General features: G+C 36.4%; 5 protein-coding genes across 11 annotated transcripts; 3 read left to right on the top strand and 2 right to left on the bottom strand.

Moving 5' to 3' along the window:
• The first annotated feature begins 14734 nt into the window (after nt 1-14734).
• On the top strand, nt 14735-28169 carry kdm8 (lysine (K)-specific demethylase 8). Of its 2 annotated transcripts, XM_065257572.2 has the most exons (8): nt 14735-14923; nt 20099-20158; nt 23380-23552; nt 23649-23781; nt 25860-25907; nt 27446-27595; nt 27682-27774; nt 27878-28169. In XM_065257572.2, exons 1-8 carry the CDS (start codon nt 14819-14821, stop codon nt 28040-28042), a joined length of 927 nt encoding a protein of 308 aa, XP_065113644.1. In that variant the 5' UTR covers nt 14735-14818; the 3' UTR covers nt 28043-28169. The 2 variants fall into 2 exon arrangements, with proteins under 2 accessions (XP_065113644.1, XP_065113591.1); XM_065257519.2 differs by lacking the exons at nt 14735-14923; nt 20099-20158 and adding an exon at nt 22158-22959.
• Nucleotides 28170-28198: 29 nt separating this feature from the next.
• nsmce1 (NSE1 homolog, SMC5-SMC6 complex component) lies at nt 28199-36420 on the bottom strand. 4 transcript variants are annotated; one of them, XM_065257804.2, is made up of 10 exons: nt 35387-35476; nt 34678-34810; nt 30563-30675; nt 30298-30436; nt 29936-30057; nt 29758-29835; nt 29530-29676; nt 29310-29426; nt 28543-28669; nt 28199-28447 (listed from the first exon to the last, which is right to left on the bottom strand). In XM_065257804.2, exons 4-10 carry the CDS (start codon nt 30413-30415, stop codon nt 28338-28340), a joined length of 819 nt encoding a protein of 272 aa, XP_065113876.1. In that variant the 5' UTR covers nt 30416-30436; nt 30563-30675; nt 34678-34810; nt 35387-35476; the 3' UTR covers nt 28199-28337. The 4 variants fall into 4 exon arrangements, with proteins under 4 accessions (XP_065113876.1, XP_073670133.1, XP_065113836.1 ...); XM_073814032.1 differs by lacking the exons at nt 30563-30675; nt 35387-35476 and adding an exon at nt 36183-36420; XM_065257764.2 differs by lacking the exon at nt 30563-30675 and having other exon boundaries at nt 35387-35475.
• A 179-nt stretch (nt 36421-36599) lies between these two features.
• Nucleotides 36600-41719, top strand: LOC135738927 (uncharacterized). Its single transcript, XM_065257156.2, has 9 exons — nt 36600-36926; nt 37019-37169; nt 37287-37441; nt 37949-38097; nt 38185-38341; nt 39974-40064; nt 40151-40229; nt 40338-40423; nt 40513-41719. The coding sequence occupies exons 1-9, from the start codon at nt 36863-36865 to the stop codon at nt 41243-41245; spliced, it is 1665 nt and encodes a 554-aa protein (XP_065113228.1). The 5' UTR covers nt 36600-36862; the 3' UTR covers nt 41246-41719.
• Nucleotides 41720-43425: 1706 nt separating this feature from the next.
• On the bottom strand, nt 43426-57608 carry LOC135739050 (UNC93-like protein MFSD11). Of its 3 annotated transcripts, none has more exons than XM_065257457.1 (14): nt 57486-57608; nt 56901-57043; nt 56074-56129; nt 54218-54325; nt 54047-54126; nt 52040-52136; nt 50771-50829; nt 49683-49827; nt 47576-47625; nt 47242-47307; nt 47021-47146; nt 45408-45582; nt 45157-45292; nt 43426-44838 (listed from the first exon to the last, which is right to left on the bottom strand). In XM_065257457.1, exons 2-14 carry the CDS (start codon nt 56988-56990, stop codon nt 44686-44688), a joined length of 1341 nt encoding a protein of 446 aa, XP_065113529.1. In that variant the 5' UTR covers nt 56991-57043; nt 57486-57608; the 3' UTR covers nt 43426-44685. The 3 variants fall into 3 exon arrangements, with proteins under 3 accessions (XP_065113529.1, XP_065113486.1, XP_065113417.1); XM_065257414.2 differs by having other exon boundaries at nt 57369-57573; XM_065257345.2 differs by having other exon boundaries at nt 56901-57573.
• Nucleotides 57609-58156: 548 nt separating this feature from the next.
• Nucleotides 58157-63943, top strand: ubfd1 (ubiquitin family domain containing 1). The gene is made up of 7 exons (XM_065257814.1): nt 58157-58248; nt 59061-59342; nt 59744-59952; nt 60039-60104; nt 62995-63100; nt 63192-63274; nt 63371-63943. Exons 1-7 carry the CDS (start codon nt 58233-58235, stop codon nt 63479-63481), a joined length of 873 nt encoding a protein of 290 aa, XP_065113886.1. The 5' UTR covers nt 58157-58232; the 3' UTR covers nt 63482-63943.
• Nucleotides 63944-72089: the final 8146 nt, after the last annotated feature.

The following is a 72089-nucleotide window of genomic DNA, read 5'->3' as shown; positions in this document are numbered from 1 at the left end:
TAATTGCATAATGACGTAGAAAGGTCACGTGTTGCATATATGAAACCATTTTAAACAATAAACTAATACACAAAGACATTAATTAGTATCATTCGACATACAACAATGTCGGAACGGTCCTCTTTCTCCACACTTGTAAACAGTGGGGCGTAGTTTCGCATTCATCCTCTGTGACCTCTTGACGTGATGACGTATTACGTGAGGTCATGATGGCGCATCACAGGACCAGAGATAGACAAGAAGTTGTGGTTTAAAAGGAAATGTTTTTTTTTTTATGACAATAGTTTCGCTAGATAAGACCCTTATGCCTCGTTTGGGATCGTTTCAAGCCTTTTAAAACTCTGTTGAAAAAAACTGTTAAGTGTTGAGTTATGTGTTAAGTGTTGGGGTCCATTAAAGTCCATTAAAATGAGAAAAATCCTGGAATGTTTTCCTCCAAAAACATAATTTCTTCTTGACTGAACAAAAAAACCATCAACATTTTGGATGACATGGTGGTGAGTAAATTATCTGGATTTTTTTTTAAGAAAATGGACTAATCCATTAATGAGCATTTTTGATCAGACTCTATTCTGCCAACAAACTGTTATTTCTGAATAACCTGGGGCCAGGATTAAGCAGATTTTAAGGGAAAGTATTTGATGAACGTATAATTTGTGCCGAGAGCATCTGGTTCATATCTCATTATTAGAGGCTTTTGCATCTGAGCTCTTCATATATTTCTGCTTCATAGGCTACTTATTTAACTGGAGTCTTACCTGTATGTGCATCATTTAAAAAATTATTATTGTGCGTTTTTCATGAGGGAATTTTGAGTGCATCTTATAAACACTTATACAGATGCTTGCAGAAGACTAACATCTAACAGAAGTGTCTGAAGTTAGCTCACCATAAGTGTATAAGTTATTGATGGAAAAGAAATTTATCAAAATAACTCATACAGGTTTAGAACAACATGAGGTTGAGTAAATGACAGGATTCTGATTTTTGTGTGATCTATTCCTTTAACGGACACAATACGGGTTGGGGAACAACTTTAAATCCGCTGGTGGCATTCAATACATATTGTCAGAATCCTGCCGGATCCTGTTGGTATTTTAGTCTAGTTTAGCATGGCAGGGTTCTGACAGTACATATGTTCTATGTGGGAAGTGTGTGGTTGTAGTATTGGTTTATTTCGACCACGCATTTCCCGGGTCTCGTCACTTTTTCCCCGATCCCTTACTCGTGATTATTTTCAGCTGTATGTAATTTACTTTCTCCCTATTTAAGAGTCCTTGTGTTTGTTGTCTAGTGCACGTTCGTCTTGTTTTCATGCCTTGTCCCATGCTTGTTTTTGCCCTGTCGGTTCCAGTAAGTTTGTGTATATTTAAGTCTTGATCTGTTTTGTGTTGGAAAGTTTAATGTTAGTATTGTTAGTTTAGTGTCAGTTTCGTGTAGTGCTGTTGCCCTTGTCTTGTTTTGCCCCCTCGTGGGTTTTGTTTTCCTGTTTTTCCCCTGTTTTTTGTAATAAATTCCTTTTTGTTACGTCCGCATCTGGGTTCGTGTTTTGTGTTCCCCGATTCCTGACAGAACGAACGTGCCAGAAAAGAACCCAGCGGACATGTACACCGGTACTCGCCTGGCGAGACGGGGAAAGGGTTGCCGCCCCGCATACGAGTCGGGTTACGAGTCTTATGACCCGCTCGTATGCGGACCCGTAGCCAACGTCAGGTGGAACCCGACCCGAACCGCCGAACCCCATCGACTCCCGCCCATCCGGGAGGGAAGGACCGTCGGGATGTGGGGGTTCGGCGACCCTGAACTCTCTCCTCTGGCTCCAGAGAGCCGCTCCCCGCCTCCGTCCCTTCGAGGGAAGCGTGAGAGGAGGATCTCCTGGGAGTCTTCGTCTGGGGGGTCCTCCTCCGACTTAAGAGCACCACCACATCCTCTATCTGCTCCGCGACCTCGAAGGAAGAACAGGAGGAAGGGGGATCTTACCCAGCCGCCAGAGCGTCTAGAGCGCCCAGAGCCGTCGACGCAGCCGCCAGAGCGTCCAGAGCGCCCAGAGCCGTCGACGCAGCCGCCAGAGCGTCCAGAGCGCCCAGAGCCGTCGACGCAGCCGCCAGAGCGTCCAGAGCGCCCAGAGCCGTCGACGCAGCCGCCAGAGCGTCCAGAGCGTCCAGAGCGTCCAGAGCGCCCAGAGCCGTCGACGCAGCCGCCAGAGCGTCTAGAGCGCCCAGAGCCGTCGACGCAGCCGCCAGAGCGTCCAGAGCGCCCAGAGCCGTCGACGCAGCCGCCAGAGCGTCCAGAGCGCCCAGAGCCGTCGACGCAGCCGCTAGAGCGTCCAGAACGCCCAGAGGCTTCGACGCAGACGCCAGCGCAGCCCCAGCCATGTGCGCCGCCAGCGCAGCCCCAGCCATGTGCGCCGCCAGCGCAACCCCAGCCTTGTGCGCAGCCTTGTGCGCAGCCAGCGCAACCCCAGCCGTGTGCGCAGCCAGCGCAACCCCAGCCGTGTGCGCAGCCAGCGCAACCCCAGCCGTGGGCGCAGCCAGCGCAACCCCAGCCGTGGGCGCAGTCAGCGCCACCCCAGCCAGACTTTGCCATTTTTGGCCATGGTCATCCCGGGACTCTCCCGAAGTCCACCCAGACTCTTTCCCCACCCTCCCACCCTGGACCACCCCCTATGAACTTTTGTGTTCCCCCACCCCCCCTCCCTTGTTTATTATTTTTATTGTCCCATCCCAATCCAGTCATTGTTATGTCTTGTTTGCCCCTAATGTTATTTGTTATGTTTTCATGGTTCATGTCATGTATGCAGTCCGTCTTGTCCCGTGTTTAGTGTTCCCCCTTCGAAGGCGTCTAGTAGCCGCCTTTTGGAGGGGGGCGTACTGTCAGAATCCTGCCGGATCCTGTTGGTATTTTAGTCTAGTTTAGCATGGCAGGGTTCTGACAGTACATATGTTCTATGTGGGAAGTGTGTGGTTGTAGTATTGGTTTATTTCGACCACGCATTTCCCGGGTCTCGTCACTTTTTCCCCGATCCCTTACTCGTGATTATTTTCAGCTGTATGTAATTTACTTTCTCCCTATTTAAGAGTCCTTGTGTTTGTTGTCTAGTGCACGTTCGTCTTGTTTTCATGCCTTGTCCCATGCTTGTTTTTGCCCTGTCGGTTCCAGTAAGTTTGTGTATATTTAAGTCTTGATCTGTTTTGTGTTGGAAAGTTTAATGTTAGTATTGTTAGTTTAGTGTCAGTTTCGTGTAGTGCTGTTGCCCTTGTCTTGTTTTGCCCCCTCGTGGGTTTTGTTTTCCTGTTTTTCCCCTGTTTTTTGTAATAAATTCCTTTTTGTTACGTCCGCATCTGGGTTCGTGTTTTGTGTTCCCCGATTCCTGACACATATAAGCCAAGCACAACAAATAAGACTGAACTCCTCTCCAGGTCGGCTATATCTGACAAAACCCAGGAATCGGACAGCTGGAATCGCACCTACATGCAGAATGAAACGTCGCACGGGTGACGAGGTTTTCAGAAACACGGACAAGAATAAGTGGCCCAGAACAGTGTTTGCTGTTAAACTTGGCTGTTCTGTCACAGGACATTTTCCTCATGTGCCTGTGATGTGACCAGGCAGCTGGCAGCGGCAGAAAGCGAGGCAGGTCACAGGTGCCAGAAGAATTATCAATCTCTCCCTCCTACGGCAAACAAGCACAAACGCTTCCCTCCCACGTGCAGCTTGAAGACTGGAAAAGCATCCACCCAGGGCATTCGATTCTCTTGCTAAAGAAGAGAACGGGCTCTGTGTAGCACGTCGAGGTAACTGCTGACCCAGTTGGAAAATGGGCATGTGTCCCAAGGTCACACGCCTACACGCCCGAAAGGTTTTGTTTGTTCGCAAACCGCCACAAGCCATCTTTTGCGGCCCTTATGCCAGGTGTGTACTAGAAAGCGAGTTCTCCGGTAGGGAATGGAGGCAACTGCTGGCTCAGCCGGAGTTACATAATAAAGCCTTGTGGGACGGGCGCGTATAATGAATGTTGGCGTTATTTGTGAATTCTGAACTGGAGCATACGCCTCAACGCTCCACACTAATATCTTTACTTTATTGACAAACGCAATTCTTCAGTAACAATGTTCGGTGTTCAAGTGAAACATCTTATCAGTCAATGTCTAAAGTCTTATCAGTTGTTAGTCTGTAGTGTGCACAAACAGATACAAATCTCCTCTGATGTCTTTATTAGCACACTGCACTTCAAAAATGAAGAATCTGTTTTTCTTAAGTCTTTGATAAAGTAATTGACTTTTTCTCTTGCAGGTTCACGTTACATTTAGGTATGACACTGGGATGGTACCCTTTCAAAAAGTAAGACTTTGCACCTTAGGGGGGGGGGGGGGTAAACGGTATTTCATACTTTTTTACGTATTAACACAGTTTAAGAGTTGGTTTCCTCATGCTAAACAAATGCAAAGTGTCAAAAAAATAGTTGTACGTGTTACCGAGTATTTCCGTGCCGACTGCACTTCGCCAGGGTTCGTACAAGCTTCTGAAAGTTTTTTTCGAATACCGCTCCAGTTGACGTTTCACCCGAGGACGCTAAGTTACAGGCATCACTTCACGCGACAACTTTGTTTTATATCAAGACTCAACAATGGCACGAAAGAAAAAGAAGTGTGTTTTTGGATGTAAGGAGAAGAAAGCCAGCATTATGGAAACAATAGATATAGTTTGTTTATCCGGGGTAGCAGCGGACATTTGCGTGTGTTTGTTTAACCCTGGATTTTATTGAAAAGTCCCAACCGGGTCATGAGTTGCATGCGGTAAGTAAGACTTTTGTGTTATGTTGGAAATAGGCGCGTTAGTGCATTTTTTATAAACGACATGAACATGTAGTGAATCATAAGTTATCCAGTCAGTGTTGCATGACTTGTGACTCGCTCCTCATGCAGCTAGTAACTCCTCCTTCCGAATGTTTTCGGACGTTATCGGAAAGAATCTGTAAAGCTGATCTTTCTTTTATAAATCTGAAAAAACAAAGACTATTTGGAGATATAAAGGATGTAGCACTACTACTCCAGATTAACATCAGATACACAGAAACTGCTTGTGTAATGGGATACTTAAGAGTTAATATGAGTACCTCAGAGGAACATATTAGGGTGCACATTTTGAATGTATCAACGGTATCTCATGGCAATTTGTACATATTTTACAAGGTGGCTAATTTGTATTAATTTGTTCGACCACGTTTGTATATTTTTTATTATTTGCCATAGCCCTGTGACGTTGGGGTTAGGGTTTCGTTATTGTTTTTTATGATAATAGTTTTGCACGATTTACTTCATACAAATTCAATTAGCCAACTTGTATAAATGTATACAAATTATCGTGAGGCTGAATGTATACATATCTGTACATATATGGCTCATATTAGGAACTTATTAAAGGGTACTACCCGGTGACAGCTTGGGACCATTTTTGACCACTCTTTTTTTGACAGTGTTCAGGGTATGGAGAAAAATTAAAAATTAAAGTCAGACAGGTTTGGGAAAAAAAGTGGGAGAAAAAAAATCATTTTTAGGTGAACTATTTATTTAACTATAAATCAGTGGGAAATGTTTGATTTAATCATACTGCCTATAAGTAATATGCTTTTCCTTATACTAAATGAAACTATATACAAAATGCATAATAGTGTATAATTCATATTGCCAATACAACACACTAAACACAGATCATTTTCATTGTTAGTATTCCTTTAACTATTCATTTAAGAGAGCTTATAAATCATTTGTTCAATTCAATAATTTGCCTACTTGACATACTTGAAATGAAGAGTTTGGTTCCAAAACTAGATAAGAAATTTTTGTCAAAACATGTTTATTAATATGCTTTCATGTTTTGTGTTTTATTGTGCTACTTAGCTGCATTTTTATTTATATTAATTGGAATGCACAATCAAAAAACAATATTTTTGAAAAATTACAAAAACGGAGTTATCTCGTTTTGAAACCAAACTCTTCAAATATATTTATAAATACAATGTACACATCTAAACACTGTAATTACCATAAGAAACTAAAATGTAGATAAAATGTGAGGTCACTGTCCATTCTGCTTACATTTGCTAACAGTGCTGTGCTACAGAGTCTTGTGGCACTACTGCCCTCTGCTGGTCAAATGTTTGTCATGCTCACTCGAGCTGAGGTTACACCAAGATCCATTAACCGTTTTTTCCTGTAACTCTGTTCTTTACAAAAACTCATGACAGTTTTGTATGTGTGTCTCATTATTAATATCATATTCCATTATAATAGCATAGAAGATGTGCAGTAAACACAGTGAAAAATAACTCATTAAAATGCATGCAGATCAATATAATTTTAACAAAACTGAATTATGAGTTAGATAGTAAGAAAGGTTTAAGAAAGGACATTCTGTAAAAAAAGAACATTGATAATGATCGAGTAAGGTGTTCCTAATTCAGACTGATCTCATGGAAAGTCATTTAAAAAATGTATTAATTTATTCATGTTCATGGCACAAAATTCAGCTTTTTTTCGTGCCTTGAGGATCAATGTCTTTTTTGTGTCAGTCGCACAAATTTCTATAAATAGTTTTTTGTGTCCGTGGCACGACTTTCTTTATGGTGTCATTTTATTTATTGTTTTCTCATAGATGTTTCCTATTTTCTTACCATTGTCACTTGGGGTTGGGGTTAGAATCACTTTCTGTTACATTTTTAGACATCCAAACCCCAACTCAAACCCCAGCTCCAGGCGAGAATAGCGGAAGTAAAACATGTAGAAACCAATGCATAAAAGTACATCCTAACCCAAACCTCAAATCTACACTGTAAAACCTAAAAGTTAACTCAACTCAAACCATTTAAGTGAACCGGTTGCATTATTTTTAAAACACATACATTTGAGTACTGTGAACTTAAACAAATTGAGTCAGATGCAGTTATGCACTTATATTTAAGTTCACAGTACTTAAATGTATATGTTTTAAAACTTAAATGGTCTAATGCAACCGGTTAACTTAAATGGTTTGAGTTAAATTAACTGTGTAACCCCAACCCCAAGCGACAATGATTTAAAACTAGGAAAAAAATTAGAAAACAATACATAAAATGACACGAAAAAGAAAGTCGTGCCACGGACACGAAAAATTATTTATAGAAATTTGTGCGAGTTACACGAAAAAAGACATTTGTGCTCAAGGCATGAAAAAAGCTGAATTTCGTGGCATGGATACGAATAAATTGATACATTTTTAATAACACGACTTTCCATGAGATCATGTTGTCCTAATCTCATCATTAGAGACTTTAGCCTGGATTACACAGACAGGGTCACATTGACATACAAAAAGCTTATTTCTTAACTTAGTGCCTATAATATTACGTATACAAGAAGAAACACAGGCTAAGTAACCAATAGCATACTAACAATCAGTAAAAGGTAAGTGCTCAATGAATACTGTGATCCAAAGTCACAAGCTTGCTGACCCAACATGAGGAACGTGGATATCATGCAGAGAACACGCTGGCATTGTCAAGAGCAATGAAGTTCCTTTAAACTGTTCCTACCCCCCTATGGCCCATGGGATTTCCTCTGCTATTACTCTGAGTGCAAATGAAGTCCATTAGGACTGCAGTCCAGTCGGGAGTCATGTGACTGTTCATGCCTGTCTCTGGGCTGTAGGCAACTGCTATAGAAACACACTGCACAGCAAAATCACCAGTGTTAAATCAACACTGCTGGTGTATATATGGGGACCACCAGGTCTGGTGTTACTCATATAAACACCAGGGGTGTTCATTTAACACTGATGATTTTGCTGTCCCAGATAACAAAATTCTTGTGGCCCAGATCTGGCCCACACAAAACACGTTCATCTGGCCCACATACCGCATGGAATGATGGCACTTGGGAGGTCCGCTCCTGTTTGCCAGATCAAAGCCACAAAAAAGCCATAGCAAATCCGCATGTCAGCCACCAAAAAACCGAATGAAGCAGAACTGACCCTAATCTGGGCCACAGTTGGTTTTTATTCTGGCCCAGATCCGGCCATCACCTGACACAGTCTCATCTGGCCCACATACCACATTATCACAAGTGAGATCTTTTTAAAGCCAGTAATTAGATTACATGGAAACCAAAATAAGGTCTTTAGGAATAACACCAGCAATCCTATAACTCTCACCTGTCAAAAATGGTGCTAAATAGCACTAAAAGCTTGTAATCGTAGAGGAACCATTTTTGTGGTACATAGCACCCACTTATGGTTCTAGACAGGCACTACATATGTGTTGTATATAGCACTAAAAATGGGTTCCCTATATGATTACAAGCCAGTGAACCACTGTGGTGTTTCAGATCGTTACAAACTTTGCTCAGATTTACCAAAGTACTCCAGTCTGCCGTCAAGATTTGTCCGATTTAAGATTTTTCATTTTTTTGTAGTGTGTAAGTGTGTATTAGTACTAGTATTATGTATTATTAGTATGATATGCCAAAGGTACAAACCCCAAGGTAAACGATGACATGAGTTATCATTTCCAACGTAAATCTCTTTTCTTGGACTACAACAAAAACACGGATTATAGGCAACAGTTTACTTCCTGGGATTGTTGATGTAGACAAGATCGACATTATCATAAATCCTCCCGCTTGGACTCACAGACTGGACACAGCATTGCATTGTGACCGAATCCTTCAAACATGGTAAGGAGCGTCACATTTCCGGCTGACGTCAAAGGTATTCAGGCCAATCACAATGTACAGATTAGATCACCAGTGTTTTTTTAACCATATAAACACATTGTATTATACCAAATGCACAAAATTACATTGTTTTTAGCAATGTGCAATTTAATGTTATTAATTAACAATTTTGTATTAATATTATTTAATTTATTTTAATCCAATTGTATTAATTGAAATCAAAATGTGTGAGACATCCAGCTGACCAAACTGGTCAGCTTAGAAACTGTCTGCACAAATGTTATACCTCTGTATACTGTATATCACTTGTTGTCTCATTTGGCTCTATAAGTAGAAATTTTAGGAACTGACACTTAAAGGGACACTCCACTTTTTCAGAAAATATGCTCATTTTCCAGCTCCCCTAGAGTTAAACATTTGATTTTTACCGTTTTGGAATCCATTCAGCCTTCGGGTCTGGCGGTACCACTTTTAGCATAGCTTAGCACAATCCATTGAATCTGATTAAACCATTAGCATCACGCTAAAAAATAACCAAAGAGTTTTTATATTTTTCCTATTTAAACATGACTCTTGATATTACGCAGCATCCGAAAACATGGACAGTTGCCTTGGTTACTTTCAATAGCAGGGGACTATTTTTGGGCACTGCGTATTATTATCATTGCGCCTCCTACAGCCATGTTACGGCAGCAAAGTCCTTGATTATTACGCCAGAATGAGAGTATAGTTCCTTACTATATCTACCTAGAAAATCACAACTTTAAATTTTTCGTCAGTCTTAGTACACAATGTGACTACAGAACAGTCAAGTTTTAAATAGGAAAAATATCTAAACTCTTTGGTCATTTTTAAGCGCGATGCTAATGCCTGGCTCACACTACAGGATTTTTAAAATCCTGGCAGATTATGAAATCTGGTTGCTGCACACACATAAGGAGAATCTTGTCAGATATTCTTCTCTTAAATCTTAAACATGCCTTCACTACAGGATTTAAAAATCCTAGTGCATCACACACTACAGGATATTATTTAGGTTATCTTGCCAGAGCAAGCACTTCACGTCACCTCAGGAGAAAGGGTTATAAAGGAATGAAGATTATGACACATTTATTATGATTTCTTTTTAAATATTTACATTTGCTAGCAGCTTTCTATTTGAAAATAGGCAATTTCTCCTCCTCAGCTCTTGTTTATGAGGCAACGATCATGATACGTTTTAAGGATGTGTTATGCAGGCAGTGTTTGAATGCATACTGTAGATGTGTGCACATTCTAGCACCAACTCAAGTCTAAATTTAAATACATCTATTTAAAAACATATTTTAAATATAATTGGCTAGACTATATATCACTATTGTTTGCACATTTAAGAGTTATTATTAAGTGATCTAGGTTATTTCTATTAATGCTCCGTTTTCCTGTTTCTTCCTAACAGGAATATAATTGTAGGCTAAGCGTTGCTGCTAAATGACTGATACTTGGTTAAACTTGTTTTTGCACTGTTGTTTGCATTATTAAATTTCACTGTATATATACTACTCTGCAGTGATATTATTATGAAGCTATAAACTATGTGGATTCTATTTTTGTTGTTCTGAGGCTGTTGCTCTTTGAGAGCTTCTAAACAAATTTCATTATATTTTTATAATGACAGTAAAGTTTCTATTCTATTCTATTCTATCTTGCAGTGTATCTAGTGTTAAATTCAGTATTTACTTTACTTATGGTTTTGGACAAATACGTTGCAAGTGTGGATATGAGGCGCATCAGATTCTCAAGTGAGCGGTGTTTCAGCAATCAGTTTCTGTGTGTTTGTGGAGGGCGTCACAAAAAAGAACTGAAAATCGTCATATCATTTTAAATTTGTTTTGTTAAAATGCTAATTATTTAAGTGCAACTTATTTCGTGTATGCCTATTTATTTCATTAAATTTCCTTTATACAAAGAATAGCTGCAGGTGCGTGATTTGACTGACCATCATCATGTTCCGTTGTTTTTAAGATATTTAAGATAATGTTTATAAAAGAGTGAACAACGTGAATCAAGCAAGGAATTAATTTCGATATTTTAAATAGTCTGTCTGCCCCAACGAACTGCAGTTGTGGCAGAATGAAAGTAGAATGAAACACTTGACCCGTACAGCAGCTTGATTCGCGGTCCCGAAAGCTGTCAATCATCTCCGTCTCTCAATGATTATTGTGAAAGTACTGACGTAATTTTCAGGATTTTAAAATCCTAAATATCAAACATGTTTGATAAGATCGGGGCGGCCTCGATTTGCTTGAGAGTATATCGGAAGGTGTAAGTTTAGATTTTTAAATGTCTCACATTACAGGATAATCCGGACCAAACTTCGGAGCCGATCGAGGTCCATTGCCCGATTTTCTCTCGGATTCTCGATTATCCTGTGGTGTGAGCCAGGCATAATGGTCTAATCAGATTTAATTGATTGTGCTAAGCTATGCTAAAAGTGGTACACCCAGACCCAGACATTGACTGAATGGATTCCAAAACGGTAAGAATCAAATGTTTAACTCTAGGGAGCTGGAAAATAAGCCTATTTTCAAAAAAGTGGAGTGTCCCTTTAAGGCTAAAGGCCGGAGTGTTGTTTATTTTTATGTGTACGTAAGGATTCACATACGTAATTTTCATCATCACACATAAAAAACAGACTATAGTTTTTTTTTTTTTCGTGTACACGAACAGACATGTATGGTCGAATGCACAGCCTTGCAAAGTATAGTTTATTGTACATTTTACACAGATGTTTGACGCATGCGCATTGCAACAAAATCCAAATGCATCTACTGGGCTACATATTACATTCTCCTGTAGATGCATATGAGATGTACAATGTACATAAAGTTTAAAAATCGTGCGGTGTGGGTACCATAAGAAAATTTTCATACTTCAGCCTTTAACCGACAAACACCAACATTCTCATTTGTCTGTTGGATCGAGTTTGCTGGCATTTGCCGTTGTTTGTTGGCATTTTTCGGATCAATGTCCCTATATTGATGCTGATGGGAGTCAAATGTCGCTAGTACTCGATGCATCTCGATTCAAATGAGATGCTCCTACGGGAGCAAAGGCAGGGGGGTTTATTCCATTGGTATATCCAGAAACAGCTGTTTTACCTCTAATTAAAGGAATGTAGCAGGTGTCACCTGCACCCCAGCAGTGTGGGGGCACACCTGGTTGAATTAATTTGATCCAAAGTGATTTAGACAGGACTGCCTGCACTCCATTGGGGCAAACAAACACTCAACACGCATTAGGCTTCTGAAACCGAGCACCTGCTTATAGCTTGAACCGCACGTGCGCTCTGTGCAACAGCAAAAAGGCGTTTCATTTTGGCACAGGCCTCTATCCACACCAAGGCCTGCTAGACCAGTTTTGTGCATGCTATGTTTACTCATTTAAGCCTGCGCTTTTGGTGATTTCACAGTGCGTTTAACTTAAGGACCTCCATTTGTCACCACCGCGGGGCATCTCCCACGTCCATTAAGAACAACCATAGATGCTTGCAACCCTTAACCTTTAATAGTTTTTATGCATTCGTAAATTGCCTTCAGATGCACAGGGGCACTGCAGTGGTCATTATTTACATTGACAGGCTGCAGCATTGGAGAGACACAGGGATGCATCCAAACATCGCGGGGCGGATCGCGTCGAAGACTTCAAACACACATGGTGCCCTTTTGGAAAGAACCGTAAGCGAACTGTAAGCGGACTGACCCTCTTATGGGGGACAAGAAAAATAAATATATATATATAAGCCTAACACGTGATCGGGACCATCAATGCTGACCATCGGTGAGTTGTGTGAAAGCATATGAACATTTCCCAGGTATGGATGCTATGTCAGCTTGTCTGGAATGCAGCCTGAGGAAATGTCATGCTTTCTAGTGCATTGGTTCCTATTGTGCCACAATAATGCATTAATTTCATGAGTCAACAAGCTATGACTGGCGGCTTATGTAGAACTAAACAGTGTTTAATTGGATTCTGATCCACAGCAATACACCGCAGGGCTGTTTGGCTTTTCCCCCCTCTGCTTTTTCGTTATAGCCCCTAAAGCAAAATGAAGGCGATTACTTCCATCCCTCTGGTGGCTTGGTGACTGGGTATTGTGAGCCCCTGGGAAGGCGCTGTTTACGGTCACACTTCACGTTGTCCTGATGCCCTGGAAGAGCGACTGCCAACTGCGCTAATGCTGCCGCTTGCCGATGTGGCACTGCAGAGGCCAACTAGTTGTCACGCAGGGATTAACCTTAAATTGATTACTAGCACAAAGATCATCTCTCGCCTGGGTAACACGCTTAGGACACAGTTCATTTGACAACCCGCGAGTGAAATTTTAGCAATGCTTTAGAAACATTGGTGTTGCTACAAGAGAAGCCCAGAGATGAGAATCATCATAACTGTGTTTACTAAAGCTAAAATTACATGTTGTTTTTAATTACTTGCTGATATTTGTCCATACTGCAGTGTTGCTCATGTGAAACTGCTGTTTTTATTTATTTACTGAATAATTTGAATTCTTGAATAAATCGCCTGGGGAGTTCGCTGAATGCTTCACTAAAGAATGTGTTCACTGAAACTGAAAGTTTGAGAAGGTTCTCAAAAATAAGCGAAACACATTTTGCTATAAAACTTTAAATAAAGGCACTTTTAAAACATGTCTGTCTAAACGTCATTATCAACTAATCTGATGACAACCGAATTAACCCTCGGTTTCACAGACAATTGAGGCAAAACACATGTTTAACTGCAAATAACTTGCACTGACAGATCCTAAATATGCCAGTGCCATTGATTTCCCTCAAGATAAACACCATTAACGTGTTTTTCTAAGGCATGTTTATCAAATATGCTTAAAGGAGTAGTTCACCCAAAAAATGGGGGCAATTTACTTTTTTATAGTGGGAATTAAAAAAACTAGGGGGACTATTTTTAGGTGAACAACTCCTTTAAATGTCTTAATTAAAAGGGACGATCCACTTAAAAAAAAATAGGCTCATTTTCCAGCTCCCCTAGAGTTAAACTTTTGATTCTTACCTTTTTGAAATCCATTCATCTGATCTCCGGGTATGGCGCTACCACTTTTAGCATAGCTTAGCATAATCCATTGAATCTGATTAGACCATTAGCATCGTGCTCAAAAATAACCAAAGAGTTTCGATATTTTTACTATTTTAAACTTGACTCTTCTGTAGTAACATTGTGTACCAAGACCGACAGAAAATTTAAAGTTACAATTTTCTAGGCAGATATGGCTAGGAACTATACTCTCATTCTGGCGTAATAATCAAGGACTTTGCTGCTGTAACATGGCTGCAGCAGGCGTAGTGATATTACGCACTGCCCGAAAATAGTCCCCTTGATAACTTACAATGTCAGGGGACTATTTTCAGGCGTAATTTCATTGCAGAATAGTTTTAAATAGGAAAAATATCTAAACTCTGGTCATTTTTGAGCACGATGCTAATGGTCTAATCAGATTCAATGGATTATGCTAAGCTATGCTAAAAGTGGTACCGCTAAACCCGGAGATCAGCTGAATGGATTCCCAAATGGTAAAAATCAAATCTTTAACTCTAGGGGAGCTGAAAAATTAGCATATTTTCAAAAAAAAGTGCAGTCTCCCTTTAACTAAGGCCTAATCCTTGTTTTAGCTAAGCCTTGTCTGTGAACCATGCCTAAGGGGCCGTTTTCCAGACAAGATTTAGATGTAGATTAATCCAGGACTGGGCCTTATTTATATTATATTACTCATATAATACGTGCAAATTGGCCTGAGATTCTGATTGGTTTTTTTTCAGATTAATGCAATACAGATGCTATTACAGCTGAGGTTAGGTACAATACAAATATGCTACATAAAACACTTTCCTTACAAGCTCTCATGTATGTGCACCTCATAAATTTAGTATTTCAGTGAAAAGGCAGTAATTTTTAATATCACCATTGCATTAACAACCATATTTTTATAAAACATTGTCATCTTCAGCAAAAAAGCGGTGCCAACAACACCAATCCAGGTGGCTGAACCTGGCCTGCCCTGCAGGAAGGGGCTGAAGCAGAAAAGGGTGAATTGCTGAAGTATGCTTGGGAACGTGCCAGCGGGTGATGTGAGTGTTGACAGCCTACGGACGGGCATCATCATCATCATCAGCCCCTCGACCTTCAACACAACACCTCCCCACAGTGTGAGTCACATTTGAATAATACATTCTCCTTTCCAGCAGAGCCAGTCCAACCTGCTCCAAAACAGGACTAAACAAGTACAGTGTCTGCAACACACAACGATTCATGTTTACCACAGACCGCAACAATAAGCAAAAACACTCACCGCAGGTACATGCGAGGTTAGAAATTTCTCTAGAATGTCGACCACATGGGATTGCAATAAGCATTTCCTATTGCAGACCTTGTGGTGCAACATCGCAGAACATTTCTGTAAGTTCGCAAAATGTTTTTGACAAAAACAAAAATTTAATAACTGGAATGTTTTAAATACTTGTTTATGACCAATTTTTGTCTATACTCTTTCATAACACCACAACTAATACTGTATTATAAATAGAACACAAATAACCAGATCTCACACAAGCTTATGTCTGACAAGCTACGGCCATTCCCCAAAACAAATGTGGTATTATTAACACAGCAATGGCAAAACAACAATCAATAATTCATCCTGTTTTACATTTTAGTACATATTATCAGGCATCATTCATGTCACATCTTGACCTTGTCTATTGATCGCAGGAGACAGACCTTATGAAGGTTGTTTGTTGATTCAATAAACAAATATGCCTCTGGTGTGTTAATCTGGTTCGAGAAAAGCACATAAAAGTGTTAATTTTTAAATGATTTCTTCTATCTAGCGTTTTCAAGACATCTTATAATCAAACACAGCCTAGACGTCTATGCTAAAACAAGGCAAAATTTGGGCTGTCAGTGAAAATGTAATAGACGTCTAAGCATAGCCCCCAAAAAATGAAATAAAGTAAATAAATAAATGAAACCAAACCCCTTGTAATCACTGTTGACTTTGCTTACATGTAGGAAGTCTCACAAGTTATATAAGCAAAAACATCATGTAATAAAATGACGGCTATTGCTTGCTGGGTAATGTGCTGCTTTCTAAACATTATCAGGTTTGTTTAAGCATCTTTATTCACACTCTCAGAAATAAAGGTACAATAAAGAATAAAAGTTGTTAACGGGGCGGTACCTTTTTAATAAGTACACTTTTGGACCTAAAAGGTGCATATTGGTACCTTAAAGGGATAATTCACTTTAAAATGAAAATTCTGTCATCATTTTCTCATCCTCATGTTGTTCTAAACCAGTATGAATTATTTTTTTTCTGATGAACACAAAAGAAGATATTTTGAGAAATGATGGTAAACACACAGCAGTAAGTGACCATTGACTTCCATAGTAGGAAAAAATATTTTGGAAGCTTTGTGATAAATGATGAAGAAAATATTTTGATAAATGATGGTAAGCACACAGTTGATGGTACCCATTAAATTCCATCATATTTTTTATTCCTACTATGGAAGTCTATGGTCACTTACTGCTGTGTGTTTACCACACTGATCTATATGAATGACTGGATTGCGCATAGAACGCTTGACGTAACCGAGTGAGGTGAAGCCAGCGCAGAGTTCGAGCCGCCATCTTGATACACGGACATGCTTCACACCGCGAGCGTGCACGAGCACCAGACGGCCGACATGAGATTAGACGTGCTCCGTCATGTCTGGAGGATAGCCAGTTGATAAAACACGTGTTCGTGAGAACTGTAAGTGGACTTTTTTTTTAAGCCTGTTATTGTATTAGTCTATAGTTCTTCTAATTTTAAAGTAAGTTAGTTGGTGATTTTGTTGTTTAATCAACCTGCTAAGGTTTCACGTGCCTGTTGATTAGATATAATTGTTGAGCGCTCTTGCTCACTTTATTCATGTGCATTATTTATATGCTACAGTTACACTGCTTTAAGATAATGTAATTGATAGTGGGAAATAATCAGTTTTAACCATTTTTGCGCTATCTATCATCGTTCGCCAGAGGATCTACAACATCTGCTTTAGTTTGTGTTTATTAACCCTTTAGTTTCACTTCATCACGCAGCTATTCCAATTAGAGGTATCTGTTAAAAACATTAAAGCAGACATATCATGCTTTTAAATCTGTCCTTTTTACATATAAATCATCTATTTGTGGTCTATGTAAAGCGAAACTGCAATGCTTGGGTCTGAATTCCTCATTATTATAGCCCCACAGGCCCCCTTTCTACCCCTTTTCTGATGTGCATCTGAGAGCAACTCGTTTTGGTACTGTCTTTTTAAATGCACGTCATACCCTGCCCCCTCTCCAGGTTGCAGAGGTGACACTCGGTTAAACTCCACCCCGTTCGGCCATTTTTGTAGTTTTATAGCAGAGATACGATTATCTAGCGGCACAGAAACTTTTTATTTACTCGTTATTCACAAAATGTCAACAACGGAAGACTTGTCCATCCAGCCTTATATGTTCGCGCCAGAGTCGGAAACGGACTGAGAGGAAAATGAAGATGACGAACCTGCAGAACAACGTCTTCATATGGAGGTATCGCAATGGTGTGAGGCTGCAGCCTCCGGAGGTTGCATATCTAGGCTGCATACGTCATCAAGACGGTCTTATTTCAGAATATTAACAATTACAAAGTTTACTATTATTCTTAGTTAATCGTAAGTTGTTGTAATATGCTCATGACTTGCAAATGTGATGCTCAGTTAACTTAAACCAGGCTTGATGCCCAAAAGCGATCTCCGCAGGCTGCAGCCTTCGGAGTGAGAAACAGCACTGCTAAACCATGACCACCATGTACTTTACTTTTTTACTTTAAGTTATAAACTGCTTACCGAAGTGCTCTGCTCGTCGTCTCCAAAGATAGAAGTAATTGACCCCTCAATCAGACGAAGTCTATCGGCAAATCCTTCTTTATACTGGCGGAGATTGGTGAAGTAGTTATCCTTAAAGTGCCTCGGGCACACAAAAATGACTTTACCCACAGATGTGAGTACATTTCTTACGCTCTCGTAACTTCTGCATCCTTGAGCTTGGACTACAATATCGCAGCGAGTAATATAAAATGGCGGATTGCTCGTAGTGTTGGGCTGGAAGTCGATGTCCTTATTTAGCAGTTCCGCTGCAAATACTGTGACGTAATTGTTCAAAAAACGTAATAGATAACAGAAAAATCAGAACCGGTTGGAAAATATGACCAAAACAGAATATAAAGATATCAACAAAGCACCTGAAGAGACTAATTTCAACTTTTATGCACTTATAAACACTACAAATATACAACAAATTGCATTTAAGAGCCAAGAAAGTGGATTTAGCATGATATGTCTCCTTTAAAATTCATTAATAATATAGTATGTGTTCATTTTTTGTTATGGTTTCTTCAAAATTAAGTTTTATTTGAGTGTTTTAAAAATAAATATTTTATTTATTTATTTTATTAAAATATGTTAATTTTCAACATGATGCATACGCCACGCCCCTTTGATTTCCACGCCCTTGGCCCCGCCCACCCGCCCAACCCTACCACCTTGACTAACACATTTTCTGCGGGAAACCCTGTTATGCCTATCTTTACACAATATTAGGGCTGTGCATCGATGCATCGTGTTTCCCATTAAAAATACCAGCGTTTTTTAAAGGTCTTTTTTTTAGAGTGTGACTGGTTAAGTAAGCCTGAGACAGTAACACTGGTTTAACCAATGGCAAAGCCTAAAATTTGGGATGTAACTAACAATGCAAGGAAGGGTAAATCTGTACTAAAAAATTTTTTTTTGAAAAAAACCTAATGTTAATAATCAGACGATCTGTATCTGTACTGTATGTGGTGTACACTGAATAAATGGTCAAACAATGGTCCCATAGTCCAAAAAATCTATCACCCTGGGGCAGTACCCTTTAAAATGTCCTAATTTGCATCATCTAGATACAGATGTGTGTACATTTGGAATCAATATTTGCTGTTGAGGTACTAATATGAAGTGCAAAAGTGTACTTTTTGAAAGGGCACTGCCTCAGTAACAACTAGGGACCATTTTTGACTATCTGAAAAATTACATCTGAAACATTTAATCAATCTATATCTCTTAACATAAATATTGATAATTTATATGTATTATATGCATAACTACTACCAATATCTTGGCTTAAGGCTAGAAAATGTAACCAACATGAGGGGATCAAGAAAGTCGTAAAGATTTAATGTGAAGATTCTGCCACTGTGACTTGAGTTCACTTTTCATCCAGAATGTCAAATGTAAAAGTGCTTAAAGAGATCTCAAGCTGTGTAGCACGCACCCTGAAGCAAAGGCTTTGTGTCTTATACATACAAAGACACAGTAGGAACACGAGTTTTACGTTTGAAGTGTGCCTTTATATCTCCTTTCCATTATTTTATATTTTTGAAGGGTTTTTTCTCATTGAGCTGATACAGGCTTCTGCAATGTGACAGCCTTGAATGATCTGTGAACTTTGACAGTGAGAAGTTATTCAAAGTTTTGTACAAATGGTATTGCTGCCTAATTCATTATAATTTGAAGTACTTAGGTGTGATTTGTATTTGAATGTGGTAATTATTAATTTCTATCCTATATATAAAAGTAGCATCTTATACTGTACATACTTGGTACAGCTCCATTTTATTCACTGATTATTAAAACAACATATGGCAACCACAGCGCTCACCACCATTAAAATCTCATGTAAAACTTCAGTCTGCACCACAAACAAGCCCTTCACAGATCATCTAGCTGCACCAACATCTGATTCGTCAACAGCTGGCTCTTTTCCACAGAGCGGTCTGCTCAATGGCCATGAGGAAAAAATCAAGGGTAAATTACAAACCCTCTATAATAAAAGTACTACACAAAACAGATGATCACATCAAAATGTTCTTCCCAGTTCTAGCGGTAAATATTACTCCATATTACATCCCACTTCTGCAGCGATGCTGGTCTTTAAGATACAGTTGTATTAAATGTGCAGCATCCAATCAAATGGCAGAGCTTATAAACAGGTGACTCAGCAGCGGAGGGTTATGTGAACAGATTAGTAGAAGACCTAATCGTTCTTATTCCTAATGTTGTCCTGTATTATTTTTCCTGAAAATGTATAATATGTCTGCAGTCTTACTGTTTTAGATAATTGTTTATCCGGTCCCAGTGCATCTCAGTTTAAACCTTATATGGTTCACGCTGGGCTCTCAGTTTGTTTTGTTTTATTAAGAGGTGATGAAAGGATCTTTAGGAATTTTAGTTTATTTGTGTATTTTACAACTTTATTCACAATGTATGTGTGTACAGGGGACAATCTACTTACGGTTAGCTGTGAAGACTGCCATCGGTGCCAGCAGTGTCTACTTGGTCAGTTATCCCTAATAAATATGAGACAAATTTATTATGAAAACATTTGTTTAGATTTGTCTACAATACATAGTTTGGTTTACATAGTTTTGTTGGCTTAATTTAAAGGAACTCACCCACATTTTGGGAATTTAGCTTATTCACCGTATCCCCCAGAGTTAGATAAGTCCATACATACCTTTCTCATCTCCATGCGTGCTGTAAACTCTGTCTGACGCAGCCCCCGCTAGCTTAGCTTAGCACAAAGTCTGGAAGTGAATGGCTCCAGCTAGCATACTGCTCCCAATAAGTGACAAAATAACGCAAACATTTTCCTATTTATGTGTTGTGATTTGTATAGTCACACTGTGTACAAATAAAAAGGTCATATGAGACACATCTATCTTTTAACAGTATACATACAGGGAACTATATTCTCTGAAGACGAAGCACTGCTACTTGGGCGGAGTGATTTGCACAACTCTGACCGAACTCTCTGCTCCTCACCAGGGGGTTTCTCGGGTGCTGCGAGCAAATCACTCCGCCCAAGTAGCAGTGCTTCGCCTTCTGAGAATATAGTTCCCATATACTGTTAAAAGATGGCTGTGTCTCATATTACCTTATTTTTGTACACGGTGCTAAATTTCCCAAAATGTTGGCGTGTTCCTTTAAACAATGATAAATATACCAAAGTTTAAGTGTAATAATATAAGTAGAAAAATCTTGATGCAAAGTTGACTTCTAATATTATCTGCAAAATTGAAACAGACAATTAAATTGCATTATATTTAATCATTTGTGGGGGCATTTGTTTGTTTTTCCCATATGGCAAAAATATATATTTTTATATATTTTTAAGTATACAAAAAATGGCCAAAAATATATTTGCTGAAATATATTTTGGAATATGATTACAAAAACATATTTTTACCGATGCATTTTTTGGCGTTTTTTTAAATTTTGAAATATATTTTAAAAATAAATAGAATTTAAATTCAAATATATTTTTTATGTATTTTTTATATTGCCCTCCATATATTTCATCCAAAGAAAAATATTTACGTAGTATTGGAAGAAAAACTATGTTACAAAGTTTAAAAAAAGGTTCAAATTGAATATATTTAAACTTCAAAAATATTCTTTACAAAATTAACTTGTATTTAGCATATATTTCAAATATATTTCGGGGAAAAAACTGCCATATGTAAAATTTGAAAAAACTGCCATATGTGATGTAAAATTAGAAATGTTTTTGCTTCCCCTTGAAATACATTTTGAAAGGTTTTGATATGAAGGTTAAAACTAAATATATTTCCAAATTCAAAAAAAAATTGTCAAATGGGCATTAAATTAGCATATAAAATATATTTTTGGCCAGAGAAATTTCTTTTTTGCAGAATGGGTTGTTTCCTCTCCCTACAAAAAATCCTGCTAAGACCAGCATGAGATGGTGAGCTGGTTTAAGCTGGTCTCCCAGCTTGGTATAAGCTGGTTTTGCTGGTGTAGCAAGCTGGTCTAGCTGTGTTTTGGTCACTTTTTAAGCTGGTCTAGCTGTGTTTTGGTCACTTTTTATGCTGGTCTAGCTGGTCAGGCTGGGAGGACCAGCTACTGCCACCTTAAACCAGCTAAAACAAGCTACCAGCATATGCTGGTTTAAGCTGGATTTTTCGGCAGGGCTGGCTACCTTTGTTATCCGTTTTCTTTGTATGTATTATTTAACTGTGTTTATGGCATTTATGTGCAATGAAATGTTATATCTCTGTTGTTCATATGCAATAAAAAATCTTGATTCAAAGCCTGAAACTATTTTTTATAGATGAATACTTACTGTGGAGAATTAATTGTAGCCTACAGTCATTCCTTTTTAATTAGCATGTTGATTGTAATAACTCGGTATGTGTATGACAAACTTGGTTTATTCTTCTTCTTTTTCTTCTTTTTCTTCTTCTTCTCCTGTTGCTTTGCGTTTTGGATAAAATGTGTTTACTTGGTAGATTTTTGTATCCTGGGATTTATTTACTGGGGGTGCCTCCATGATCATTGCCGAAAGCGGAACGTTGTGTTTCTGATCAGTGTTTCTGGTCGGACATTAAAACGAGACGAAACGTTCAACTTTGTGCAGCGGTAAATGTTTCTCGTGTTTTTCGCTTTAACGGTTGTTTCGTGTACAATAATTATACGTTTCTCATTTAAAGTACGTGTGGCATGTTAAATATGAACTGTTACGGTCACTAACATGTAAAATATTTGGCGGCAATATATTTTACTATATGCACGTTAGAGGATCGTGTGTTTCTATTTATATTTTTAGCAGATCATCTATCAGAAATAAGTAACGAGTGATATACAGTTTGCTTTCTCTTATGGCTCAAACGTGGACTGATGTGCACGCTATTTTGCCCTCGACCAGTGCTGAATTTACTATTGAGTTTAGTGAAAAGATTGAACCCAGTGTGTTGGAGGTTGTCGAACTGTCCCGAGATCAGCTGTACAGTACCTCAGATATTCCAGCTTCTGTTGAAACGGCTCAGATCATCATAGATTACTCCTGGGAAAAACTTAACACGGGGACATGGAGAGATGTTGACAAGGAGTGGAGGCGGATGTACTCTTACGGCTGCCTCTTTAAAGTCTTAAGTTTATGTCATGGAAACCCATCACATGCCACCATCAAAGAAGCCATTAAGATATGTGATATGGGTTTGTTAATGGGAGCAGCCATCATGGACAACATTTTGCAAAGACTTGTTGGTATTTTAAGGAATAAAATGAAATTAAAAAGTCCAAACAAAATAGAGAACAGTGATGAACCCTGTTTTAAGGTGAAGTGGTCATTTCTGCTTTTTTGATCGTAAAGTAATTTCTGTGACTTCTGTTTACGTAGAAATATAATGCGGTTTTGCTGTTGCCCAAATTGTGAGAATTGTGAAAATTATGCATTTGATTTACTCAAACAGGACATGGGGACATTCACTTCCTGAAACAACATCCTTGTGTTTGCCCTGTAGTAACATTCACATCAACAAGTCAGATTTTATTATTAAGTTTGCCATTTGGGGGGTTTATATGAGCCCAATATTTCCCTCTGAACATTGAACTGGGGCTAACAAAAAAAGCTGATTCAGGAACAATAGTCCCGCTTGTCTAAAACAAGTTGTGCTACCTACAGTGCCTATGTAATTTGTTGTACAAGTGAGTGCACCTTTACAGCATGTTCCCTTACAAAGCTTTTTCCAAAACAGAAAACAAAACAGGAGTGTGTGTCCGAGCCTGTGATAAACCCAGCTCAAGCAGTACTTAGGATTCAATGTCCGTCACTGGAGCGCTTTAGATCAGATTTCCTGAATCCTCAAAAGCCTGTCATCATAGAGGGAATAATTGACCACTGGCCGGCCCTCACAGAGCATCCATGGAGGTACTGTTACACATGTTTGTTTGTTTGTTTGTTTTTTGCTTTGTGCTAATGAGATTTCATTTATTTGTTCACTACTGTTTACTCTCTCTCTCCAAGCATAGACTACTTGCGAAGTGTCGCCGGCTGTCGGACGGTTCCCATTGAAGTGGGATCCAAGTACACGGATGAAGAGTGGTCACAGAAGCTCATTACAGTGAATGAATTCATAGACAGCTACATTTTAGGAACAGTAAGATGCCTCTTTTGCAATTAAGTACATAAAGCTGTGCTATACTGTTTTATTACAATACTGTCATAGACCAGTGGTTTTCAAACTAGGGGCCGCGTGATGGTGCCAGGGGGGCCCCAGTTTTATGAAATTTTATGAAATACATAAATTTATCATGAATTCTGTGTAATTAAACCTAAAAAAATAAGGCTACTAACCAAAAGCACAACTTTTTTGTATAATTTAATGTTTTTTTTATTAAAATGTTGAGTTTTAGAACAGTTTTTTGTCACAAATTTTCTTTGGGGGGCCGCAAAGGAATGTACCGTACACAAGGGGGGCCACACGCTGAAAATGTTTGGGAACCACGGTCATAGACCACATACATTCAACCCTCAAGTGCCTTATTGCTTTTACATAAACTGTTACTAGATAACATAAAATGTCTACACTGTAAAAAAAAGAAATCTAACTTAGTATTTTTTTCTTGTTTGCAGTACTTGTTGCAATTTGTGCTTAAACTAATTTATTTTCTTGTGTCATTTTGCTCATCAAGAAAATGCATCTTGATTTAAGAATTTCTAGATACTTGTACTGAAAACAAAAATACTAAGTAAGATCATTACTAAATAATTTTTTTGCAGTGTATTTAATAAAAATTTGCTTGAAAATGTAGCTGCTACAATAACAAAACGTACAGTTAAACTGACATTTATTCAGACACTTTCAACATTTCTCACATCATCAAAGTTTTTCGCTATAGTTTAATGTTAATAAAATATGAAAAGTATAAAATATGAAAAGATATTGCACTGGTTTTAGCCATTCTTCTGTTAGACTCTCTCACAAATGAATTTTGTTGAATAGCTGTCAGCTTTTAAATGTACAGTAAGTACACAATTAATAGATACCAATTTAGGTCAACCATTTAACAAAAAATGCTTAATTTTGTTCAGTTTGTGGTGTAAAAAGGTGAAATTAGCAATTTAAGAAAAAGCTCTTAAAGGGACATATCATGAAAATTTATAATTGGGTCCCCAGTGCTTCTATCAACCTAGAAAATGTGTTTTGGTAAACCATTCTCTGCAACCATGTGAAAAATCTGGCTCACTTGTGTTGTCAGAAGGGGATCTTATTATAATAATACCACCCCTTAATCTGCACTGTCCAACCACGACACTGCCATTTAGTGCAGAAATGAGCTAATTTGCATTTTAAAGGACACACCCAAAACGGCACATTTTTGCTCACACCTACAAGGTGGCAATTTTAACATGCTATAATAAATTATCCATATGGTATTTTGAGCTAAAACTTCACATACATATTCTGGGGACACCAAAGATTTATTTTACATCTTAAAAGTCTTGTGAAATGTCCTCTTTAAAGAAAATAGTCTACCCTTTTGCCATATTAAACTATGTTATTACCTCAACCTAGATTAATACATATCTATCTTTTTTCAATGCGTGCACTGTACAGCGCATCATGAATGTGTTAGCATTTAGCCTAGCCCCATTCATTCCTATGGTACCAAACAGGGAAGCCACCAAACACTTCCATGTTTTCCCTATTTAAAGACTGAGGAGTTATACTAGTAAGTATGGTGCCACAAAATAAAACTTTTTTTTGGTACCATAGAAATAAAATGGGGCTAGGCTAAATGCTAACACATTCACAACGCGCTGTACAGTGCACGCATTGAAAAAAGATAGGTATGTATTAATTCGTCTAGGATGAGGTAATAACATAGTTTAATATGGCAAAAGAGTAGACTATTCCTTTAAGAAAAACATGGTCAGGTCAAAGTGTCTAAATATTTTTGGCTCTGAAATTTTTATAAATGTTACTAGTAGGCCACTACATGAAGCATTTTTGGGTATATTGCTATTTTCAATTGACTCTAGTGTCCTGCACCCACTAGTAAAAAAATATATATCTGGTGTCTGAATTATTTTTGATTTAACTGTAGCTACTGTATGAAGCAAAAATGTTTCAGAAGCAGAAATATTTGCTTAATAAATTCAGTGTTTAATATAATTTTATTGGCTAGAGTAGATTTGTTTTTCTGTAACTTTTCATCGTTGTCTTTCCTGTAGGGGGAGAATGGAGTGGGATATCTGGCTCAGCATCAGCTGTTTGATCAGGTTGGTTGTTTGCCATGACATAAGTGTTTCTTAAATTTTCATAAAGAAGCCCGTTCACTCTGTAGAAATTGTTGTGCAGTTGAAAAAAATGAGGAACTACTTGATTTCTATCTTTCTTGAACATGACAAAGGTATTTTGCCATTCTGAGCTCCTCTGAACCCTTCCTCATTCTCACCTCCTTGTAAGTGCAATGTTCTTAGGCCTGGAATACATAGGACCAAGGAAACGTTGAGTGTATTGAGACGCACCCAGAGATAAACCCATCACGAAACTCTTAAGTGCCAAATGGGGCAAAGAAACGCAGAAGTGAACTTAAATTCCAATGCATTGGAATCATCATAGGTGTGAACATAGCGTGAAAAAGTAGACCTTTTGAAAAAAGACAATGTATGAAGATTTTTCTGAGACTGAGGCATTTAATCTCTTGGCATGATAGATGACAGGTATCATATTAAACCGGACATGCCAGTCCAGGTTACATGGAAATAGACAACAGGAAGATTTTGCAATAATGCCATAAAATTTACAAAATTGAGCTTATATTAAATACTGAACGGTCTATAAGTTGCAGTCAGACAATTATATTAAAAGAGGAAATTAGCAAAGTATCTTATCTCAGCAGTCTCACAGTGAGTAGATCAGTGGCGAAATTATAGGGAACCAAAAGTGTAGAAAAAAACTATTTTTAGGAGAAACCAAATTCAACCGTTAGGGTCAATTCTCTGGCACATTAACCTAACACTGCTGCAACTAAACTGAGGATGGATACTGCTAACTGAGTTATGAGATAATATAAATTCCAGGTTGCTTAACTTTTGTTTAATGAAAACATTATTAAATTAGTCTGTCTCATATTATTCGATTTTGGTTTGCCTTTGCAAGGTGGCACAAAATTGTGTCATCACATTGTATGCAGTAGATCGTAATCTGATAGGAGCTCACAAAGACAATGAGGCACTAGACCATTTAATACTTTAAAAGTTATTAGCAATTTTTTAATATGTAATAAGTAATATGTATGAAATCGAATAAGCAGTCAGTGTAGTGATGATAAAATTGGGCTTATATGATGGCATAATTCTTTTATTTAGTTTGCATGATGTGTTTTGAGCTAGCTTAAGTTTATTCAATAGCTAGGATACCCACCAGGAAAGAATACATTCATGAAGTCATAAACATGTAAACAGGCTTCTCCGCATGTGAAGCCACAATTTTTAGGTATTACTGAGATGGAAGAATGCTCTTGTGACACACCTTGGAAACGTGACTATCCAATGACAGATTGATATCTAACATCACACCCAAGATTGTATCCGTGAAAGATGTCACAAAAATAGATCTGTCTAAAGAAATGTTGTATTCTACTGTTGTATTTTAAGATTTAAGAGTTTTATTGTTTTATATACACTACAGTATGTTGACACACTCACAACAATGAAATTCGTATTCTGCATTTAGTTCGATACCTCCGTCTTATTATAATTGTAAGATGGCTTGTGTATTTGTGAAAAGCAATAACTTTGATATACTTAATTAGATTCCAGAGCTGAAAGAAGATATTCGCATTCCAGACTATTGTTGTCTTGGAGATGGAGATGAAGACGACATCACGATTAATGCCTGGTTTGGGCCTGAAGGGACAGTTTCTCCTCTCCATCAGGATCCACAACAAAACTTTCTGGCACAGGTAAAGCAAACATTTTAATTTGGCATTTAATAGTGAGCAGCAAAGCTTTTAGGTTTTTCCTGTCTCACTGCATGTTTTTTTGACAGGTGGTTGGAAGGAAATATATACGTCTGTACAGTCCAGACGAAACAAAAAATCTGTATCCACACGAGTCGCAGCTACTGCACAACACCAGTCAGGTACTACTTGTTTATCATTGTAGCCTTACTTCATGACGACTTAGTTTTTAAATAAACCTACACATTACAAATTACTTAGGGCGTTTTTTGACCCCCCAACTAGGTGGAGGTGGAGAATCCAGATTTGGTGAGGTTCCCAGACTTCTCTAAAGCCTCATATCAGGAATGTGTACTCCAGCCTGGAGATGTCCTCTTCATTCCTGTCCAACACTGGCATTACGTGCGCTCTCTAGAGCTCAGCTTTTCTGTTAGTTTCTGGTGGTCTTGATATGTGTACAGAAATAAACAGCTTGACAGACATTTACTGTTGTTTGAATTTGTCCTGCATTTATTAGAGCAAATGCTAAATGGTATATACAGAGTTTCAAGGTCAAATGTTATTGTCTTGAAATTACCTTAATAAAAAAAAAAAAATTGTGCAAATTCTTTAATATAAAATATGTTTTAGAATTCCAACAAGAACATAATGACTACTTAGTCGTTCTTTAATAACAATATCTTGGACTCAAGAAGAATGCAATTTAAATATTAGAAAAAGCAACGCTGTACGGCAAGCATTGAGATCAGGACCTTCTTGACCGTCGTGTTGCTGATGTAGAAGGTGTGGGGGCTGTGTTCTCTTTGGCTGATGAAGACAGACTTTGTGAGCCCTGTGACTGGGAACGCGGTATTTCTGCAAATTAAAATAAGAGATTAGACAACCTTTTTTTTTATCTAACCTTTTTGCAGCAGTTCATACACTTCTACTGTAGGATTAGTGGAGTATACCTGGAATCTCATGAGGCCAGAAATCATTGCACGTAGGGCAGCGAGGATCAGTGCGTGCTTTAAAATACCGAGCAACACATGGGATGTGCATTTTGATCCCACACCCTGGATTTTCACACATTTGACCCTGAATGATAATAAAATGAATTTAAAAAAAAAAATATTTGTTTGCAGTTTCCCACATTTAAAGGGGAAATTTCAGAAGACTTTTTTTTTGATGGAAAATAAATCTTTGGTGTCCCCAAAGTACATATGTGAATATATTACATAGATAATTTATTATAGCATGTTAAAATTGCCACTTTATAGGTGTGAACAAAAATGTGTCATTTTGGGTGTCATTTAAAATGCAAATAAGCTAATCTCTGCATTAAATGGATAGTGCAGATTAGAGGGCAGTATTATCCCCTTCTTACATCAGAAGGGGAGCCAAATTTTATTTTAATCGGAATACTCTTAAAGGAATAGTTTACTGGAAAATGTTGTCATCATTTACATGAATACAAAAGAAGGCAATTTGAAGAATGTTTGTAACCAAGCAGATCTGGGGCACCATTCATCCATAGTAGAATATAATACTATGTGAATGGTTCCACTGATCGGTTTAGTTATTGGCATTTTTCTAAATATCTTTGTGTTTAGCAGAACAAAGAAACTAATACAGGTTTGGGATGTCAACTTGAGGGTAAATAATGACAGAATTTTCGGTCAACTATCCCTTTAAGTCTTTATTTTTTTTTTTTTAAGCGTCGTTTTTATGTCCGTACCTGCAGGGCAATGCTGTGACACACATTACACACTTTGATGAGATCCTGGTAGACCGCACGCATGTACTGTTCCATCTCGATTATGCAGCGGACACTCAGTGTGTATTCACCGTGTTTCTAAACCAGAACCACGACAGAAATAATATTGAATAAACTGTTTTAGAAGGCAAAGATTTATAGCAATTTAGCACTTAAAATGCAGATGAATTTGAAAACGCACCTCGATTAACCACTTGTCCTCAACAAACTTAGTTAAAACATGCTCAGTTTCTTTCTTCTTCAACTTTTTAGTCTGCAGGCTGTCGGCACAATTTAAAATATCGGTGGATGAAGCAGACCCACTCTCCGAGTCTACAATCAAATCCATCTGAAGACAAAAACAACATACAGTTATATAACGTCTTTATTTTAAACGTTTTAAACAAACCATGTTACGTGTTATACATACCGTTTTTCGGAAAAGTTCGAGCTCGTTGTCCGCGTAATCTGATGCCATTCTTGTTATGTCGGTCTGTGCCATGTTGACCTGAATAACATACGACTTATATTTGTAATTTCTTTTATGAATAAAACAAATGATTAACAGTAAGTAAACAGTAAAGGCCAGGAAACAGATTTATACTAACCAAGGCAAAATACTGCATTCCATCCTCTTCTGACATGCCCTTTCTGATGTTGATAAACATGGGCTGTAGATGGGTGTTAATGATGTCAATGAATTCGTCTAATCTGTCTTGAGCATAATGTGCTGTAATTGTAAGACAGGGTTTTACGTACAGTTGTCAGAAAGTTTGGATTTAGACATTTGGCAGAAAGTGACTTAAAAAGCATTCAAGGCATGCATTCTTATTTGCTCACTTGCAATCTAAACACAATGCTCTACCAACTCAGCTACAGGAACATGAGCTTAATCCGATAATATGTAACACAAAAATCAGACACAAAATTAAAAAAATCAGACACAAAAATTCCCACACTGCATGCATACCTCCATGAGTCTCGCAGCAGTGTCGGTGTAATGCCTTTGCTTGTGAAGCACTGATTATGCCATTCATCATCATGGTTTGTAAAAATCGTCTGTGACTGTCTCCCATTTGACGAGACATTTTTGATCACCTTCTTTCAAGCTGAAGAAATAATGGAGAAAATGTCTTCTGATTAACAAAACTGTTCAAACTTGCCAACATTGGGCAAACATGAGATTAAGCTTGGAAAGAGGTTTGTTTTTTTAATATAAAATTATCTAATATTACCTTATTTAAGAGAGTCATGAATAATAATGTTGAGCTCTGTTCTGATTGGCTGTTTCACAAAGCAGCTCATTTTAGTAGCTCTGTGTGTGTGTAAATAGACCTCATGTTTGAGTCTGTATAAGACAAAGATATGTAATTTGAGGAATTATCAATTGTTCGGAGAATGGAGATTATTAATAGATGTACAGATTTTTTTTAGTATCGACCTGCAAAATGTAACTGTAACGTCAATAGTAGAACTTCAGCCTAACATTAGCATATAGCATTAACTAGCATATAACACTAACTCAGCAGTAACAACTTTGTTTTTAGCATTGTAACAAAATTATATTTGATTTATATTTGATGTCTGTTTTCCGGCTGTCTTTTGCATGCAGAAGGTTTACATTAGATGTAGGAACCAATAATGTTTGAGGCTCACAATATGTCATTGCCACATACAGAACTCTTACTATTTATCTATTCCTAGATAACTTAGTTCGGTGCTTCCCAATCCTGGGGCCTGATGTATAAACGTTGCGTACGCACAAAATGGGCATCTAAATATGCGTACGCAATTTCCCACGCACATATCGAGATTCATAAAAAATAAACTTGGCGTAAATAAGTGCGCACTGTACGGATGCTCTCCACTGTGCGTACGCACTCTTTTTGAGCGAAGTGAAAGAACACAAACTCTGTTCTTGTTTTTATACACATTAAGTGTTAATATTCCTGTTTCATTCATGAAGATCAGCACTCAAATTGCATCTAGGAGTCGCACCTGCCTATGAGTAGCAAATATTTAACAGATGAAAATTACTGAAAAGACGAAGCCTATGGTGAATGGAGTGCCACACATCTGTCATGGGCGCTTCTGCGTGTTTGAAACGCAAGGCTATAAAGAACTACATGAATAAGCTTTTCTTCACTCAACAAACCCTAAAGGCTAATGTTTCGTGTATTAGTCTTTATCATCTAATCATAGACAAAACTGTAAAAAAAATAATAGTTTTAATTTAGTTAGGCCAAATGACAGAAACAAACCGAGTGACTACATTGCTACAATAGACTAACCTGTAAGATGATGAAAAAAATAAATGCACTCGTCTCGGACATTTAATAATTAAAGTTTAGCCTAATATAAAGAGACGTTTTTACAATGCAGGTTTATATAAGAAAAACACTAACAAGTATTTAAACTCATTGGTTTTTATATTCTGGTTTCATCTGCTTACCTGTAAATATGCTTTTTTAAGGTTTGTACTGAACTTTTCGTTTGTAGCTACTGAACTTTTTTTATCTTAATGCCTTAAGGCTGCGCTGCATAATACATCATTGTCTTTATGTTTTATTATGGGAAACACTTAACGCAAAACTTTTATATGCTGGGCTCGTCTACTTGCCTATAGCAGCCTATTCTTTATAAGGTATGTAATATTGCAGTCTTAATCCATAGCCTACAATGGTATAATTGATGCACTTGCCGCCTGAGATAAAGACGAACATGACCCGAAATGATCTCCACCATCCGCTGGTCAAAAACATTTAATCTCCCTCTGAGTTTGTTTTATATAAAAAATGTTATGAATATAATGACACCTGTCTGGCCATATGTGAAACCAGTATCAACTTTGACAATGCCAGTGTTTAAACACTGTTTTTATAATTTCATAAAAACCCATAAGCCTAAAAAAATAATTTCTTTGGCCAAAAGTATATTTTAAATATATGCTAAATAAGTTAATTTTATAAAGTATATTTTTTAAGTTGAAACTATTTCTATTTCTAACTATTGTTTTGTTTACAGGTTCGTGACAAAGTTTTTCTTCCAATGCGACGTGAATATATTTCCTTGAATTAAAATATATGAAGGGCTAAATATATTTTTTAATGCTTTAAAATGTATTTACTTGTGAAAAATATATTTTTGTAAACATATTTCAAAATATATTTCAGCAAATATATATTTTGCCATTTTTTAATTATTTTGAACTTAAAAATATATTTTTACGATATGTTCCTTGCGTTTTGTAACGTTAATCCATATTAAAATGATATGCAGACCACATTATTCCCATTAAAACTAAGGGTTGTACGCTCCATATACGGTTGTTTCGGGGAGGAGATGGGGGCGGGACGCACGTACGCACAATCTTCCGCTCACTGGGAGTTTTATACATGAGGCCCCTGGTCCTCGACTACCCCTTCCTAGAAAGTTTTCGATGTCTCCTTATTCAAAACATGATTCAACTCATCAGCCTCCTTCCAGAGTGGTAAACTAACAAGCTGATGAGTTAAATCAGGTGTGTTAAATGAGGAGACATCTAAAACATTCTGGGAGGGGGTACTCGAGGACCGGGATTGGGAAACAGAACTTCGACCTTGGCGCGTAGTAACATCATCACTCCTGACTACTCCCCTCTCGCTCAAACTTCCATCAATATTACTGTGCCTGAGGTCGAAGTGCTGCAAAACTAAGTGCTCTTCCGACTGCAATTTAGTTCAAATTTTTTTCTGCTTAAAAAACGTCAAGTTTTATATTGTGTCACCATACTTACTCGTGTAACTACTCATGTAACAGTCTTTAAATAGGAAAACATGGAAGTGCTTGGTGGCTTCTAATTTATCCTTGTTTGGATCCTAAGGAATGAATGGGGCTAGGCTAAATGCTTACACATTCACAACGCGCTGTACACAGATTAAGTGCATGCATTTAATTAGTCTAACTTAAGGTAAGAACATAGTAAAATATTGAAAAACGGTGGTGTTTTCCTTTAAATATTTTAGGGTCAACAAGGGTCAAGCCGCAAGAGAATCTTATTTTTAAGCTTATGGTGTATTACCAAGATAATATTTTGAAAATAAAACAGCAGTTACAAAACAGTTTAACAATAGTTTTGCTGACATCTTGACATCTATTAATGGTGGCTTGGAATGTTTCTAAGCAAGACTTTAAGCGCGACAGGTAAGAAAACCAGAAATGTAAGTACACACGAACAATAGGGAGACTGTAAATGCATTTATGAGATTATATGTATAATAATAAGCATTTAACAATACACAGGGCTTTTATGAATCATTTATAAATATCAGAAAGTGGAATGCAATTGACACATGTAGGCTGGCTGGTATTTCATTTTATCGTTTACTGCCGTATTCTAACATTGATGTTTTACTAGATGCAGTCTCGAATATTCTGGTTATCGTAAGAGGGTTGTGGTAATATACAGTAACGTAACTTACACGCAAACCTGTGCATCACTGAAGATCATTTTAAATGACAGGCTGCTAACTTAAAGCAGGGCTCTCAAGTCTCACGCATTGATCGTGAGACACACGCATTTCAGTCAGTTCACACACTCAGACACCACACCTTGTATTTCTCACGCTGAGAAGTAAGAGATAAATTGTCCTGCTATACAATTAATTGACTAGACACAGGGCAGTTTTGTCGAGTTCAGCTGCTGCCTTCGAGTTTTTTTAGTGTGATCAACTTAACGCAGCGCCACAAAAAAACCAACACGCAGATGACATCAGGGTACTGCGAGAAATCTTGCGAAGGAGGATTTCAAATCGCTCTCGCGTTACTCTGATGTCATCCACTTGTCGTTTTTTTGCAGCGCCTAATGATGTCGTTCACACAATGCATCCTACCAGGCAATCAAAAATAAACGAGAAGCTGTTTCTGGTGTTGTTATATCCCGCTGCAAGCACGTTCATTACTAACATGGATTTAACGGAGTGGAAGTTGGATGAGCAAGATCCGATGAATGCGGTAGATATAACCCATTTTTAAGCATTTTGATCTTACGATTCCTGGACGAAATCATTGCCTTTCAACAAAGACATTTTATTATTAAATTATTATTGATTCAGTCAAAAACTCCAACAGCTTTGCAACCAGAAGCTCATCTCCTGACATCACACTCCAAACTTTTGGTAAAACTTGAGAGCTCTGTTAAAGAGCCTTGAATCTACACATGTTAGATGCAAATCAAATGTAACAATATTATCAATCTTTATAATGGGACCGACACCATAGTCTGACTGTTTGATCGTTTATCGCTGCTGTTTTTGATATTATTTCTACTACATATTTTGTTTTACGCGGTAGAGTACAGATTCTCACAAACCTGTTTTGAATCTGTCGAGCTGTTTCTTCGTTCAACACCCGCGCGGTCTCACCAGAAACGATACTTCCGGTCACGTGATACAGTCCGTGTCGTCACTGCAGAACTTGAGAAAGCAGCCCTTTTTAATGAAAAACTGTTGAATAAAAAAAAAAAATAGGTATTTATTACATTTTAACAAATTAATACGTCTTTTATCATTTTAAAGTTTTCTTAATTATATAATTTTTAAAAAACAGCTGTATCAACAGAGCTCTGTAAAGACAGCTTGCTACATCAGCTAAAACCAAGCTGGGAGACCCCAGATTAATTTGTTGTCAAACCATGGTAAATTTTTGTAAGAGTTATAGCTAAATTTTTACTTTGACAAAATTAACTAAAATAAATCAAGGTGAAATTTGAATATTAATCTACATTTTCTATATATATATATATATATATATATATATATATATATATATATATATGTAATGTAATATAATATAAACTGAATTTGAATACAATAGACTTTGTATTTTTTTAAAAACATCAGACAAAGGTTTATATATAGGGCATATATATATATATGGAGAGCTGGGCACAAAGTAATGCTTTTTGGCTTTAGCTCTATAATTCAAATTATATTTAAGTTAGATTTATATTTTTTTACACAATCAACACACACATTTCTGCTACTAATGAACACTTAAAGATTGTTTGTGGAACCTACTACCGTTATTATACAATTACACCGAAAGTGACAGGAGTGCAAATGTCACAACTTACCCCTTATGTGGGGTTAATTATAACAAACAGATGGTGTACTGGAAGGCCTGCAAGAAAATTTTGTTTAAACAAACAATTCAATAAAATACTAAAGGTGGATATTGTTTATATATTTGCCTATATCCACACATTCATCCATCCATGATCCTTTATCTAACCATCCTTATATATATATATATATATATATATATATATATATATATATATATATATATATATATATATATATATATATTATTTTTTTATTTTTTTTTGAAAGGGGTGCACATATGACAAAAAATATCATAATTGTCAGTTTTTCCCTCTAATATTGTATTAACAGTTATCACTTTGATGAATAGTAGATTTACATTGTTTACATTTTATTATCATGATACATGAGTCTTAATTGTAACACTGTGTTACAACTAACCCAGCTGTGTAAAAATTTTTTCAATCTCAGCTATCAGTTACTAGGAGTACTGACAGTTTTAAAATGGTGTTATGTTTTAGGTAACAAGACGATATACACACCCAACTCTGAAAAAAAACATAAGATGAAGAAATGTACTTCCATAAACAATCTTTGTTCAATATATTAACCACAACACATCAAAACTTTCACAAATCCACAGGAGATCATCTTCTGGCAGTAGGAGAAAAAAACCCAAAAGCACAGATTGCTCGGCCTCGTATAAATATGTAAACTAGCTTCTTTACAATTAACCCCGCGTTACCCCACTCACCCCTACATGTTTACTTACGATCAAAGAGGGCTAGAGGAAGTGAAACTAATGGTATGAAAACAGAGCGATTCTCTTCAATAATGCAATAACTTCATCCTTCCTATTTAAAACTGTGCTTGCATAACATTTTCTCTGAATATTCGTCAGCATTATGCGCATCTGGTTATAACAAAGATCATATAACACTATCTCATCTTTCGCTTCTGCGTGAGCCTGTCTGTTTTTCCATGGAATTCCCGGTGCCCTGCCCTCCGTGCTAACAGGCTGGAGATCAGTGGTAAAGCATGTATAACAGTGAATGTTACATTCCCGACCAGACCTGGAGTCAGGGACTTACAGCCCTGGTGGAAAAGTAGTAACAGAAGGGAGCAATACGCGTGTTCCTGGAAACTTTAAATACACGCCCCTTTTGCAAAATTCCATGCTATTGCGAAAAGGGAAGTACAGTGTGTGGCCGTTTATGATCGGTATCCGTGTAAATGTTTTTAGAAACTAGTCCGAACATTTTTTGATGGTTTCTGCGTCGTTATACTTTGCCTAAAGTAGATATATTTTATGTTGGATCAACAGGATCACAACGGACACGTATGGATTATGGAAACGCAACTTTAAGTGACGATTCTATGTTTTTATAAAGCAGTAAAGTGCCTTTCGGTTAGTAATATTTTACATTTAAGCTGTGAGAAAGGACGGGCACGATGCGTTTCACAGTTTTTGTGTGGCAGATCTTCTTTATGCTGTGGCTTCACGCAGTTTGTTACGGTAAACATAACTCGTCTCATTAACCACTGCATGCAAAATAGTGAGATACAATCTTTAAAATACTAACAAAGTGTTTATTTCGTTATTTTTAGGAATCCCTGTAAACAGTTTAGGGCCAACAGAAGAGGACTTGACGTGTTTTAATGACTACGAAACAGAAGTAAAATGCCATCTTTCTTCTGTCAGTCTTACAAGCTGCTCTGAATACAAGCTGAATGTCACCCAAGAGATTACAACACAAGAGTAAGTTAGTCCCTATTAAATGTCACTTTTATTATTAATTAATTAATTTCCATTTACACAATTTACATTATTATTATTATATTGTAGATTATATAACACTATCATATTATATTACAGGTTCGATAAATATTCATGCATTTTTGAGCGAAGTGCCAGCGATTGTGAATGCACGTATAAAGTGCCACTATTTGTGGTACGTGAGGACTTCATTACTGAACTTTTGAAGGGAGTGAATGTTTTATTAACTAAAAAAATGACGACTGAGAACTTCAGTAAGTATAAATATGTGTTGTTGTTGTTTTATCAGTTTCTAGCTTTTTGTGTGATTTTTTTTTTCATATAAAAAATTAAAAATGTATGTGACCTTATTGGACATCCCTACTAAAAGCAAACAGACAAGCAATAAGAACCTTTTAATGGGTTTAATAGGATTATTACTGGCTGTAATGGAAACTATAATGGTCTCTGTGGGTCTATACTGGTATGTGTTGGAATCTATCGGTGGCACCATTAAAGGAGTAGTCCACTTTATAGATGGGGCCCATTGACTTACCATAGTATTTTGTTTCCTACTATAATGGACCCCATCTTTAAAGTGGACTACTCCTTTAAATTCTACTTAAATATTTCCCAAAACACACTACAAAAAGAAAATTTCTAGTGGTTTAATGGTAAAAGCTAATGTTATTTCAATGGAGACCAGTAGCATTTCTATAATGTTTCTATTGTTTTATTCAGCAGGCAGTGATATTATTTATGTTCATTTTCTTTTTGTGCAGTCAAACCGAAAACTCCAGACTTATCAGTTGAGACGACTAAAAATGGAAACTTTATAGTGAAGTGGAACAGCAAGTATAAGCAGGAAACAAATTTTGTGAACTCACTAAAAATACACCTGACCTATGGGTACGAAGGAGAAAAGGAAAAGGTAAGGAAGAAGATACAGGATAATAAGGAACCCAACTGTTTGTGTCATGTAGTCGTAAAATTGCTAAAAACAAATTTGTCCATTCAGAGAACCGTGGGCATGCAGGACTCTGTGAAACAATATGAAATTATAGGTTCACGCCTAAAGGCAAAAACCACATACGTCCTGACGGCAAAAATGAGCACAGGCTACAATGATCATCGGATATATAGCGACGAAAGCATACCAATAGAGTTTATAACAAGTAAGTCTATTCATATCTCTATTCAGACATGAGAGTATAGGTAATTCCATGCAAATGTCAACCTTATGTTTATCCAAAAGTATTTAACCATACTGATATCTCAGATGTCAATATTCGGTTGTTTAAATACAGATGCAACTTTCTATTAAAGTTTTTTAAGTTACAGTAAGGTGCAAATTTAGAATAGTCACATTCATAACAGAGGAACATCACATCCATAACACTATTTTTCTCATAAATGCGCACACAAAAATTTTAATAAAATGAATACTATTAATTCTTTTTAGAGCCATCATATCTGTTGGGTATTGCTTCTTGTTTGTGCATTTTACTTCACAGAATTCCTACAAAATACGTTGTCTCTCATTTTTTTTAATCACATCCGTAACACATGCATCTAAAATAGAAAACACGTAAATAGACTGAGGTTGTCTGGACTCTATGGGTTTAAGAAAATATAAACAGATGGTTCAATATATTAGTAATGAATACATTCTCTGAGCAGTGGCGTAGCATCTGTGCATGCAGGGTATGCACGTGCAAATGGGCCCGGGCCAATAGGGTCCAGCTTTTAATAAAAAAAAATCTTTTTCAATTTAATTTTTATTTGTGACCGCAATAAATATATTTTGTATGCATATCATGTGTAGTGATTTCTTATTTCTCCATAATGTCTAAATTCTCTGTCATTTCTTGTTTGCGTTTATTTAAAAAATTTTTTGCACTCCGCGGCTGCCATAAACTACTACGTCATAATTTTTTCACATGATGCATCGCCAGAACAATAAAAAGAAAACAGTGTGAGATGTTACTATAGCAGCTATCTACATGAACATTAAGGATGGACAAATATAAACATAAAAGTGGGGCCTTAAAGAGAAAAGAGAAGGCGGAGAAGTTAGTCACGAGTCAAAAACTACCCAAAACATTTAGTTTTTCTTTATTTAAATCTACCCTTTAAAGTAAAAATATTTGATTACCTTATTAAAAGTATATGTTGTTAACAGACCTGCGCGCCACAGTTAACAGTGCCAACGGGCAAGGTTGGGGGGGGCTTTGGTTTAAGGGGGCCCGTACATTTTTTTTGCATATGGGCTCGGGACTAAATTGCTACGCCACTGTCTCTGAGCATTTATATTCTAAGTGTACGATTGCAAATGTCACATCTATAATGTTGTATGCTGCTTTGCTCATATGTAACCCTTGACCACAAAACCACTAATACATTTTTTGAAAAAATTGATCACTTGAAAGCCGAATAAATAAGCTTTCCATTAATGTATGCTAGGTTTGTTAGGATGATACACCTATTTGAAAATCTGAATGGTGAGAAATCTGAAATCTGAGGGTGCAAAAAATCTAAATAGTTATAAAATTGCCTTTAAAGTTGTCCTAATGAAGTTCTTAGCAACACATAAAATGAATGAAATATCTTCATGGAACATGATCTTTACTTAATATCAAAGACAGTAATACAAAATGATTCTGGCGTTGTAATAATTTGACCCATACAATGTATTGTTTGCTATTGCTACAAATATACACATGCTACTTATGACTGGTTTGGTGGTCCAGGGTCATAAAAAGTTAATACTCTTTAATAATCCTAATACATCTCTCTGTTCTCCATAGCCTCATCACAATATGAACAATTCAACATCATTCCAGTTGTTTGTGTTGCTTTGATCATTCTTATAATCACAATCTTCATTTTTATTTTCAGGTAAGATGTTTGCTATTCAGTATATAAGCCTATTTGTCAGTCCTTATTTTTGATAAATTAACACCCATTTGATTTTTGCATTACAGCATTAAGAAAAGATGGTGGGACAAGATTTCCAAGCCAAACATTTATCTCGGAGACAACATTATAAATAATACAAAATTGGTTTGTGTTTTACAATATTTATTCTTTACGATGTCTTTATTATGATCAATTCTCTAATGTTGAAGAAAATAAGTGCCTAACTTTGTCCTTTTGTATATGTTCAAATAGACTCCAATGTTTCCACCAACCTCCACGGCAATCTCCCAAATCTGGGTGGATAATTCAAAACAGGACCTCAAGGAGGAAAAGAAATTGTAAGATTTTCTTTGGCAACACGTTACATGCAATTCATTCTAGTTCTTATTTAAACACACATGTCTCATTTGTTTATTTCTCTTTACAGTATGTTGCCGTCATCAGTAGATATTGGCAGTGAGAAAAGTTGTAATAGTGACAAAGAATCAGTGGATTATGCCCAGACTTGCTCTGTTTCCCGGGAAATGGACAACAACATTGCACGCACGGAACGTGACCTGGATAAGTTGATGGGGCACCTGTTGAAAAACCAAACACAAATGCCACCTGGAAATAGTCTCGATATAGAATGCAACTATGCCAACAACACAGATTCTGGGAATTGCTCCGGCTCATCGTTTTTTACTAATAAGTCTTACCAGTACAATGTAACACCATCAGACAACTTTTCAACGCTTGAACCGATGCCCTGTGATCCCTCTTATATGAGTGGGTCCAACATTAACAGTGATAACAGCGGCCAGTTTAATTCTACCATTAACAACATTTCGGAAAGAAAACCTGCAGGGTTTGTTGATGATGAAATGCTAAACGTGAAAAATCTCTTGATCTCCAAAAATCCACTGTATCCCACCGGATCCCCTCTGTGTCTCATTCCATGTGATGATGGATATCAAGATGTTCGAAGCTTAGAGATGAATACAACAGGGCATTGCAGCTCAACCATTGGAGCTGAAGTAGCACTCGGCGAGTGTGGAGCAATGAAAGCTTTTGAGATGGCAAATCCCAGCACTGGCCAAGCATTAAAACAAAATTCTTGGATACCTGCTTTGCATATCCAGAACAGGATTCAAATAGATGATGCATATCATCCTGTTTAACTGTGCTGTAAAGATAAACAGTAGTAGCTGTAAATGTTCATTTTATATGTAACCTCCACAGCTATTATGCTTATAGTGACTTATTTCGACTGCATTACCTTTTATAGCAGCATGCTGACTCTAAATAAAATCCCTGCAGATGATGTACTTAAATGCTTAAATGCTTGACGCCATGCATTACTGCTCTTTAAATTTTTAATGAGAAAAAAATTACAACGTGAACAGATGTTTGTATGCAATATGACTTTAGGCGTTTTTGTTTATAATTTGTATAGATTTTTTATTTTGATACTGTCAACATCAAACACAGCTTGCCTTGCAACTTAACCTTACTTGTTAACGAAAGTATACGTACAAAACTGGTAATGACGCAACCATTCAGAATTTCATACTAACCACCTGTTGTCCACTGTATTTCATAATAACAAATGTAGTGTAAATACCTCAATCATTCACAATAAAGTAAAGTACGTATGTGTTCCGTTTTATTTCTACTGTATTTAAGTGGAAACTTTAAAAAAATTAAATGGTTTCTGAGGTACACTTTGTTGATTACAAACGTTTATGACAACACTTTCATTGTGTTTGCCCTCTTGCGTAAACCAGGAAGCAGTAAAACTTTCCATGGAAGGCATATGTCTAACAACTGCATGTCAAAACACACATCTTCACACTGCCAACAAAATGATCCCTGGCTGTAACATAATTTTATATCATTAAAAAGGTCCTAATTCAGTATACCATATAGATAAAGATATGTGCACATTTGGTACTTAATATTTGCCTCTGGGGTACTATGAAATCTTAATTTGCAAAGATGTACTTGTTGAAAAAGTTCTGCCCCCGTGACCATTATTTAACAGGGTAAAAAGTATGCGTTATTTGTTATATTTATACTTTGTATACTTCACATCTTGCAATTAGAAGTATATTTTCAGAAACACATTTGAGCCAATTCCTTATTTATTTGTCCTCGTTCTATTGTTTTTAGAATTAGTTTTTTTGTGTGTGTGTTTTGTTTTTAAGTAAAGTTTGTACTCAAGTCCAAAGCTGTTGCAGATGGATTAACCATTTACATTTTTACATCTACCTGCACTTTTTTGGAGATTCAGCGCAACCTGCTGGGCATTAACGTGAAGTGTCCCTATTTTGATAGCTTGCTGGATAAACTGTTTAAGGAACCTGAAGCACTGTTTGCAACCTTCACATGACAATAAAAGATTTCGACATGATCGTGAGATGTATTTCTAGCAATAACACAGTTCTCCATGTGTATTACATTTTATTAAATACATTTTTTTTACCTGCATTCTGACATTAAAATAAATCACATCTTAATATAGGCTACTGACCACCATATACCACTTTATTTTAGTGTCTTTGTTACACATTACATGTACTTACTATGGTAATAGTGGTTAGGTATGTATAATTACATGCTACTAACCCAAACCCTACAATAAGTAAATGCTGTTAATTAACATTAATGAATTACACCTTCAAATAAAGTCTAACCTATAACTTCCTGAACAATGCAACAAACAGAATATGTGAAATGTTTTAAAATACCCCCAGCATTGCTTTTATTAACTTTATTAAATTTTGCAACATTGTAAGGATCTGTCTTTCATGTTAACTTCAGACCAGCAACATGAAGTTTTATTAAATTCAAAATTTTTCTGAAATTTTTTAGCCTATACCTTTTTTCACAAACTGAAACTACAGTTTATTATGATTGCTTACATACTAAAATTATAAATAACACACCATTAGTGTGTTATTAACACTAAACACACATCTCTGTTTTAAACACAAATCTAACATGGTGTCCTTTCTTTGCCATTACAAGGCATTGCTTTCCAAAATTTCACACCTTCTATTAACCAATTGATCAAACACAGGCGAAGGGAGGATGTTTCCTGTAAGCTTTGTTTTTACCCCCTCGTGTGTTGTTTTTGTCTTCACAAATGTTCATTTTCATCATATTTATGTTCTGATTTTCAGTGCAAAGTGCACATTTTAGAAATGAGAAGCCTTGATTTCAAATCGTGCTAAAGCAATCGTAAAAAAAAGGTAAGCATGCGTCTTGTCAAATATCAACTCGAAATTTCATATTTAGTGCTTTTAAACAATATATTATGTCAAAATGTTATGTCTGCATCATGTAAGTACAATCTTACTAATATACACAAACATGATTTATTATTTTTCTTAAATACTTAATAAACATCACAAAACCGTGTTGATTGTCAATAAACAAATGCAAAAATACATTTGGCACAAAAGGCTTAATAGAGACAAGTATTTGACACTTTCAAATTATTGCATTTTTCCAAAATGAAACTTAAAAATGTTTGCATAGCTGCAAATAAACATTGTCATTTGTGCAGTGTGTTAGACAGGTGTTAGTGATACAAATGTAAAAATAAACATTAAAAAAGCCATGTTATACCTAAAGCTAACTGTAACTTTTGAGTGATGTCACAATACGGTGCCTTCATATACATCCAAGCAAAACTGTGATGCTGTCATATATATGTTTAAGCAATTATTGTAAAAGTGATATATTAATGAGCATTTATTAAAAGGTATTTCATTTGGCATCGTTTTTGCAAGCTTAAGCGAAATGTGACTTGGATTATAATACTATTTTTCTTCTCTCCTTATTTATGGCTTTAGAAAAAGAACAAGGGATTAAAACAAAGAGCAATTGTGTGACGTATAAAGACGTGCATTTAGTCGAGACATTCATGATAGATTTGTCATTGAAACGATTGCATAAACTGTGTTTAGCAGTCAGATAAAATCGTGTTTAAACCAGTTCTGTTTGTCTTGTGAAACAACCCGAGGCTAGACAAGATTATATTCATTTATGTGTAATGCTTAAAAGTTTCATTTTCTGAAAACAACGTATTTGGTATGGTTTTAAAAACTATCCAATAATTGTAAAGTTTACTTCTGAAATGTGTTAGGAATATATTGCGTAAAGAAAATAGTTTCTAAAAAGAAATCTGAAAATGTATCTTATGAACCATTTTCAATTACAGCTCTATAAGAAATCCTCAGGGAACATAAATCCTGATAAAATGTATAGCTTGAATGCATACTGAGTCAGAACCCTGAGGATTTCCACAAGACTAACTTAACTAAGACACAGCCTTTCTTTGTGTAGGCACATGCATCACTTCTGAAGATACAATTTCTATTGAGACATTAAGTTAAATACTCAACTAATACAATTCCATTATAAGAATAAAATATTTTGTTTACAAAGTGTTCTTGTTTCTTTTGCAATAACATGCTATCACAGCAAAAAAGTTGCATTAAAAATCCACATTTTTACAAAATGAGAAGTAGTGATGTAATCAAAACATCCAAATAGTGCAAGTAGTACAAATGTTACTGAAATGTTTCCTGTGCAATGGCACAATGAAAGGGTCTTAATACTCTTGTGTATCAGCTGACACATTCTGCATCCTCTCCACCATGAAAAAGCACAGGGTTCCTATAAAGCCTAGGATAACCATAACCAGCAGCTGCCAGGTTAGGAGAATATAGCCACCGTAGAAGAATGCCACTGCTGCAAAGATGGACTAAAAGAACAAGGAGTGTGTTACTGTACATACAGAACGCTGAATAAGACGATATGTACTGCATATTTAAAATGCACTGTATTCTTTTTGGTGACGTAAATGATTGGTTATCAAATGCTTAGATCATATCAGATTATTTAGGCATGATTTCACATCTAGTATCTTATTCAAGTCCAGCACAGCAGCTATTGTAAGAATGTTTTCTATGTGTGTAGCGTCTATGATCAGATGTTCAAAATTGCGATAAAAATGAAAGTAGACCCGAAACTAGATACAAACAGGTCTATACTACGTCACATGATACAATATGGCTTTTACCTGTATGAATTTAAATATAGCAAAGGCTGGTGCACTCTCCTCAGCATACACTTGTCCTAGGATGCTGTAGAGTTGAGTATTGAAGCAGCTGTCTCCAAGACCGAGCAAAAAGCTGCACAGCAGGGCAATGGAAACACTGCAAGAAAAAAATACGTTTAAAAATCGGTCTATTTGAAGCAACGTTTTAGTGGTAATGAAACAAAATTGAAAAAGCTAAAGCAACATTGCTCTAATGTTATTTATTTCTTTACCTTGGCGTCAGATATGACGTATGTTGTGAGCTGGTATTGAGGATCACAGGTGCATCATCTGGTATATTGAGGAATATCAGGTAGAAGGCCAAAAAGTGCACAACCATTCCTAAAAAGACCACTGAAGTGCGTCTGAACCGGCTATTCTTCAACACAAGGCCAAACAATCCTCCACCTGCAGATTAAAACCAAACTCTCACATTCATATCATCACTGAAAAAAATTATTCATTCAATTTACTCAATATTTTTAAGGTAATTGGTTGCAATTTATTTAAGCTACATTTAAACAAAAGTTTTTTGTTTTGTTTTGCCTTTCTATTATTTTTGTTTTGTTTAAATATAGCTTTAATAAATTGATTGCAACCACTTACCTTAAAAAATTGAGTAAATTGAATGAATCATTTTTTCAGTGATCTTATTACCTATCGCTCCAAATTAGCTTTAAATGGGACACTTTCTCCATGAGACAAAACAAGATTTGTACACTTTTTGTGTAATCCTTAATGATAAAATATATAAATGGGAAACTAAAATCTCAATTTTAAATTTTTTTACCTTATCTAGGACCGTCCCTAAGAATTATTTAGATAATTGATAATGAAGTAATTAGATATTTTAGTAATTAGATATATAAGTGAGCAAAAACCTTTCAAAAAATATAAAATAATGATGATGCAATAATAATTGGTTCAAATAAAGTATCAAATCCAAGTTAAAGGGATAGTTTGTCCAAAAATTATATTAAAACATGAAGCCGCATTACCGGAAGCTAGGTTTTTTTTGCATTTATAAAGTTTTAAATATGGAAATTTCTCTGACAACACCGCACAGATTATCATCAGAAGGACTTTGTTTATCATCATGGAGGTGTTTGGATTTCTTTTGTGAAAGATAACTGTAAACATTTTTGGATTTGAATGAAGTTGACCCCGTAACTTTACATTTTTACAACTTAAAAAGAAAATATGAAAGATGCACACCAGTATTGTCTTTTTCTAGGTATGTTTGTAAAAACTACTTGAATTTCCTAATATAATTCAGGCCTAGTCCTGAATAAAGCTAATCCCGGTCTGAGAAACTGCCCTCAAATGTAATAAAACCAGAATTATGTATTATAGCAAATGCCTGCAGAGGGCGCCAGCACTCTTGTGGATGTTGTTTTTACTTTCACTTTAGATTGAGAACACACTTACTTTTGGCCAAACAACTTTAAATCCACATAATCTTTACTATTTGTCCAATTCTTTAAAATATATATTATATAGAACTGTAATTTTTGAGCAAGAACATGCAGACATTATGGGCCGGTTTCCCGGACAGGGATTAGACTAGTTCTGGACTAAAATAAATGTAAGAGCTGTCCAAGCTGAAAACAACTTGCACTGACATATCTTAAAATACATCAGTGCTCTTTATTTTGCCTCAAAATGCACACAAGGAATGTTTTACGTAAGGCATGTTTGTTAAAACTAGTTATATTTCCTAATTAAACTAATGCCTAGTGCTGGTTTAAATTAATCATGTAAACTCAGAGTGAGGGATTAAAGTAAAAGTTAGAGTAATCACAGTACTCTGCACTGTATATATGCTACATATATATAGTATACCTACCAATTATTTCTCCAGCTCCCAGTACAATGCCTGAAATGCCGATCAAACTTTTTGCTGCGACGCCAAAGTGTGTCGTAGCGCCAATGCAAGTCCCATACACCCCACTGTAAAATGACAGCTCTAAACCTGTATGGACAGAAAATAATGAGTAAAAATATCTTCATATTTGGTCAAAATTGAATGAAGGATAGTAGTAGTAGTAGTAGTGGTAGTGATCTTACCACTGTACGCCATGCAGAAACTTAATAACAATATGGTTTTGGTTTTGAAGATTTCCAAAGTGGTCTCTAAAAAGCAAAAAGAATAAACGGGGGAATGACTACAGATGTGACCCTGTCTTGTAATCTAATTTTGAGATTAGGAGAACCAAAGTTTGATTTCAATCTTACTCAGTAAACATTAAAAAAAGAACTTTAAAGATTTTAAAGTTATATATTGTAGGATGATGTTATGTAGAAAAAACTACTGGGTTTTCACAGACTGGGTCACATGTCTATAATAATTCTGCAATATTTTTTAAATAAAAGATTAACATATAAAGGATGAAAAACTTACTTAAATCTGTTTTGGTTTCCCTCACAGCAGAGCTTGCTCTTTGTTGATACCTAAAAACATTACACACAAAGTATCAGCCACCACCGCATGATTTACATTAAACAGGGCTTAAAAATAAGCATGGCCCAACAGCGCTAAGACGCTGTATGAGAGTAATAATGGTTTAAAATTATTTACATTTATTTATCTAAAACATCTAAACATTCATTCTTTTCAAATGCTGTTATTCAGAAGCATACAACAGTTTAAAGCTTTAACAAGGTACACCAATAAAGACTGATCTTGTGCTAACCCAGTTAGTCCCATAGACAGTAAAAGAAATGGACACAGCGACCCCGTTGGATTCAACGGAGACAAGTGAAGCCAATTAGAAGCTCACACTTCCGGGGGGGGTCGAGCGTACTGCGCAGACTCAAACTGAGCTTGGTGACGTGACGCCAAAATGAATGGGAGTCAATGGAATGCTAAGAGCAGGTGGGGGTCCGCTAGCTAATGGCGGTGCCCAAGGCTGCTTCAATAAAATATGAAACCCTGCCCCCCTGGTTAGTCCCTGCAGATGTTTTTTGGACCATCACATAAATTATACATTTAATTATGAAATATATTTGAATCAAGTACCTTTTATTACAAATAATTTACTGAAAATTATGCAAATCTGTAACAGCTACACTATACCTGTATAATGTACATACTGAAACATACTGAAACATATAAGGGCTGTTTCCCAGACAGGGTTTAGATTAAGTCAGGACTAGGTCTTAGGGCGCACTCACATTATCCAAACCAAACCATGCCTGGGCGCGATTGCCACCCCTCCCTACTCCCCCAGGTGCACGCACTCACACTGTACTTCTTTTATTTATTTATTTTTTTTATTACACTGTACTTCTTATCGATCCGAGTCCGGGCGCGCTTTCGTCATTAAGATGCGATTGTTTTGAAAAAGCAGGAAGTAAAGCTCTCTCTTAACACTGGAACCCACCGTAATGATAAGTCTGTGTTTTTTTATTCGGAGTCGTTTGGTGCGCGATTACAGACAGCCCTCTCACATGTCATCATATTGCTTAGTTGATCTGTCACGTGCGCAGCTCGGACATTCACGTAACCCCGCTGCGCGCATCAAAAGGTTTTTACGGAGGCAGATGAAGGTGAGTGGTTACGCAACTGACATCTTCACCTTTTGAATCGCGCTCAGGCGCGATTGCGCTCACACCACAGCCTTCCGCGCCTGAGCCCAAGTGAACCGTGCTCCGGCCCACCTCTGCAACCCGGCCGCGGCGCGATTAAACAATCCGCGCCCGGGCGCGGAACGAAGCGATCACACTAGTCAAACAAACCAGGCTTTGGGGGTCAAACGCGCCCGAGCGCGGTTTGGTTTGGATAATGTGAGTGCGCCCTTAGTCATATTAGGACACTTAAGTAGTTTTTACAACTTAACAAATCTTACAAAAAAACATTAATGGTGTTCATCTTGAGACAAAGCAATGGCACTGATAGTTTTCAAGATATTGCATTTTAGTCTGGAACTAGACGTAAGCCCTGTCCTGGTAACCACCTCATAATGTTTATGTATAAACAATGTTCATAGCCTACATTTTGAAAATGTATAGTACCGTAGCTGTTATGGATTTTCGTATTTCGTCATAATTTCACGAGTTCGCATTAACATGTTATCGTTAGGGAATGAGATAAAGCATATTTGGCGTGCTGTCCGAGGAGAGGGCTCCGAGCTCGGAATTTTAGCCCGAACCCAGAGTACTCCCCTCTCTTTAACTGTGATAAATTAATCTAGATGAGAGTGAGGTGATGGGGTGGAGGAGGGATGCTGCAAAAAATCTGTCACGGGACAGAGGTGAGGCACTGCCATTTATAGGCACCTCTTTGCACTGATTGGTTGGATCACATGACCATGCTCCTCCCGAACTTAGTTAAATAAACTTCATTAAATGAATAATTTTTGTGATTTGTCTTTGCAGGTGAAAAACATCTAACTGGGTTAGCAGAAGATTGGTGTGCCCTGTTAAAGCTTTGAATTGTTTTGTTAAAAGTGCTAACTATTCTTCATTGTTACAGTTCAAGGTAATCTAAAGTAATGAGTGAACTTTACATAAGTGGTGTTGATAACAGAGACTGGCATTCCTCTTCAGAAAGAGCTTCTTCCATCTCGCGAGCCTTTCTCAAGAAGAGAAAACTTACTGTCCCGAGCACCGAGATAACCAGCAGGGCTGTAAAAATTATCTTTCTGTCTTTATCTGTAAAACAAATGCAAACAACAAAGGTGATGAAAAAGACCAAAAACGCACAAAAAATATTTTTTCAAATATTGTGAAAGGCCAGTTAGTTTTATTTAGGGGATCAGATATGTTCTGATTAACTTGTTAAAAATGTTAATGAATTCACAAAGCTTTTTTTCAATATTTAATTCACTTCATATGACACCCAGTCTGTGAAAACCCAGCTTATATGCCATGTTTTGTGAGTTACTGTTCCACATAAGATCATTTTACATAATGTCAACATACATAATGTGAAAATTTAACCAGTGGAAGCTTGTGACTGCTCATCCGAGGGGCGCCATTTCAAAATAAGTGTTCGGAGTGTCATGTGTGTTGCTTGCGTTTTCAAAATATGTGTTTGTTGCGTCATGTGAACCATGTGCATCACGTGTTTTTTTCAAAATAAGTGCCTGCTGCACACGCGTTAAAACCGTTTATGATAAAAGAGAAGCTCACGTTCACAAAATACACACAAAACACTCCCTTAACAGTAAACTCTTATTAAGCATGAGATTATGCGAGTATCTGGCAAACGCGAGCATCTCTTTTATCATAAACCCTTTAGACACATCTGCACCAGGCACTTATTTTGACAAGACACGTGATGCACACAGGCTCTCTCGACACGCAGAACACATATTTTGAAAAAATGGAACCACACACATGACAGACTTACACGTTATGAAGAACTTCGCATATAACCTTGATATCTTTAAAGTTAACTGAGTAAGGCCATGTCAACAATTGAAATTAAAGTAAAATCAATTATTAAAAAAAAAACTTTGATGCTCCTAATCTCATAATTAGATTATAAGACTTAGGTTTGGATTTCACAGACAGGGACACATTTTTTTAAGGTGCTTTTCCAAATGTGTATATTTCAGTACAAGAAAATATATAATTTTCAAATCTTCGTTACCTGAAATGTCAGTTTTTCCTTTCCAATCAAAATAAACGTATAGATTGCCAAACAACATACTGAAAGGAAAACAAATAAAGGTTTTCATAAATAAATCATTGAAAGTGTGAGAGGTGCTCTTTTACAATTAAAGTGGATGGTGAGTTATATATCAAAAATAAAATAACTTTTTACTGATAAAAAATTGCAGCTCTTACAATTTAAATTGCACCTATTTCATTGCTAAAAACAACGTTATTTTGTGTATTTGGTATAATACAATGTGTTCACGGTGTCTGGTTCAAAAAACACATTATTTTCCACATAAAGTACATTTTTGTAGCTCCAGATGTACTGCTTTCCTCAAACACATTGATTTTGTACAAAGCTTATCGATCTGAAAAGCGCTGTGTCTCTGATTCGCCAGCGAATCTGTACATTGTGATTAGCCTGAATACCGGAAATGTGACGCTCCTTGCCATGTTTGAAAGATTCAGTCACAATGAAATGCTGACAGGAGTTAACTTAAAGGCTCTAAGTCCGAAGCAGGAGGAATTATGATAATGTCGGTCTTGTCTACATCACCAATCCCAGGAAGTAAACTGTTGCCTACAATCTGTGTGTTTGTTGTAGTCCAAAAAAGAGATTTACGTTGGAAACGATAACTCGTGTCTTCGTTTACCTTGGGGTTTGCATATCGTTAACATGTACTAATGCACAGTTACACACCAAAGAAAATGTAAAATCGTGAATCGGATGATAGTTGCATTTTAAGTGTGAATGTATGTATTTGAGAGCGCCTTGTTGCAATAGCATCACAGATTAAAGCAAGGGTTCAGGTTTGGAATATAACTATGGAGTACCTTTATTATGATACACTTTTGTTGAGCTTGATAGCATAACTCACTATCCATTTGAGTTGTATGTAAAAGACAATTTTGAAAAAAAAAGTGATTAAAGGGTGATTTTCCAGACAGGGCTTATCCTATTCCCAGACCAAAATGCATGTTTGAGATGCCTTAATTTAAAAACAGGTTGCCCTGAAACATCTTAACATATATTGTTTAGTCTTAAAATCCACACCAGTATGTTTTTTGTAAGGTATGTTTGTTAAAACCACTTAAATGTCCTGATATATCTAAGCCCTAGTCCTGGCTTCATCTAAACCCTGTCCGGGAAACTTCCCTAAGTGTAATTTGTTAGTCTAAATCACAGATTATTATTCTCAGTTTCTTATGAAACGCTGCATTATTTAAAGCTCTTCTTAAGTTATTGCCGATCTCACTTTACCTGCACTGCAATAAAGCCCAAAACAATCCTGTGTTTCGGTTGATGGTGGAAACATCAGAGTTCTCCACTAGAAAGTTTCCTTGAGCTGTCCACAGCACTGGAGATAGACAAAGCATGGGTTACACACCAACAATTATTCATTTAAACAGAATTTAAAGCTAATGCAAAATTCACATATAATTTCCTTAAATTCGAGCTGTGTTGTGTGCAACTACATTTTTACATAGACACTGATTTGATTTACATTCAAGCTTAGTCCATAATGCTGATGGTTAAACTTAAATCAGGTTAAATAAAACCAAAAAATATGGCAAAAGTGTTGTCATTAATAGATTGTCAGAAAAAAATGTGGTCAGAAATCAGAAATTGTATACATTGTATGGTGTGTAATACATATATATATACATTTGGTACCAATATGTACCTTTGAGGTACTCTTTGGTACCATTACAATGCTGTTCCTGGAGGGCAACTGTTCTGCTTATTTTAGTCCTAACCTTACGGCGCATTCACACGGGGCGTAAGCGTTGACGCTTCCCATTCACTTTTAATGGGTGACGTCAACCGTTGGCGAAATGAATTGTGGATCCGTCGGCGCCGCGTCAGTGCCGTTGCTCGCGGCAGAAGTTGAACATTTCTCAACTTTTCAAGCGGCAACGCGTGCGTCAGCCAATCATATCGCCTTATGCAAATAACCTCGGCACAGCCAGCCAATTACGTTTATGGAAGACCGGAGCTTGTGTTGCGGCCACAGTGATTGGCTGTTGGCCACGCTTCAGACAAGCCTTCCGTTATGCGTTAACGCTGACGGACCGTGTGAATGCACCGTTACTCTGACACACCTGCCTGTAACTTTTAGGTATGTTGTTGAATTGGTGCTGTAACAGAAATCTGCAGGACAGGTGCCCTCCAGGTACAGTGTTGGAGACCTAGGCATTAAAGGGGTGTTTCAATGGTATTTCAAGCATTCTGACTTATTAACACAGTTATAGAGTTGTTTCCTCATGCTAAACGTAGGCAAAGTCTCAAAAAGCAGTTGGACATGTTACAGAGTATTTCTGTGCCGAATGCACTTCGCCAGGGTTCGTACAAGTTTCGGAAAGTTTTTTTCGATTACAGGTCCAGCTGACGTTTCAGGGGTTTTCTATACGTATCACTTCTTTATATGGGCACTTCCCCCGGAAAACCCCGCCCACACGTCAATCAGCGGGAAACGCTAGAACTTACAAACATTCACATCACGCGACAGCTTTGTTTAATTTCAAAACTTAACAATGGCACGAAAGAAGAAGTGTTTTTGGATGTAAGGAGAAGAAATCCAGCCTTATGAAAACGATGGATATAGTTTATTATCCGGGGTAGCAGTGGAGTTTTGCGTGTGTGTTTGATGCACTTGAATTTTTCCAACCTGGTCACGAGTTGCATGCGGTATAAGACTTGTCTTATGTTGGAAATAGGCGTGTGCATACAATATAAATGACACAACATGTAGTGAATCATAAGTTAAAAGTGTTGTATAGTGTTGCATGACTCGTACTCGCTCCTCCCGCGGTAGTAACTCCTCCTCCATTTTTTCGTACTTTATCGGAAAGATTCGGTAAAGCTAATCTTTCTTTTATAAATCTGATTAAACTAAAGACTCTTCGGAGATATAAAGGATGTCATACTACTCTATAGGTACTCCAGATTAACATCAGAAATGCAGAAACAGCGTGTGTTACGTGAGCTTTAACCTATACCTGTGATGTACTGAAAGCTTCAGCTAACCTTTTTGGCATGTCTACTATGTAGGGTGTTAAGCTACAGTGACACTCTATTTAATGAAGCATAAAGATTATTAGATTCAGCTATTACCAATTCAATTATATCCTACCAGTCATTTATCAGCTTCATGCCTAGCGCCTATGAATGCGAAAAATGCAGATGCAGGTATGGAATACAGATGAAATGAAATGCATTATGGATGTGATGTGCTATAATTGCCCATTTATTTAAATATCTACTTACTGGCTGCTCCAATGCCAGTTAGCACTGAAGTCAAATAAAAAGACCATGTGGATGGAATGATGAATACGGCTATATAACCACTAAGAAAAAACACACAAAAATGAACATTAGAGACAATGCTGACAACACAATGAACAATTACTGATAAATGTGCAGATCTGTTGTACTTGCCTATAAAGAATCCCACTCAGGAACATTGTAAACCGTGGTCCTATTATAGCGACAATGGTGGGAGCTAATAAATTACAGAATGAAAAAACTCCATATATTATTCCAAGGCTGTGAAAAGAGTAAGGAAAGATCAGTTTATTTATATTCATTTTAAACAATTTTTATATATTACCTAGCATGTAAGCCTGCTCTTAAAGGGATAGTTCAACCAAAAATGAAAATTCTATAAATTTCTTTGTTGTGATGAACACTAAAGAAGATATTTTGCCCCATGTTTGTAACCAAACGGTTCATGAGCCCCATTCATTTCCATAGTATTATTTTGCCTTCTATGGAAGTGAATGGGGCTCATGGTCGGTTTGATTACAAACATTCCTCAAAATGTCTTCCTTCGTGTTCAGCAAAACAAAGAAATGTACAGGTTTGTAACAACATGAGAGTGAGTAAATAATGAAATGATGAAAAAAAGAAAACACTCTTGGGATTTATTCACCTTTTTCTGTCATATAAGAGATTTTTTAATCACTGTACTAGGTTTGGGGTGTTCTTCCCTCACACAAAAGTATCGCATGACTTTTTATAGCACTGTTTTATGATGTTTTTTAGCCATTAAAGAGAGTTTCAGTCCCCATGTAATAAACACAATGGCTAGAATTTTCTTTAAAAGTTTTCCTTTTTATCCCAAAGAAAACTCAAACTGGTTTAAAACAACATGAGGGTGAGTAAAATGTTTTAATTCAGCCATTACACACGGCCTTCTATTTAAACATTCGCATGTCCTTACAGTAACTGTTAAAGGGCCCCTAAGCTAGGTGTTTCCAGCAATATTATAATAGTCTCTGGTATCCCCAGAATGTGTCTGTAAAGTTTCAGCTCAAAATAAACCACAGATCTTTCATTATACGATATTGAACATTTGTGGCTGCAATGAAAAACATTCTGGTTTTGTGTGTGTTTTTTTAAATGCAAAAAAAGCTTCTTTTCCCCCTTCGCGTATGCAAAGTATGGGGTTGTGCGCTTATACATGTGCTTTGGACTACATCAAAACATCTGTCTCTGGAAGAAGATTGAACTACGCAATCATAAGGCGGAGTCTGTGAGCAGTTATGGTACAGGTGTAATCAATGTGACATCACATTGATAGGAGATCCCCAACAGCCTGTTTTGTGTGACTGTTGTGGTTTAAATGAGATTGCACAAAGAAGAATAGATGGATTTGTATAATAACAGGATGTTTCTGCGAACACACTGGTGACTCATTTTCTAATAGAAACACATTTAACACAGTGCATTGTGGGGGCTTTAAACAAGAAGGCCATTTTTGGAGATCTGACAGCAGCCCAATAAACTCCAAGAACTGTCATCCAGCAGATATTTCATAACAAAGCCAGGCTGTAAAGCAGGACCAGCTCTCCGACACGGCAAATGTGTGTCACCAGTGTTACTGTAAATATGAGTATCACCAGACAGGGTGGTGCTCGTATACACACCAGCAGTGCACATTTAACACAGGTGATGTAGTTGTGTGGGTGCCACATCACAGCATCTTCATAATTTTGAAACTTGTATTATTAATATGTCATTCTCTGTTTACTGTCTAAAATTCCTTATTAGCATGTACTGCTCTATTAATAGATCATATTGCATAGCGTGATTATGCACGGTTAACACATGATCTCACACTGCACAACTTGACTTATTACATTTTAAACTGCACAGTTGATGCCTAAATTGGTTTGTGTGGAGTGGCAAATAACAATGAATCAGTGTGTATGTGTATAACATACTCGTAAACATTTAAATCTTGAATAAAGCAGTGTGTCCACATAGCAAAGGACTGTGAAAACAATTCTTACCTGTGATACCCACTGCCAATGAAAGTAGTGTTATTCAAACTCTTCACCACTGTTTGCTATGTGGAGATATTAAAGAAACATTAAAACATATAAAAAATAGATAAATTCAATTAATTCAATCATGCTTGCTCTTTTATTTAAAGTGTTGATAGGTGTTTTTGGTAGCAAAGTAGACATGAACTTGCAACTGAGACAAATTGAGAGAGAGAGAGAGAGAGAGAGAGAGAGAGAGAGAGAGAGAGAGACTAAAAAACACAAAGATCATTCTAGTGGAACTTTAAGTCATTTCTGGGTAAAACTGGGTTTTATTGGGATCTTCATGAATACAGTTTTTGTTCAATGTTAATAAATGCAGCACAGCATTTTGTTGCTCTCATTAGTCATGCAGGATAATTCACTGACTAATGAGGAAAATTGAAAGCATGAGATATGCCTGACCCAGGTTTACAACAATAAAGTGATACAATTTAGGCCAGCAGTAAAACTATATTGAACACTGTGTTCCCATAATACAGGAAAACAATTTGCATTTTTTTATATTTCAATATTTTACAAAACTGTTAAGCAGAAAGATGCCAGATATTAATTGATTTTTTTACTGGTTTACTGATTTAAGTTATTTTGGGTATGGTTAAGTCCATCAGTGCATAATCTTTTAAATACTTTTATATAGAATAATACTTTTGTTATTGATGTTCTCTGTGACGGCTTGCAATTTTTTACATTTTTAGCACTTATTCTAACCAAAATGTAAGAACAACTTCCAACACAAGTTTCATCATGTGTATATATATATATCATGCAAAATTAATGCAATTCAAACTTACTTCAATGTTACCACAAGTGGTGAATGCTGTGAAAATGAGCAAAAATCCTATTCCCAAAACAACAACATTATATGTCCTTACGTCAGCCATCCTTAGCTCATTCAAATCCACAAAGATGCCAGCTGCAGACTTTCAAAGTAAGCCTTGGTCCATAAAAATTAAATTAGTATCAAGGAAAGCATAGCTTTTTTAAGGCATATTTGCAGTGCTGCACGCACGAAACTTTACATCTTTGGCACTGGTGCACAAACTGAAGCGAATTGGTGGTCGTCTCGTGACCCTCTCATGAAAGCAGAAAGAATGTACATTTCACGTGACGGTTTGCGTTGAAATTACTAGGAGCTCGGCAAAATGACAACACTAAACACACAAATGCTACTTTAGGTTAAACTATTAACTAACTGTCCTGCTTCCGATTTAAATAGCTACGACACTGTACCAAAGTCTGTGTTAACTCTAATAACTTACGCATCTATCACTTTGCCAGATTTTAACACGTAGTCCACGACGTTTCAAACTAGCAGAGTGTCTTATAAAAATAAGCATATGTGCGTCAGATCATCAACACAGGTTATAAATATTTACATGTTCAAAGGTTGTCGATTGTGTAAGCGCTGAAAGACAACATAACCGACTCGTAAAGGTAGGGTAGGTTCAGCATGTAGCAGATCGTAGATCTATATACAGTTTACACAGAGCACATGCGAATCACTGGTGGTTGGAAATCAGCGAGCATTTACAGATGACGTCACCTATGCAATCTTTTTTCGACTTCGTGATGTGCTGCGCAGATTGATCGATATATGACGTTAACGTACCGCGAGCGCTATAACAATAAAGTAATTAAAATAAATATACATACAAAAAAAGTCACGGGCCAGATGTAGATTTTTATGAGGTTATACAATAAAAGTATATAAGAGTTTGTTGTTGTTAGAATAAATTAAACTACCAAAATTGTAAAACAATTACAAATATGCATTCCAGAATTCCAGCGAAGGCATGTACTATATAAATGTAATAAATAAACATTTGGCTAAGTGAACAAATATTACCTATAAATCTACATTACCAAAACACATTAAATGTGCCCTTTTTTATGTTATAAAAAAATAACCAGTAATTATAAATATTGTATTGAACACATGTATTGAATCTAAGGCGTGTAATGATAGGAAAAGTGTAATTAAAGTGTTCTGATATATAATGTTTTCTGGAACCCTCGACTCCACACATTTCGAAATCGCTAAATCGCTACGGAAAGCAGCACGGTTCATTCACTGACAGCACGATCTTTCCCAGAAGCCTTTCCTCATATTGTACACAATCATCATGGCGGCGCAGGATGGTGGGTAGCATGAAAATGCACTCAAATGTTATTTGCGTTCTCTTTGCGGTGTTATTCTTAAACGTACAATATCAACTGTAGCTATTTGGCACTTCTGTAATATTGAATGGATGTTCTTTCAACTTGTCACCGTTAAAAAATAGGCAGATCATTTGTGATTAGCCTAAACAGCCATGTCGAAAACTTCGGCAGTGATACAACATCTACTCGGACAGCATTTTTGGGACATCGTAAGACAATTTGTGATAGTGAAACATTTGGAAATGGTTGAACAGCATATTTGAGCATCATCTGCAGGCTAGAAAGGTTTTGGATAAAGGTCCCAGTCTTGCTTGTGATGCTCATGGTTGCTGTCTAGATAGACAGCTTACTGGGATTTGAAACACATTCTTAATGTGAGCTTGCGACTATTAGCACAGCAGGCAGGCTATGATACCAGTTTAATGATCCTGCTGTTTGATCATTCACTACTAAACACACAGTCTCGATCAGTTTTGATCTTATCTTTACAGTTGGGTTTAACAACCCCACATGAGGGTTTCATTGTTCTCCAGGCAAGCAGCTAAACTGTTACTAGAAATGATCTCTTATGTAAAAATGTTTTGAATTGTTGTGTTGTTATGAGTGGGGTTGGGAAGAAATGAAAACTGTAAACTCCCACTATTGCTAAATATCTCATGTGTTTTAGTGGTGATGATTTGTAGAACTGTAGAAAACTGTAAATCACAAAAAAACAACATTAGCTGGGTTTGAGTCACATTTTTTTTAATGAGTGGCACCCTTTTAAATTTCACGTGGAATTGCTCCAACAGGAAGTGAGGTAGTAGGAATGGAAGCGGACCCCGTGCAGAAAGAACCAGAAGTTTTGTGTGAAGCTGCTGGACAAGGCGATGCAGCAAAGACTGAACAAGCATTACATATTGATGAAGAAAGCACATCGACTCATGCCGCTACTGTCAGCAATGGAGAGGAAAGCGATGAGGGGAAAGAGATGGTTGAAGTGAAAATCATTTGGAACAAAAACAAATATGATCTTAAAATTCCTTTAGATGGCACTGGAGCAAACCTGAAGGAAAAGATTCACTCACTTACTGGTAATACAGCTCCTACTCTTTCTAGTTAAGGTTAATGGCACATACACTTAATTGACTGATAAAAGTATGGATCGTTTTGGAATAGATCTGATTTTCCAACTTTTCAAAAACTTTATAAACTACTACTTTGTTACTAAAATCGTTAAAACTTGACTGACTGCATTTATATTCATATTGATGTAGACATATTATGTGAATTGTATATCAAAAACATTGTATGTGCCTATATGTGAACCAGAAAGCATTTTTAATTTATGGAAAAGCAAACAAGCCTACAAGTTGTTTAAACTTAAACATTTAAATGCAATAAGGGATTTTACTGGGTATGTGTCAACATCTTCATTACTGTTTGAATTTTTACCTTCTGGATTTCTCATAAAAGATGATTTATTATTTACTAGGTCTTCCACCTGCTATGCAGAAAGTTATGTACAAAGGACTTCTACCGGAGGACAAGACGCTTCGGGAAATCAAAGTTACAAATGGTGCAAAGATAATGGTGGTTGGCTCTACGATAAATGATGTACTAGCTGTGAATACGCCAAAAGAAGTTATTCAGCAAGAGGTCAAAGCTGAGGAAAACAAAAAAGAGCCATTGTGCAGGCAAAAGGTAGGCAACGGTTTTACATGAGGTGACTTCATTACAATGGTAAGAGTGCTTAACATAATTATACTTGTGTACTTCTGTTATTTCAGCAACACAGAAAAGTTCTGGACAAAGGAAAACCAGATGACGTTATGCCTTCAGTAAAAGGAGTTAAGGTAATAAGAATATGCAGAAAATAAGATAACATTATACACAAACATATGAGGAGCTTAGATGCAAATGCCGCTAAACATCACCTTATGTTTATGAGATAATAATATTATTGGCCGATACCAATTTTGCCATTACCAATCCGATACCACTGTATTTTCTAAATTGTGCGCACACACACATATACACACAAAATGTGTAGCGTGCTTACTGCTACATCTGGTATAATTTACTTTACAAAACCTATCATTTAAGATTGCATTGTTTAAGAGGACATACACTCACCTGCCACTTTATTAGGTACACCTTACTAGTACCGGGTTGGACTCCCTTTTGCCTTCATAACTGCCTTAATCCTTCGTGGCACAGATTCAACAAGGAACTGGAAACATTCCACAGATATTTTGGCCCATGTTGTCATGATAGCATCACACAGTTGCTGCAGATTTGTCGGCTGCACATCCATGATGCGAATCTCCCGTCCCACCACATCCCAAAGATGCTCTTTTGGATTGAGATCTGGTGACTGTGGAGGCCATTTGAGTAAAGTGAACTCATTACCATGTTCAGGAAAGCAGTCTGAGATGATTCGCGCTTTATGAAATGGCGCATTATCCTGCTGGAAATAGCCATCATAAGATGGTACACTGTGGTCATAATGGACATGGTAAGCAACAATACTCAAGTAGGGTGTGGCGTTTACACGATGCTCTGGGCCCAAAGTGTGCCAAGAAAACATCCATTACACCACCACCACCATCAGCCTGAACCGTTGATACAAGGCAGGATGGATCGATGCTTTCATGTTGTTGACACCAAATTCTGACCCTACCATTCGAATGTCGCAGTGGAAATTGAGACTCATCAGACCAGTCAACATTTTTCCAATCTTCTTTTGTCCATTTTGGTGAGCCTGTGTGAATTGTAGCCTTAGTTATTATTTTCTTAGCTGTCAGGAGTGGCACCAGGTGTGGTCTTCTTCTGCTGTAGCCCATCCGCCTCAAGGTTCAATGTGTTGTGCATTCAGAGATGCTCTTTTGTATATCTCGGTTGTAACGAGTGGTTATTTGAGTGACTGTTGCCTTTCTATCAGCTCGAACCAGGCTGGCCATTTTCCTCTGACCTCTGGCATCAACAAGGCATTTGCACCCACAGAACTGCCGCTCACTGGATATATTCTCTTTTTCGGACCATTCTCTGTAAACCTGTAGAGATGGTTGTGCGCGAAAATCCCAGTAGATCAGCAGTTTCTGATAGGGTATTTTACTAACATTATGGTGCTTTATAATACTTTGTTCTTTCACTAGCTTAAAAGTAACAACTGAAGGTAACACACTGTAGTGGTTTGGATCGGTCTCATTCCTGATACAGCAAAATAGGTCCGGATCCGCTTTGACACCGATTCCAGGTATTGGATTGGTGCATCACCAATTAAAGCTCACGTAACACACGCTGTTTCTGAATTTCTGATGTTAATCTGGAGTACCTATAGAGTAGTATGACATCCTTTATATCTCCGAAAAGTCTTTAGTTTAATCAGATTTATAAAAGAAAGATTAGCTTTACCGAATCTTTCCGATAACGTACGAAACAATGAAGAAGGAGGAGTTACTACCGCGGGAGGAGCGAGTACGAGTCATGCAACACTATACAACACTGTTTAACTTATGATTCACTACATGTTCGTGTCATTTATATAATATGCACGGGTATATTTACAACATAAGACAGAAGTCTTACTTACCGCATGCAACTCATGACCCGCGGTTGGGAAAATCCAGTGCATCAAACACACACGCAAAACTCCGCTGCTACCCCGGATAATAAACTATATCCATTGTTTTCATAAGGCTGACTTTCTTCTCCTTACATCCAAAAACACACTTTGTCATTCGTGCCATTGTTAAGTTTTGAAATTAAACAAAGCTGTCGCGTGATGTGAATGTTTGTAAGTTCTAGCGTCTCCCGCTGATTGACGGGTGGGTGGGGTTTTCCGGGGGAAGTGCCCATATAAAGAAGTGATACGTATAGAAAACCCCTGAAATGTCAGTTGGACCTGTAATCGAAAAAAACTTTCCGAAACTTGTACGAACCCTGGCGAAGTGCATTCAGCACAGAAATATTCTGTAACACGTCCAACTGCTTTTTTGACACTTTGCCTACGTTTAGCATGAGGAACCAACTCTATAACTGTGTTAATAAGTCAGAATTCATGAAATACCATTGAACCCCCCTTTTACCTGAATGCTCTTGGCAGGTGTTATACGTTCATCAAATACTTTTACTTCAGATGTGCTTAAACGCAGCCTCAGGCCATTCAGAAATATTGCTTTGTTGACAGTATTCGTTAATTGGACGAACGTCAAGGTGCAGGAGTTTTTTTACCTTTTTGAAGGAGGTTTACCAAAAACTAGCCTTTTACTCTTTTAATAAAGAGTGACTGGAGACTTATTTTTTAGAAGTGGAGATTTTTGCATGTACTTTGAGGGTTTCACAGGGAAAGACAAAGTCAAATTTGTTAAATACAAATGACCTAAAATAACATTTGTTTAAATGATGCATTTCAGTTACTGACTAAAAATCTTTCCATAGCAATTAAAGTGAAATGACTGATAAACACCTAAAAATGGTTTATTTAAAAGAAAACATGTCAGACGCACTTAAAGGGTTGTGCATCTGAACTCTTCATATTTAGCTATAATCTTGTAAAATAATATATGTATATATGATATACTCAAGAAACACTAATTTGTTATTCATTGTGTGTATGTGATAATACGTGTTCAGATCCGAGCATCATTTGCATCTAGTTCCTGAGAAAACCGGCTGTAAAGAGTACAAAATAAGTTTCCGATACACACTAATGACATCCAAGTGATCTTATGTGTTGACTAGGAGCGTCTACCAACAGTGCCTTTAGCAGGAATGTACAACAAATCTGGTGGAAAAGTACGACTAACGTTCAAACTGGAACAGGATCAGCTTTGGATAGGAACAAAGGGTAATTAACAGTTTATAAATATGTTAGTAAACAATGCATGATTTGTACCTTCTCTAAAAATGACTGCGATTTGATGTTTTCTTGTCTGCAGAAAGGACAGAAAAAATCCCAATGGGTTCCATCAAAAATGTTGTAACTGAGCCAATAGAGGGTCACGAGGACTATCACATGATGGTATTTATCTTAGCGTTAAAACAAACACAGTGTATGTTAATAAATGGATGTTAACATTCAGGAAACAACATATGTAATTTTTTTTTTTTTTTGTAGGCATTTCAGCTAGGTCCGACAGAAGCTTCGCAGTATTGGGTTTACTGGGTGCCTGCGCAATTTGTTGATGCAATCAAAGACACAGTCCTCGGGAAATGGCAGTATTTTTAACGTGCCTCTATAGACACTGAAGAATTGGGATTCAGAAATAATGAAAACATTAACTGAAGCCAATACAATAATCTGAAGAACTGATTTTTCTGAAGTATATACAGAACGACCCGAAGGATTGCTGTTGGACAGAATTGTTCGGAGGTTTTAAGTGCACTAAGTGTCAGCATCCCATTTTTTCAAACTTTTTTGCCACCCTTTTTTTAAAGCAATCCCAAGCATAAACAGAGAATTGTACAGAACTTGCATATATACATTTCTCGTAGTTATTCTGAAAGAAATAAAAAATTATTTAAGGAAAATGATTGATGCAGTAGAAATGTTTTATAGTATATTCCTCAGTTTACTTTTCAACTCAAGCCAAAGTGGACACTTCACACAATTGTTGATTTTATAATCCACTTTTCTCATTGCACATATTATTGCTAACACAATAAAAGCAATGTCGTTACATTAATTTAATTCAGGTTTAAAGCAAAAATGTTGTATTTCCTTAATTTAAAAAATGTAGACTTGTGGTACCACATGGATACTCATTTTAATTGAAAGCAGTGGTTTTGTTGTCTGCATATACATATGATAATTGTAGCCATAAAAAAAATATTATTTGTGCATATTTAAAATACCCTATATTTCTTTGGAAATAAGCAATATGTTATTTAAAAAATGCCAGGATGTCCCTAGCCTTGAACCTTCAAATCAAATGTAATGTTATGGAGAACAATATTACTGTTCCCTATATACAAAATTGAAAAAAATGCTAATAAATAAATATTAGTAAAAATTTAAATTGGTAAATATTCTGATAAACAATTAGATCATCATGCATGTTGTTTATGTTCACACATGGTGCTACTGCCATCCAATGATAAGCATTTTTATTTCAATAAAGCCTGAAGTAAGTGTGAATGACCTCTGTAATACATTTGCCTACAAGAACATGTATACTTATATCAACGTCATATCATGGCCATCTTTTCCTCGTCAAGTTCCAGTAAGACACACTTTTATATATTATTTGATAAAATATGATATTTAATATTATAATTTATATTATAACTAACATTATTATATTGGTTCTTTGTAAAGTTGGAGTTTGACAGCAACGTAAAGTTAATGTTCACTTATATGAAAAAATAGTGGTCAGAATATTCTTTCAAAGTTCATCTTTTCTGAATTCTACACTCCAAAAACACTTGCTACCCATACAAAACATTGGTCAGTGAACGTAATAAAATTGAGGAATGAAAACACAATTTTTGTACATAACAAATTTAAAATAAGGTTTGGTTAATATTAAACTTAGGCCTAAATGAAGTAACCTCGGCTCAAGTAAATCAAGTTAAATTTTGATATGCTAGCATGCAGCATTTTAAGGTTAGTTTAGGAACAAAAACCTTCAAGAGTAAGTGTGGTATAAGCTTGTTTTATTAAGAATAATAAGCAGGCAGCAACATTATGTTTTCTTACACGGAAGTAAGAAGTTAATATACTGGTTTAAACATGACATGAGGATGTATAAATGATAACATAACTTCATCTTTTAATGATAACATATTTTTCTCTTTTACTTGTACTTTCCCTTAATCTACTGCACTAATTAGAAATGCAATAATCCACTGTGACAAAAGTTACTTCACCATATATTTTATATATATATATACTCTAAAATATATTGCTTGGTTGCCTTTTATTATTTTGAGTTAAGACAACTACTTCTGAACCAACAAACTATAATAAGTTGGATGTACTTACAAAAATTGTGTTGAATACTCATAAAAATTAAGTTGTTTTAACTTGGTTTTTTGCATTTTAAATTTCAATCGTGGAAATTGATTTACACAAAACAACTAAAATGATTTTAACTTATTTATTTAACAACACTTGTCAGGTTGCAGAAGACAACCAGTTTTAGCATTTTTATCAAAATGCCCTCTGATTAAAACAGCAAGATAATGATGGGTGAGTCTGTTCTCAACTTGAGCAAATGCTCTATTCTTCAGCACAATGGTAACCTCTTAAATATCAACAACATAACAGAAAATCTTTTAAATACCAAAAGTACAGAACAATAATCATTAAAAGTCTTCTCATGTTTTCATCTTGATTAGAAATGCATAAAATAACACCATATTTCTACATTTACTTTCACTATCAAGTCCCATGCAAAGCATGCTGGGAACCTGAAGTTATCAAGCTAAATGCAGTTACTACAACTTAAATAATGTTTTAAACAAACTAACACAGATAATTTTTTTGAAGTTACACACAATATTAACTTGAGGTAACTATCAACATTATCTAACTTTAAATCTTTCAATAAATCAATTATTTAGAATTTTTTACTTGCACCAATGCATTAAATTAAATAGTGGCAACAGAGCCCCTGAATTATTTTTTAGAGTATATATATATATATATATATATATATATATATATATATATATATATATATATATATATCTCTTAGGCCACCGTGCTACTAAATACTGAGTACTAAACATTTTTTGTTTTTTAATTGTAATTTTGTGTACATATTTCCTGTATTTTCTGTTTGTATCTTTAAAAAGAGTTAAAATAAATAAATAAATAAATATATATATATATATATATATATATATATATATATATATATATATATATATATATATATATATATATATATATATATGTAATCTCTTTTCTAATCATTAACATATTTATACGTAACTCATTTAATTACAACTGTAACTGATTACAGTTGCATTTATTTTGAAATTAAATAACGTAATGTTGTCTTGTCTAATCATCTGGTCAAATTAAAATACAGGTTAAGTTATTTCACTTCCAAGCATGCTTTACATGTGACTCATGGGTACATCAAAGCAAATGTTCTTGTGTTATTGTACTACAAGGCGTTTTGAAATGTATTATTGTTCAGTTAGGGCTTTACCTTTAGTTATTTTGAGTTACTTTAGCTTGTGTACACCTATGGAAACAATGTGACTTGTTTCATTTAGTTATTATTTATTATTGTAATATTTAAGGATTATATATTTATTTGTAATAATTATCTGTGGGAGGGGTTTGGACTTATGCAGTAGAGATGCAACATTCATTTACATTTGATGTATAGTGTATAAGTGAAAGAGTGCTTATGCTCTCTCGCCCAAACACCCCCCTTAAAAAAAAGAACAAAAAACATGTTGATGATCTGGTGAAACAAGCTGTGATCATAATCACACTAACTTATCATCATGTGATCTATGAAGAGATGTCCAATCAGATAAAAACACTAAAGTTTCACAATAAAGTAAATTCATTTCCTCTTTGTCATCTCTCATAGTTCTAGTTGTATTATTTTGCATTTATATAAAAGGAAATGTCTTATACTAAAATTGGGTTGTTGATTAAAACATGTTTTTAATATAAAAATTTGAGGTGAACATTTATATCAATCATATATACGGTTTTATAATTTTTTTTAATTCTTTCAAAAAGCTTGCAAATATGAACCATAACAAAAATTCACTCAGAGCTTATGAATTGGTAAAATGTAACTTACACTTCATGTAAGAATGTACAATAACTTCCCAAAAATATTTCGTAAACTAATTTAATGCAATGGCTTTTCAAATTAACATCTGTACAGTCAACATACACTCTTAAAAATTAAGGTGCCTAAAGGGTTCTTGACAGCGATGCCATAGAAGAACCATTTTTGGTTCCTCAAAGACAAATTTAGACAAAAAAGGTTCTTCAGTGCCATCATAAAGGAGCTTTATTTTTAAGAGTCTATTGAACACAATAGAATGATTTAATAGGAAATGATGAGACCTTCCAAGATTGGTTATTTAAACAGAGATCTTTTTTGCATTTAAAAACTCATAATAACCTGAAAAATAACCCTTGCGTGTAGACTTGCCTGCTGAACTACATTATTTAGTAAGATTAGAAAGGTATTTTCATCAAGTCTGGTACAATGATATCTCTTTTCAAAAATCCAACTGAGCCGTTGCCATGCGTCACAACCCATCAGACCTAACATACCTCAGACCTAAATAACAAGATACACCTGTTTCTTATGTACTAAATAGTTGAAAAAGATGGTTTTCGGGTTTTACATCTAGTTTTTTTTTCTAGTTTTGCATGGATCTAAGAAACACATACTGCAGGTGCAGTTTCGCGGACAAAGTTTATCCTAGTCCCATACTAAAATGCATGTTTGAGCTGCCTTCATTTAAAAGCACTTTGTACTGACATTATCTTCACATATATCAGTGTCATTGTCCCAAGATGCACACCAGCACTGTTTGTAAAAAGTACTTAAATGTCCTAAACTATGGCGTTATTCTGGATTAATCTAAACCTTGTCTGAAAAAACACCCAATGACCCCATAAAGATTTATAAAGTGCCTGATTACCTTGTGACCATGACAGGGTGTGACTATGACTCTGAACACATTTTTGTCATTGTCTTTTTTTACTTTTTTAATCTATTCTCTTTCTTTTTTTGATTGACATTTCCTGGTTTACAGTTCTTAAGTTGTTGTCCGATGTTTGCATGTCTACATTTGACATTTTGGATCTGAATAAGTTCCTGTTCAGAGTTTTGTTCAGTTTGAGTTTTCATTTTGTTCATTCCATTAAATTCCAACCAATCCTCCAACATACGATTTATTTGGTACATTAGCCTTTGTTTGCAATTACAAAGGTCAAACGTTTCCTGTAGTTTTTCAGGAGGGATTTTGGCCCACTCCTCCACACAGATCTTCTCCAGATCAGTCAGGTTTCTGGCCTGTCGCTGAGAAACACGGAGTTTGAGCTCCCTCCAAAGATTCTCTATTGGGTTTAGGTCTGGAGACTGGCTAGGCCACGCCAGAACCTTCTTACAGAGCCACTCCTTGGTTATTCTGGCTGTGTGCATCAGGTCATTGTCATGTTGGAAGACCCAGCCTCGACTTATCTTCAATGCTCTTACTGAGGGAAGGAGGTTGTTCCACAAAATCTTGCAATACATGGCCCCGGTCATCCTCTCCTTAAAACAGTGCAGTCGCCCTGTCCCATGTGCAGAAAAACACCCCCAAAGCATGATGCTCCCACCCCCATGCTTCACAGTAGGGATGGTGTTCTTGGGATGGTACTCATCATTCTTCTTCCTCCAAACACGTTTAGTGGAATTATGACCAAAAAGTTCTATTTTGGTCTCATCTGATCACATGACTTTCTCCCATGGCTACTCTGGATCATCCAAATGGTCATTGGCAAACTTAAGACGGGCCTGGACATGTGCTGGTTTAAGCAGGGGAACCTTCCGTGCCATGCATGATTTCAAACCATGATGTCTTAGTGTATTACCAACAGTAACCTTGGAAACGGTGGTCCCAGCTCTTTGCAGGTCATTGACCAGCTCCTCCCGTGTAGTTCTGGGCTGATTTCTCATCTTTCTTAGGATCATTGAGACCCCACGAGGTGAGATCTTGCATGGAGCCCCAGTCCGAGAGAGATTGACAGTCATGTTTAGCTTCTTCCATTTTCGAATGATTGCTCCAACAGAGGACCTTTTTTCACCAAGCTGCTTGGCAATTTCCCCGTAGGCCTTTCCAGCCTTGTGGAGGTGTACAATTTGGTCTCTAGTGTCTTTGGACAGCTCTTTGATCTTGGCCATGTTAGTAGTTGGATTCTTACTGATTGTATGGGGTGGACAGGTGTTTTTATGAAGCTAACGACCTCAAACAGGTGCATCTAATTTAGGATAATAAATGGAGTGGAGGTGGACATTTTAAATTCACACTAACAGGCGTTTTAGGGTAAGAATTTTAGTTGATAGACAAGTGTTCAAATACTTATTTGCAGCTGTATCAAACAAATAAATAGTTCATTTTGATTTCTGGATTTCATTATTTTATGGAACATAAAATAATAGTGCTGCTAAGCAAAAATGCATGAAACTTTTCAATAGGTATGTATTAGTGATGTTAACTGTAAGCATATTTGTAGGATTGTAATCAGAATGCCTTATTAATGATATTATTAAGATAATATGTATATCAAATGTTTTTTATGACATTTGTAAATTAGCCAATTATAACAAAATTTTAATATGACAAGCATCATATATCTTGCAGATTTCAGCTAAAACCCCAATCAAACACCCCTGAACCTGCTAATCAAGTTGTTTAGGGCCACCTGCACAACCCCCTCAAAAGATGCAGGTGTGTTGAAGAAAGTTTGAAACTAAGTAAAATATGCATGACAGATGCCCTCCAGGAACAGGGTTGGTGAAGCCTGATCTCACGAATTTCCGTGTGATAGTCACATAATTTTTTGCTATTTTTTCCGTAGCATTCTCACGGATCTCCGCATTTTTCCGTGGCCCTGCTACGGACTGTCTTTTTCCGTGGCATTCTCACGGATTGGTTACCCAACTGTTTTGTCCTATTTTCTTACCATTTTCGCTTTGTAATAATACTGTAATTTCTGCAGAATGTTTTTACAGTGTAACAACACAACAGAACACTAAAGTCTTATTTCATCTTGACTAAAAATGCATAAAATAGTACTTAATTTCAACTTTTATTATCATTATTCAATCCCGTGCAAAACATGCTGGGAACTGAAAATCATCTTTGAAAAAATCATGTTGAATTAAAATGTTTAAAAAAAGTAAACTAGATGAGGAGCAATTTTTTATTTTGAATGTTTGATATACCTGACTGATAAAATATGTAAGGGATAATCCACGGCCAGCCATGCATTAAAGGGTTTTAATGCACGACGTAGAGGCGAAGAACCACCCGACGCGTAGCGTTTAATGCATGGCTAGCCGTGGATTATCCCGCTTATACCTTGGTTATTTGCCAAGTTAAAGCTGTAATTAATGTTTACAGTGTAATTTTAACCGACAGGTAAAAAATGACGGTCATCTTCTTAAGTTAAGGCTCGCACTCCGTCCGCTTTAAATAAAGTAGTGTCATTGTATTGCATTTATTTAAATGAATTATCATATTTATTTAAACTCATTAAATAATTTATGAATGACAGCCAACACTGACAGTGACAAGGCAATCTTTATTTGAACTAATCATTTATTTAAATGAATTATGTAAAGTGTGAAATAAAACCGACGTCTCTAACCACGATTACTATATAAGGACACATTACATTTATTGAAATGGATTAAATTAAATGAAAACAAAAATCAAACAGTTGGAAATCTCTCTCTCGCTCTCTCTGCAAGTGTAACTGTGTTACTATGGTTACCAATGTTTATAGTAGTGGATTAATTTCTAACTTTAATCAAACTGACTGGAACTACCTGTGCGTTAAACGGTTTTAATGCACACCTTCCAGCCAATCAGAATCGAGTATTTAAACAGACCATGGTATAAGTTCTTAATAAAAATAAAAACATCATGTTAAGCCAAATACAATTCAGTTTAAAATAATGCAGTTTGAAACAGAAACTGCATCAATCATGTTAATTCAAAATGAATTGCTTAAATAAAGTGAACAGTATAAAAAAATGAAGTTTCAGCTATAGACTCTGATCATGATTACTGACTTCTGTTCAAACAGTAACAACATTCCACAAATATTTTGATTTATCTTGACATTTTCCTGAGGGTCCAGGTAACATTTTTTTTTTAAAATGCCATACATTTTTGTAACATGCACTCTGAATGTGTATGTACCTATGACAACCAATCCTTCATCAGATTTAATTTTTATATAAATGCATGTAGTTTTCTGCAGATTATTATATGCATTTATGACTGAAAACTGTTATTCAAGTATTTTGGTTATGTTTTGATTTTACTACTGGAAAAACATTAAATATGTACACAAAATGTTAAAAAAAGACTTTCTGGCAAAGGTCAGTATTTAGTGTGACCTCTCTTGGCACTAAACTCATGCTGAAATCTTTTGACAAAATTGAAGTCCGAAAGTCATTTGATTAGAATTAGAAATTAGGATTTTATTTCATTTAGGGTTTAGAGAGACTTAAGTTCCTGGATTGTAAGAGGAAGTCACACCAAATATTTTTCACTTTAGCTTATAATTTCATTCTGATTTTAATACTGCATACAAATGTACTGAAGTTTCTGGTTATATTATAATAAAGAGACTGAGAAATAATTATGGTCATTGCAAAAACAACACAGTTATGGAGTTATGGTGGCCTAATACTTGCACAGAGCCTTGACTTTGGCTTTATGGCAGTGCACACCAGATAAGCTACAGCAAAGCGGCAATGTAAATTAACGTATCCAAAAACATAGCCTAATTGCTTTTCAATTAGATTAATTGACAATGAAAAGTCAGTCAACCTTTCTAACCCCTAAGCATTCATGAAAACAGCTAAACAATGCCTAAACATGACACTAATTCTACCTTGATTGTATCTTAAAAGGGTTTACATCATGCAGATCACAAGGATCTCAGCTTTAAAGATAAGTGATATGTTTAGCTTTTGTTTTTGAGTTGTTGTTTTCTGTCAAACAATGCAGTCCTATGGTACAATGGAACTTTAAGGTGTTTAATGCATACAACTACTATTGACAGAAAATGCCTCATCACTTGAATGTATTTTTATTATGTGGTAAATTTCCATGTAAAATTTTTAGGT

The sequence above is a fragment of the Paramisgurnus dabryanus genome, chromosome 3, assembly GCF_030506205.2.
Source record: "Paramisgurnus dabryanus chromosome 3, PD_genome_1.1, whole genome shotgun sequence".
NCBI classification, from domain to species: Eukaryota; Metazoa; Chordata; class Actinopteri; order Cypriniformes; family Cobitidae; genus Paramisgurnus; species Paramisgurnus dabryanus.
Note: the sequence above shows the minus strand (reverse complement) of the source record. Positions and strands in the feature narration are given on the sequence as shown.

Coding starts and splice junctions, on each gene's coding strand:
- kdm8 (XM_065257519.2), top strand. CDS start 22,501: ATGGCTCAAACGTGGACTGATGTGCACGCTATTTTGCCCTCGACCAGT. Junction 23,553..23,648: donor CTCACAGAGCATCCATGGAG/GTACTGTTACAC, acceptor TCTCTCTCCAAG/CATAGACTACTTGCGAAGTG. Junction 23,782..25,859: donor ACAGCTACATTTTAGGAACA/GTAAGATGCCTC, acceptor TCTTTCCTGTAG/GGGGAGAATGGAGTGGGATA.
- nsmce1 (XM_073814032.1), bottom strand. CDS start 30,415: ATGTCTCGTCAAATGGGAGACAGTCACAGACGATTTTTACAAACCATG. Junction 29,427..29,529: donor AGGACAAGTGGTTAATCGAG/GTGCGTTTTCAA, acceptor GTTCTGGTTTAG/AAACACGGTGAATACACACT. Junction 28,670..29,309: donor GTCACAGCATTGCCCTGCAG/GTACGGACATAA, acceptor ATTATCATTCAG/GGTCAAATGTGTGAAAATCC.
- LOC135738927 (XM_065257156.2), top strand. CDS start 36,863: ATGCGTTTCACAGTTTTTGTGTGGCAGATCTTCTTTATGCTGTGGCTT. Junction 40,230..40,337: donor TTATAAATAATACAAAATTG/GTTTGTGTTTTA, acceptor ATGTTCAAATAG/ACTCCAATGTTTCCACCAAC. Junction 40,424..40,512: donor CTCAAGGAGGAAAAGAAATT/GTAAGATTTTCT, acceptor TTCTCTTTACAG/TATGTTGCCGTCATCAGTAG.
- LOC135739050 (XM_065257457.1), bottom strand. CDS start 56,990: ATGGCTGACGTAAGGACATATAATGTTGTTGTTTTGGGAATAGGATTT. Junction 54,326..56,073: donor ATTGGCAGTGGGTATCACAG/GTAAGAATTGTT, acceptor CTCTTTTCACAG/CCTTGGAATAATATATGGAG. Junction 47,147..47,241: donor TTTCTGCATGGCGTACAGTG/GTAAGATCACTA, acceptor CTGTCCATACAG/GTTTAGAGCTGTCATTTTAC.
- ubfd1 (XM_065257814.1), top strand. Junction 59,953..60,038: donor AGCCATTGTGCAGGCAAAAG/GTAGGCAACGGT, acceptor CTGTTATTTCAG/CAACACAGAAAAGTTCTGGA. Junction 60,105..62,994: donor CTTCAGTAAAAGGAGTTAAG/GTAATAAGAATA, acceptor TGTGTTGACTAG/GAGCGTCTACCAACAGTGCC.